Source organism: Salvia splendens, chromosome 4, assembly GCF_004379255.2.
Source record: "Salvia splendens isolate huo1 chromosome 4, SspV2, whole genome shotgun sequence".
Classification (NCBI taxonomy): Eukaryota; Viridiplantae; Streptophyta; class Magnoliopsida; order Lamiales; family Lamiaceae; genus Salvia; species Salvia splendens.
This window is the reverse complement of record NC_056035.1, coordinates 10927749-10997166: the sequence shown is the minus strand read 5'-3', so window position 1 is coordinate 10997166 and position 69418 is coordinate 10927749. Positions and strand designations below refer to the sequence as shown.

Sequence of the window (69418 nt, the reverse complement as noted above, 5' to 3'; positions counted from 1 at the left end):
AAAATGATTCATTACTATGATACATACCAAAATGATAAAATAAGACTACTATGGAGTAAAGGGAGCACGGAAATGATTAAGCTACCTTTGACCCCATACTAAAATATATTCCTATTATCCACTTCTACATTCTTCTTAACTATATTGATGACGTTGTACCTGTCTTTTGACATGATCCACATTTTAAATAAAAAAAGTTCAAAAGTATATACATTAGTACTTAGGAAGTTTAGTGAAAAGATGCATCTCACTATCTCTGTCCAACTGTGGAGTATCTAACAGTACAGAACAATTGAATTGACATAGAAAACATTAAAATCGTATCATATGCCTGATCGTACACCATGTTTGATTAAAACATGCTTTAGAGAGCATCCAATGACGGCGAGCGGACAGTCTAGCCGATTCTCGGTGCTGGCCGGTTCGCTCGCCGAACCATTGCAGTCGGCGAGTGCCAAATCGGCAAGAAAAACGGCGAGCATACGCCGATTCCCGGGCGCTGGCCGATGCGCTCGCCGATCGGCTGGCCGCCATTGCAGGCTCCCGATCGGCGAGCGATCGGTCAGCCGATTATTTATTTATTTTTTTATTTAATTTTCGAAAATATTTTTTCGGATGAATTTTTTGTACAACAACTTTAATGGAAAAATTTTGACCCCAGCCAGGGGCTCTGCCCCTTGGACCTCGCTACTCGGGGGCGCTGCCCCTAACCCCCGTCTAGTCATAACGAATTCAAATAAATGTACACTCCGTAATTTCAACTTTTTTGATGTCTCATTATGATCACGTTGATCAATTAAGTTAATTCAATTACACTAAAATATCCAACAATATATGCGCGATTTGCACGACAACGGCGGCGGCGGCGGCGAGGAGTGAGGCGGAGGCGGGGGCTCATTTGTGGAAGAGGAGTTTTTTTTAAATTAATGTAAATTTTTTAATTAATGTACATTTTTTATTTTTAATATTATTATTGAATTTTCTCGTATCTGTGTCGTAAATTTAATTCCGTATTTTGTGTAATTGTTAATTATTTATTTTTATATTTTTGTTTATTGTGGCTAGGCTATGGCTGAGCTATTGCTTGTCCTGCTGATGTGGCAGAAGGAGTTTTTAGTGCTGCTGATGTGGCATGAGGAGTTTGTAGGCTGTAGCAAGGCTCTGACTGGGCTATTTCTATTGTGGATGCTCTTAAGAGCACATTAAAACATGTTTGATTACACCGGACCAAAACCGAATATAGCACATTGCATTAATCTTAAGGGCATGTTTGATAAGGGGTAATGTCAAGATAAAGAATTATATCTTGACATTTCTATTTGCTTGGTATCTAAGAAAAGCTTAACACAAGGCCAAATAAAAGAGAAAGGCCCGTCTCGGCCCGGCCAAAAGTACGCTATTTTGCCCATTTATGTAACCCACAAAATTGGTGGGTTATGTATCTATTCTCTCGGATTTCCGATGCTACCCTTTCCATCACATGACTTTCCTTCTCCCACCGATCCCCTCCTCCCACGATTCTACCTCTTCTATTCTATTAAGTTCATACCACCACCAAGATCATCCCATTCCTCTGTAACGACGACTGTCCAGATACTCCTGCGGTAGTGTTTACGATCTCGGTGGCCTTGTGTTTCACTCCGCAGCCTCTGTCGGAGCACAACCTTCGGCGCATCGCTAGCCGACGCAGATTCATTGCCTGAGTTTCTATCGTAGTTGACCAATTTTTCCATCGAATTTTCTATTCAAATGGTTCAGCCGATTCTTCTTTGTGATTCTCCAAAGGCAGTGATGATGATGTGGTTAATTTGAGCATATTTGATTTAAAAAAAAAACTGCTTGAATTGTGGAAAATACTCCTTCCGTTCCCGGCTATTCGCCCATTTCCTTTTCGGCACAGAGATTAAGGAATGAGTGTGTAGGAAAGTAAAAAATTACGGCTATAGGTGAAAATTTTTACTAAAAATGGAAAGAGTGCAAGTAACTTGGGACGCCCAAAAAGGAAATAAGTGCAAGTAGCCCGGAACGGAGGGAGTATAATAATTGCTATTATTTTGATTATGGATTCTCAATTTTGGGAAGCCGTAGCTTTGTTCTTCGATGAATGTGAGTATTATATTATTTTATTCTTTGATGGAGGTAGTTATTTACATGATTAGATTGACAGTAGTAGCTAATTAAATTATTAAATTTGTTTATACTATAAAGACTTGCACCACTAATAAGTATGTAGTACGAAAAAAGAAATATATACACATGTCAAAATAAGGGTAATTATGTTATTTCATGTATTATCTAATACAAAAATCAATATAATTAATATTCTATCAAACAACGACGAAAAAACTTTATCAGGGCATAGCTTGATAAAAAGCCCACATTTCTTATCTTCCTTTACATATCTTCCTATATCCCAACTTCGCTATCAAACAGACCCTAATAGTACAAGAGTTCAAACAAAATTTAGTATGTCAATAAAATGGATGACTCTACAAAACGTTGCTTAAAATAAGATTTTATGGCCACTTAATAGACAGAATCAAAACTGAAAACACTACTAAAACAGCATGACTGCTAAATTTTGTGTAAGGTCATACCATAAATTTATCTCTAAATTTTTATTATCAAATTGATACTCCTCCCAGGACTTGTACTAGTACACCACTAAATAAAATTTACAGTTATCAACACATAGTAACTGGGCATATGGATTAACTAAAGATTAGTGATGATATTTTTTATTTTGTAAAGACTGGTAATGATATTTTTCCACCTAAAATGAAAAACTACTAGTAAATTTTTAATCACTTTAAAAATTAGTAAGAAATGAGGATAATCTAAAATTTAAGCAGTAATGACATTTAAGCCTTAGTTACAAATTATGGCTTGCAAAAGAATGATACAATGGCGCAGCAACAACCAAAAGAATAAAACAGCATACAGTAATAAAAAAACCAGTAAACCAATTATCATGCAATAAACAAATGCAATAATAAAAAAACCGGCAAACTGTGATAAGATTAAGGTCTTAGCATTAATATAATTTCTGATAACTTCTCGTCTATTATCATACAAAAGTAAAATAATCCAATCTCTAAATCAATCGCCGCCGGCCTTATTGTAGACATAGGTAAGGCCACACTTACCGCAGTAATGGCGGTCAAAATGATTGGCCATAAAGGTTCCAGCACCACACTCGGCGTTGGGGCACTCCTTCCTGAGGCGCTGCACCTTGCTGGAATCGTCGACCTTGTAGAACTGAAGAACGGCGAGCTTCACCTTCTTGTGCTTGTGCTTGATCTTCTTCGGTTTGGTGTAGGTCTTCTTCTTGCGCTTCTTAGCTCCACCACGGAGGCGGAGGACGAGGTGGAGCGTGGACTCCTTCTGGATGTTGTAGTCGGCGAGGGTGCGGCCATCTTCGAGCTGCTTGCCGGCGAAGATGAGGCGCTGCTGGTCCGGCGGGATGCCTTCCTTGTCCTGGATCTTGGCCTTGACGTTGTCGATGGTGTCGGACGACTCCACCTCGAGGGTGATCGTCTTCCCCGTTAGGGTTCTCACGAAGATCTGCATCTTCGCAACCGCCGCAGATAAGCTAGGGTTTTGCGAAATCGAGATAGTGATTAGTGATGAATGAATTGGGTTTGTGGAAACGGCTCTTTATATATGAAGGCTGTCAGGGTTTGTTTACGGGCCCAGGTCTATATTAGGCCTTTGGACTAACCATTATCTCAATTTTGAATTAACAAAATATGGCTACTACTACATTATTTATTTTGATGAATTAATTTATTTTGAGATTCATTTCCCTCTCCGCGAAAACATTGATGAAGAAGTGATATCTGTTCAACGATGAGGATGAGCAAACGAGCAAAATTTTGGAAATTGAAAATCCATGAATTTCAGTCTCATTTCTTCGATCATCATCTATGCTTATTTCTCTTGTTTCCATCTCTTCTATTATCCGTTCGATCAATTTTCTCTGTATAAAAAATGACTCATTTTGATGAAAGATAGCCGGGTGCCTCGCCGGAAGAGTACTCTTCGGCCAATGCTCATCTGTATCACATTTTTCTTCTTCTTTAGGCATGCTTTTGCAGCTCCGTGATTAGTCCTGATTACTATTGAAGTTTGTTTTAGGAACTGGAGGGGAAGAGGCTTCTTTGTTTGCCATGGTTATTTTTAAATTGTACACTCCTGTTTTTGTGGATTTCAAGTGCCGTTTTCATTTGTTTCATGACTTTATCATTGAAATACATTAGGTATGAGAAGTACTCACAGAATAAAGGTTGGAGTTTTGAAGTTCTTGGTGTGGGAATCCAACGTTAAAGGTTATAAGGTTGGTTGAGTATCCTTGAGATACCATGTAATCTGCTATTGCGTTTCATATTTTCAGCCTCACACACTATCGTTTTTTTTAATGCTTAATGATTCCTCAGGAGGCTAGTGCCGCAATCTTGGGTGCAGATGTTTGTGGAAAGCTGAAATTTGATAGTGGAATTCACAGTGCAGGCCTTTCATACTCCAAATCTATTTGCATTTTGATTTCTCTATCTTCTGTATTCCGTCAGATGATATGAATATCTTCTCTTAGAGCGAGTTCATTCCAGTGCCGTATCTGTTGTTATTCTTCCTCAAGCAGATCAGGTCCAACTCCACCCGATTTAAAGTTACGCTCCCACTTTCGACATAAATGTTAGTTAAACATACTCCATTAAAAATGACAATTTGCTCGATCATTAATGGCAAGTATTTTGAGGCTGCATTCATTTTTATCATAGTTATCTGAGGAGTTTGAAACTTCTGCAGGTTGATATCCGAATCTTGAATGAAGTGATACGTACAGGTCGGGTGGTGCAGGTGGTCATAGGGTAAACACCACTGATAGTGCCGTCATGATCACTCATATGCCAACTGGGTTAATGGTTGCCACACCGGATGAGATCTCCCAACACCAGCCACCAATCTTCTTACAGTTTCTAATCTTCTGTTTCAATGCAAGAGATTACCTAATATTACCCAGCAGTAATTGTGCCATTGAGCAGTGACATGCTGGATTTCCTTCCTTCAGTTGCATTTTCATCAGTGTTTCATTGTCCATTATTAATAATCTTTTTTCTAATAGTATTTGTTAGTTGTTTGCAGAAACATTATTAAACGAACAACTGAGCAGTTGTTCATCTAATAAGACTGCTTGTTGTTTGCGCTACCCTTTTGTGTGTTTCAAGACTAGTTTGTCATACAAACCATATTATGCTTGTGGAAGGAATACTCACGTACACATGTATTTCCTTATTTTGGATAACTCTGTCTTCTGTAGAAGAATTCTGTCCATTTACTTGCTTCAACTTTTAAGTTTTAGGCCAATTTGAGTCACAAAATTCTATGAAATTTCAAGTTTAGAAGCACAAATTTTCTGGACTTCTTTTCAAAGTGGTTGGATTACAAGTGGAACTGATCTATTTCGAAATGCTTACAAATTCATGAAATATAATTATCCAATCCATTACTAATGATTCATTTGTCTTATATAAGCTTCTGTTTCAAAATTCATAAATATTTTAGACAGGTTCTATGTTAAGCATGATTAATTTATGAAAATCATTGCATGCAACCATATTTGTTTCATGCATCTTGATTACTTGAGTAAGATTTTCCTGTTTTCTTGATTGTATCATCAGAACAAGGATTATTGTGTTCGAAGTTATGAGCTGGAAAGGACTCGGCTTGATGCCAATCATTCAAAACTTAGAACAAAGCAGGTAATGGTCTTCAAGTTGAAGCCTTTTACTTTGGAGTATTGGCCTATTGGTAGAAGATCATTACGCATATTTTTAAAAGTGTTTTCCTGTGCTCAACAGATCGGTAGTGGGGACAGATCAGAACACATCCGTACATATAATTTCCCTCAAGGTCTTGTAACTGATCATCGAGTTGGAATCACTAGTCACTCTATAGATGAGATATTGGAGGCTAGGATCCGCACACATTTGTTGACGCTCTTATCTTGCAACAAGAAATGAATGCTTTTGCCTATTTCACTTCAACTTAGTATCCGAAGAGTTTAGACTCTTTTAAACTGGCTTTTACTTCCTAGCATTTTCAGCTGCAGATACGCTCCTATAGTCCTATTCTCCATCCATTTTCTGCACTAACCAAAGATCTCTGTTTTGCCCCCCATTGTTTCTTCGAGGAGGTTGATGCAGCTGCTGAATCTTGTATTCTACTAAGAATCTATCCATCCGACCGAGTTAAGACGCTCAGTAACTTAGGTTAGTTGGTCTGAGATTGCAATTTGGCAACCACCTGCTATTAGTTATTGATGGTTTTGCTATGTTTCACTGATGGTTTCAAGACCAAACAGTTAGCTAGACATATACTACAATATCAATAACAGTTGTTGTTTGTGTGGCTGAAAGCAGGAATATGCCAAACATAATTATAATGAGGAAAATCAAGCTTTTTGTTAAATAATGTGATGCGCAGTGCTAACACTTTTTGTTGCTCTGCTATGGTACGTTGTGTGATCAAGTTAGAATAACATCAAAGTCACTGAGAGACCATTCAGCCACTTCATCTTGATCACTAACAAAGATCTCTGTTCCCACATCAAGAGAGGTCCATATTCTTCTTGCAGGAGCAGTATCTGGATCCTGATAGAAGTAAAGCCTGCTGGAAAGGCCTCCAACGTCGAGCTCCCAGCTACGCCCGTCTCCCACCACCCACCCTTCACCCTGCTTGGTAGGGTAGCCGTACTCCTCCCAGATGGGATGAGGTAGCAACTGCACCAACTCCTGCGCATGCGGATTACTATAGGGATCACAAGTGCTGTATGGCTTCTCGGCAAGCTTTGCATTACCCGGGGCGCAGTAATAGTGATAGGCTCCGTAAGGGAAGTTGGCAGTGTCGTTCCTGAGTATCTTGGTGTCGTCTGGAGTGATGTGATATTGGGGGCAATTAACGAGATTGGTGGGGCTGCACCACGCCTGAGTTGCTGGGTTGATGATCATCTCCGAGTATCAAGTAACATCGCCGTCGCAGGGGGCGCCGTTGTTTTTCCAGCAGCTCCCTATGTCCATCAAGTAGAACTGGCTCTTCGGACCTCCCCTTTTCTTGATGTCTTAACTCAGCTTCACCTTGAAATTAGGAGACTCCGGCAGCTGCAACAATCACAAGGTGCGTCCCTACTTAATATTCTTCTTTGCATATCATCATATCTCAAACGGAATTTATTGTGATAAATACACTTACCTACCTACCTACCTGTCTCATTATTGATAGAGAAAAGAAAACATGAAAATCTTACAATTTTGAGCATTCCTCGAGTGTCGTAGTGGTAGCCCCCGGAATAACCTTTAGTTGCGTCAGCTCTCAAGTAAAGCATAAGCCATGGATAATTTTTAGAAGTCATGAGCTTATGTTTGAAAACCCAACTCCCACTCCCAACTTTCTTCTCCCACACAACTTGGTAGTACGAAGAATGTTTGCCGGTGGAAGTGTCATAACTGCCGTTGAAGCCTCCCCTCATCAAGGTGCCGTCGTTGTACAACCTCGTAGGCTGGTGTTACAAGCTCAGCTGATTCATACATCCCTTCCCGAAACACGGGAATCTCCCGGGGCGAAATGGCGGGCCCTTTTAAGTGTAATAAAAGATCACTTAATAATCAAATACTTAATTAACTCTAATATGCTAATTAAATATCTTATTTTTTATTTAAAATATAAATAGTGTAAGTATTATGGGACAAACCGAAATAGAACAGTGTAAGTAACATGAACAAAGACAATAAGTTTTTTTTATTGAATAAAGTATTAGATTTTTATTTTTATAATAAGATATAATTAAATTAAGTTAATAGAACGTATGGGCTATTTATTAAAGTTGTACAATTGAATTGAATAATTAATGATTATATCCCAAAATTACAATATGAAATTTTGAATCCACACACCATAGTTCTCCCTGTGCAATGAGGCTAAGTTGCAAAAAGTATAATGATACCAACCAAGTTAAAATCAAACAAGAAATAAAATTGAATTTTAGAAATTGAAAGCTATAGTACACCCAAAAATGTGACAATTGATCTCAACCTTTCCATTCATGTGAAATTTTGATGCTTTGAGGAAAAAACTCAAAAGAGTAGTATATATCAATTGGTCAGTTTTTATATGGAGTATATTTATTTTTCTTCAACCTTTCAAGACGGTAATAATTGAGACAGCCATGGACTTCGTTTGTAAAACGAGAGATATTAACAGGGAATTTATAGAAACATTATCGACACAAAACTACATTTATTTTTCTTAAACTTTCCAAGATTGTAATAATTGAGACAGCCATGGACTTCTTTTGTAAAACGAGATACTACTATATTAATTGGGAATTTATAGAAACATTATCGACACTTTTTGTGGTTCAACAAAAATCATTGCTAACTTTGTTTCTTTCTCCTTCCTTAAAAAGGATATCGTACTTCTTCTGCAGTGAAAAAAGAAAAACAGATTGACTACAAATTAATATAGTCAATAAATTAAGCATTGAAGGTAGAGTCTTAGAGATGAAGAAAATGGGGTTTAGTTTCATTCCGAGGACACAAGTAATTTTCATTATTTATTGTGTAAGGCCTCCTATTCCTAGATCATTATATCCCCTTTTCCTACTCTTTTCTTTTTTTATTAAATTATGTTATTCTTCATGCTACATGATTCCCTTTATCCCTGACTAAGTATTTTGTTAAAATTGAGATAGCCTAAAAAACAAATCACCGAAAAAGTAAAGCTTGGACTATATTATTTGTGTATTTAAAAGGGAATATTTAGAAACAAAAATCAGACCAAAACACGTTCTAAAATAGGAAGCACGGATTGTAAGTAATGATGAATCATCTACTATTAACACATGGTGAACTCGCTACGAAAAAATCCATGGATTTGAATAAATGGAAATTTTCGCCTTTATGAGAATTGAATTCAAAATCTCGAAGTCATTCAATAAAGTGGTGAATTCATTAAATCTTCATAATCAAAGAATTAATAATACTACCAACGGGTCGCAGCGCAGTTGGCAGCACAGAGCTGTGGTGACCTTGATGTCACGGGTTCAAACCCCGCCACCCGCTGAGAGACTTTCGGCCTTAATTCGCAAGCCTGGTTGAGCAGGATTAGTCAGACTTTGCCAAAAGGCGGATTCGGTACACCTGTGGTTAAATAAAAAAAAAGAATTAATAATAGTAATTTATAATTTTAACTTTTTTCCAATCCCGCATTAGTGCATGTACAAGTTAAGCGGTGTGCCGTGTCAATAAATATACAGGACGGTGTTGTTCGAATGCCGTGACTAATTATCATAGTAATAATTCATCTATGATTAAGTTGTGAGATTATTTTAGTTGGAGGGGTGACTTTTGACTAATTATCACATTATTATTCATTTAGGATTAAGTTGGGTGATTTAATTTCATGAATCAAACACACTGCATATTTAATCCCGATATATAATCATGCAAAGTGTACTGCTTCTACTAGTATTTTGTTGATGTCACTGTACGTGTGATCACAAGACTTTCTGTTGAGAAGTAGATTTTTCAAGATTTGAAAAATAGACAATTCCCATTTGAAGCGAGATGGAAGTTGGTCTGTTGGTCATACCTTTCTCTTGAGGGCAAAGCAAATACTCCTACATGTTTTAATTGTGACTTTAAAAACAAAGAAGATGATGCTTATGAATTGTTAGTAACAAGGCCAATATTCAACGGCACGTCAGTACTTATATTTAGATTGGACTCAAATCTAATATTCCATTATATTATGTTGTACACCAATCCACGTAATTTCTGACATCAGCTGATCACATATTATTATTATTAAATGTATATGCTGCGATAATATTGATTTTCAATTTCCATATCATATTATATACTGTATTGAAGATAGCTTTCTTTCTTTTTAATCTTCTAGAAACGCATCATAGTTAAATTCACGGACAAAAAAACCTCAATCTATCTCGTGAACTTTATTTGATTGCCGTTATTGCTTCTAACTGAAACCCACCGTTATAGGGTATTAGAGCACCCGCAACGCATCGCGCGGGTATCTCGTATCTCCGAGACGAGACGTAGCGCGCCGCGTTGCAGCGTCCCGTCTCGTCCCTGACTCGGCGAGACGCCCGTCCCACCGAGACGCATGGCGCGCACTGGCGATAGGCGTGACGCCCACTCGCCGGCCCGCGAGTGGGCTTCGTCACGCTGACGCAATAAATCATTTTTTACAAAAAATTCGAATTTAATAAAAAAATAAATAAATAAAAAACTAAAACTGTAATGTTACCGTTTTTTGACCGTTTTTTATATTTTTTTACTCTATAAATACTCTTATTTCATCCTCATTATACACACAAACACACATCTATTCTTCTCAAATCATCTTCATTTCCTCTCCAATTTTCATCTAACCTCTCCAATTTTCATCACAAAATGTCCGGCGACGGAAACTCCGGCGGGTTTGACATCAACGCGTTTGGCGACTGGGGGGGCATGTACAATGTCTTGAGTGGTTCCGGTTTCAGTTCGTCGACGCCGGGCACCCAAGGCTCGTCGACGCCGGCGGGGTACCAACCACCCCATTTTGATGTGGATGCATACGCTCGTCTCTCCGCCCTGAGGTATTCGCAGGGATTATCCCAAATTAGGGAGGATTATCTGGATGAACCCAATCCGGAAGGAGGACGAGGCGGTGGAAGATCCATGGCATTCGACGCCGTGGACGAAGAGGAGGAGGAGGATGTAGGCCGTCATCCATACAGCCGCAAGGACACGATGGCTCTGTAAAACGCCTAGGTCAGCGTCTCGTACGATCTCATCGTCGGGAATCAACAAACGCGGAAGTATTTTTGGGAAAAGGTCATCGACGCCTACAACGAGATTAAGCCAAAGGGGTCCGGCAGCCGCACATTGAAGATGCTCCGCAGTCATTTTGACCGAGTCGACAGAGAAGTCAAAAAATTTTGCGGGATCTACAAGAATGAAGCGGCGAATTACCAAAGCGGAGCCAGTGGAGCCGACATTTTGAGAGCGACTTTGCGAGTCTCTTTTGACGACAACGGCAAAGAATTCAAACATGTCGATATTTGGGAGGTGGTCAGAGACGAGGAAAGGCGGGCTGGCGGTGTCCAGTCCAGCACGGGCTCGACCTCGAAACGCACGAAGCACACGGCGGGTGGTCAATACTCGTCTAGTGAGAGCGGTCCAGGCAGCGCCGCACAAGAGTTTGCCTCACAGGAGGTTGAGGGCACCACCACCGATGCAGGGGGCTCCTCCCGTGGGCGCCGTCGGCGCCAAGGGACCAAGGCGGCGAGGGCGGCCAGAGGGAGGAGGGGCCGAGGCGAATCAAGCCAGGCGGGCTCGGTCTCGGGCTCGAACACCCTATTGTCCATGTACTTGACCGCCACGATGGCGGACACTTCCTGCGCGCCTCTACAATATCAAGCCCGTCTTGCCGGAATTGAGTATATGGCAAGACAAATTGGTATTCCGTCTCACGGTAGCTTGAGTGCACCGCCACCGCCTTCGGGGGATGATTCGCCGGCGGAGTAGTTTTTATAATTTCTATAAAATTGTATTTTAAATTATGTATTTTTTTATTTATTTTGCCACGAATTTAATTATATTTTTTTTAGGATTTTAAGTTGTAATTTTATTTTATTTAATGAAGTGTGTTTTTATTAATTGAATTTGTTGGAAATAAAAATAAAAAATGAAATTGAATGAATAGTTAAGGGATGAGATGGTTAATAGATGGATAAGAGATGAGGGGTTGAAGGTGTTGTCTTTTAGTTAAGAGATGAAATGAAAAGTACAGTGGGGCCCATGAATAGTTAAGAGATGAGACGGTTAAGAGACGGATAAGAGACGGCGTTAAAGATTACCTTACTTCATTAATCTCGATCCTAATTATTTAGCTTTTGACTTATAGCAACAAAACCAACCACCAATTTGGAAAAGCGGAATTAGATAGATGTTGACTATATATGTACAAGCAAGCACCTGGAAAGTATGTATCAATATCAATACTTAATTAAAATGTTCAAATAAGCACCTGGAAAGTATGTATCAATATCAATACTTAATTAAAATGTTCAAATAACTCTAGATGATGTCAAATAATCAAAATTTTTAAAAGTCGTGGTATTCAATGGACCTGTACCTTCTTCACGCCTCCAAGATTTGAAGCATAATTGTTTAAAGGGCCGTGCTCATCAAGAATTCTTGCTCAAGAAGTTTTGCAGCTAGCACCACCCTCTCTCTCTCTCTCTACACACACACTATATATTTGTGTGTGTTTTTGGTTGAAATAAAAAAGTTAGTTAAAGTGCCATAAACAGGCGTGCAATATATAAAGTGTAGACATCAGTGATTGAAATGGAAAGGGAAGAGGCGCCGTCTGCAGCGGCGGTGGAAAAGGAAGGGCAGCCGGAAGGCAGAACGGTGCCGTTTCACCGGCTGTTTGCCTTTGCTGATCCTGTGGATCAAGTGTTGATGGTAGTTGGTTCAGTGGGTGCCGTTGGGAATGGATTGTGTATGCCTCTTATGACAATCCTTTTCGGGGATCTCATCGATTCTTTCGGCCAAAACCAAAACAATGATGTTGTTTCCGTTGTCTCAAAGGTATCTATGTGTCATCATATTCATTCTCTACCTACTTGTTTTTGTTAGATTCATAACTTGTATCTTAAATGTTTGTGTTGCTTCTCGCGTCTTAGGTTGCGCTTAAGTTCGTGTATTTGGCTATGGGATGTGGCGTAGCAGCATTTCTTCGTAAGTTTTTCCTATAGCCATCTTGATCATATTGTTGAACAAACGTAACTTTGATATATGGTGTTGTTCAGAGGTGGCTTGTTGGATGATCACTGGAGAAAGGCAGGCTGCAAGAATTAGGAGTCTATATTTGTCAACAATTTTGAGGCAAGATGTTGCTTTCTTTGATAAGGAAAGTAATACAGGAGAAGTGGTTGGAAGAATGTCTGGTGACACTGTGCTTATTCAAGACGCCATGGGTGAGAAGGTACCTATTTTCTCTCACATCTCTCTGCTTCTGCTTCTGCTTCTTTTTCCTATGATTTCTAGAGAGAGAAGATTACATGTTGATTGTTGTAAATGCATCCTCCTACAGGTTGGCAAGTTCATTCAACTAGTATCAACATTCTTGGGAGGTTTTGTGATCGCATTTATCAAAGGGTGGCTTCTTACGCTTGTCATGCTATCATCCATTCCTCTAATGGTAATATCAGGAGGTGTCATGTCGCTGCTCCTGTCGAAGATGGCATCTCGTGGCCAAGAAGCGTATGCTAAGGCTGCAACTCTAGTTGAACAGACGATTGGCTCAATCAGAACGGTCTCTTCCTTGTTAACAATCTTTTCATTCAATATAGTGCATTTTTAGACAAAATACATGCTGACATATGTCCATGTTTGTATTCAGGTTGCGTCGTTTACGGGGGAGAAGCAAGCTGTGGTTGACTACGACAAGTCCCTCGTCAAGGCCTACAAATCAGGGGTGCATGAAGGGCTGGCAAGTGGCTTGGGGCTCGGATCACTCATGTTCATTATATTCTGTAGTTATGCCTTGGCTATCTGGTACGGAGGCAAGATGATCTTGGAGAAGGGATACACTGGTGGTGAGGTGATCAACGTGATCACTGCCGTGCTTACTGGGTCAATGTGAGTACATATCATTGATGTTGTTGCTGCTGCACTTATGATTATATATTGATGGTGTATGTTGTGTAGGTCTCTTGGACAAGCATCACCTTGCATGTCGGCATTTGCTGCGGGGCGAGCAGCAGCGTATAAGATGTTTGAGACTATAAAGAGGAAGCCTGATATAGATGCATACGACACAAGTGGGGAGATGCTAGAAGACATCCGTGGGAATATAGAGTTTAGAGACGTGCATTTCAGCTATCCGGCTAGGCCTAATGAACAAATATTCAGAGGCTTAAATCTATCGATTTCAAGTGGTCTCACAGTGGCTCTGGTTGGGCAGAGTGGGAGTGGGAAATCAACCGTGATAAGTTTGATAGAAAGGTTCTATGACCCCCAACATGGTGAAATTTTGATTGATGGCATGAATCTGAAGCAACTTCAACTTAAGTGGATTAGGTCCAAAATAGGGCTTGTGAGTCAAGAGCCCGTGCTTTTCACAGCTAGTATTAAAGATAATATTGCATATGGCAAAGATGGTGCAACAGTTGAGGAAATCAGGGCAGCTGCAGAACAAGCCAATGCTGCTAAATTCATTGATAAATTGCCCCAGGCAACAACCATAACCTCTTACTCCTTTCTTTTTCTCATTCATTTTGAACAAACTAATAATGTGAGATGGTTTTGTTTCCTACAGGGACTTGATACCATGGTAGGTGAACACGGAACTCAACTTTCGGGTGGACAAAAACAACGAGTAGCCATAGCTAGAGCGATCTTGAAGGATCCGAGGATTCTACTGTTGGACGAGGCTACTAGTGCACTAGATGCAGAATCAGAAAGAGTAGTGCAAGAGGCATTAGACCGAATAATGGTGAACAGAACCACCGTAATTGTTGCACATCGGTTGAGCACAATTAGGAATGCCAATAGGATTGTTGTCATTCACCAAGGCAATGTAGCTGAAAAAGGTACTCTTCTCTTCTCTTCTCTTCTCTTCTCTTCTCTTCTCTTCTCTTCTCTTCTCTTCTCTTATCTCAACTTGTAAGGTAAACAAGACTAGTTTCCTTTGCAAGAGAGGACTAACTTGTTCCTAAATGCAGGGACACATTCTGAACTACTGGAGGATCCTCAAGGGTTGTATTCACAGCTCATACGCTTGCAAGAAGTAAACAAAGACACACCAGAGCATGCCAAAGGCAAAGAAAGATTAGACACGAGTGTGGATTTGGGAAGATCGCAGTCAAGTCGAAGGATGTCGCTCACACGTTCCATAAGTCGAGGCTCATCCAGCAGCCGTCATCATTCACTGCCATTCACAATTGGCCTTCCTGCAACAACACTCAACATCTCCGAATCTGCACTAGAGAAATCAGATCCTAAATCATCTGAAAAGCCTCCAAAAGTCCCTCTCCGCCGCCTTGCCAATCTCAACAAGCCAGAGGCACCAGTGCTCGTAGCAGGAGCCGTCTTCGCCATCATAAATGGCTCTATAATGCCAATCTTTGGCATACTAATATCTAGTGTGATTGAGTCCTTCTTCGAGTCCCCTAGCGAGCTGAGCAAAGACACAAAGTTTTGGGCTATCATATTCGTGGTACTCGGGGTGGTGTCTCTGATCGCATATCCAGCAAGGACGTATCTCTTTGGTGTGGCTGGGAACAAGCTGATCAGGAGGATCCGACTGATGTGCTTCGAGAAGGTGGTGAATATGGAGGTGGGGTGGTTTGACGAGGCAGAGCACTCAAGTGGGATCATTGGAGCGAGACTCTCTGCTGATGCTGCCACCGTTAGAGCTCTGGTTGGCGACGCGCTTGCGCAGATGGTTCAAGATTTGTCATCATTGGTTGCAGGGTTAGCCATTGCTTTCCAAGCTAGCTGGCAGTTGGCTCTAATCATACTGGTGATGCTGCCTCTAATAGGAGCGAATGGGTATGTGCAGATGAAGTTCATGAAAGGGTTCAGCGCAGATGCGAAGGCAATGTACGAGGAGGCGAGCCAGGTGGCGAATGACGCAGTGGGGAGTATAAGGACGGTTGCTTCCTTTTGTGCAGAGGAGAAAGTGATGGAGATGTATAGGAAAAAATGTGAAGGGCCAATGAGCAGTGGGATTAAGCAGGGGTTGATTAGTGGAGTAGGTTTTGGTATATCCTTTGCCCTCCTCTTTCTGGTTTATGCTACCAGCTTTTATGCCGGAGCACGACTCGTTGAAGATGGCAAAATCACTTTCTCTGATGTATTTCGGGTAACCACCACCAACCAATTACTCATTATTTCATTAAATTTTCTAACCCTAACTCTAATCTTAACTAATTAAACGTTGTAGGTTTTCTTCGCTCTAACCATGGCTGCCCTAGCAATCTCGCAATCGAGCTCTTTCGCACCAGATTCAAGCAAGGCCAAGGTTGCAGCAGCTTCGATATTCACCATTTTGGACAGGGAATCGAAGATCGATCCTAGTGATGAATCTGGTATCAAATTAGATAGCGTAAAGGGAGAGATCCAGCTCAAACACGTGAGCTTCAAGTACCCGACCCGACCCGATGTGCAGATCTTCAGAGACCTCTCCTTGACGATTCATGGACAAAAGGTATATACATTACGATTAGGTAAATGTAGATAAATTGAAGGAATTGTTGTTTAATCAATACTCATTTGCAGACAGTAGCCCTGGTTGGAGAGAGCGGGAGCGGCAAATCAACGGTGATATCGCTGCTACAGAGATTCTACGATCCTGATTCAGGACGTATAACCCTAGACGGCGTTGAAATCCAAAAATTCCAGCTGAAATGGCTGAGGCAGCAAATGGGGCTGGTGAGCCAAGAGCCGGTGCTCTTCAACGACACGATCCGCGCGAACATAGCCTACGGGAAGGAAGGGGAGGCGACGGAGGCAGAAATAATCGCGGCGGCAGAGCAGGCGAACGCGCACAAATTCATAAGCGGGCTGCAGCAAGGATACGACACGGTGGTGGGGGAGCGCGGGGTGCAGCTGTCCGGGGGGCAGAAGCAGCGCGTGGCGATCGCGCGGGCCATCGTGAAGAGCCCGAAGATACTGCTGCTGGATGAGGCGACGAGCGCGCTGGACGCAGAGTCGGAGAGAGTGGTGCAGGACGCGCTTGATCAGGCGATGGTGAACCGGACGACGGTGATTGTGGCGCATAGGCTGTCCACGATCAAGACGGCAGATTTGATAGCGGTCGTCAACAATGGAGTGATTGTGGAGAAAGGGAAGCATCAGAGTTTAATTAACATCAAAGAGGGATTTTACGCCTCATTAGTTGCGCTTCATATCACTCCTGTGAAACCGTAATTTTTACTTCGTTTTTTTTTGTTTTCAATCTTAGGCCTTAGCTAGTGTTTACTCAAAATGTAATGCATCATCTCTGAGGCAATTTATTCTGTGCAACCAAGATTATTCTCTGAGGCAATTTATTCTATGCATCATCATCTAAGAGCATCTCTAATAGCGGCGAGCGCACCTGCTAGCCGATTCTTGGCGCTCGCCGGTCCGCTCGCAAAATTAGCGAGAAAAACGGGGAGCGCACGCCGATTCCCGAGCGCTCGGCGATGCGCTCGCAGATCTCCTGGCCGTCATTGCAGGCTCCAGATCGGCGAACGAGATTTTTTTTATTTATTTAATTTTCGAAACACTATATATACGCAATTTGGACGTCAATTTTCCCGTATATGTGTCGTAAATTTAATTCCGTATATGTGTCGTAAATTTAATTCTGTATTTTGTGTGATTGTTAATTATTTGTTTTTAATAATTTTGTTTATTGTGGTTGGGCTATTGCTTGTCAGTTTTAGTGCTGATGATGTGGCAGGAGGAGTTTGTGACTGGGTTATGACTGGACTATTCTTATGGTAGATACTCTAAATGCAACGGCATTGCCAAGGTTTTGAAGTTAGTACTTAATTCAATATGAATAGTAGGAGGGAGTGTATAAATAAACAGTAAAGATGGTGAGATTTGAGAAGGAGAAGTAAATGTGGAGCAGCAGCTCTGTGAAGGCCCCACCATTTTAATCGGATTGAACATGTAACATGTAATTGTGTCATTGGCAACATTTAATGTGCACAAAGCCTAGAGATGGAGTCCAAAAGAGTATAAAAACAAAGAGATAAAATAAAGTGATACGATTATATCTTCAGAAATATCTCCCATATCTCTATTATGATATTACCATATCTTTTCCGTATCTTTATTATCTTATTCACCAAGTTAGGTTATCCATAGGAGTATTATAAATAGGACTATTGTTATTCTCATTATTCAATCAATGAAATCATAATTATTGTCTTTTATGTTTATTTAGTTTTTCCGTTTAGAATTTTCGATTGTCGACAGAGCACGGTTTCTCTGCGACTTTCTTTATCTTTTTCACTTGATAAGGGTCTTTCTCGTATCATCTGGTGCTTTCCTGCGCTTATGCTCAACCAATTGGGTTTCGAGCCGGGCGAGCCTAGCGAGAATATTCTCCCATGTTGCTACTGTTGAATTCAATTGCAAGCCTTCAGATGCTTGCGATATCTCCCACCATGAACGAAAATTGACTTCGGCCATGAGTTCGAGAATGAAAGCACCACTTGTTAAGGATAAAGTTCCTCAACGATAGGAAATCGAGTCGAACGTCGCGGGAGCTTTGCCCGTCGATCAATCCGGCGTCGAATTCTAGGGTTCGTGCTTTGTAGAGATGGAGTCCTGAAGAAAAGAGATACTATAATGAAAACAAAGATGATAAAATAAAGCCTTGGAACTTACTTTACCAATATGACATAATTGTGATGAATGGGCCCTTGCAGTTATAGATGATAGGTGAGCGAGCCTATATAGGTTAAAACTGTAGGGCACACCTATCTTTATGTATTTGGCCAGATTACCGTATGGCCTAAGCCATTCTTACCGCTATTACAGCACTGACAATGGTAGCCATTCCCTTGGTCTGAGGATCGGCCCGGAGATCGGTCACCATTGCAGAGAAAGGGCCGATAATCGGCCTTCAGACGCCTCCCCCAAATGGCCGCTGGAACGGCCATGGCCAATGGAAAGAGGCCAATGATGGACCGTTGATTGGCCCCAATTATGGCTAATACAACCGATCAACCATTTTTTTATAAAAAAAATTTGATGAGAAAAACGCAGAAGGAGAGAAAGAGAGATATGTTGCAGAGGTCTTTTTAAAAAAAAAGTTGATGAGAAAAACGCAGAAGGAGAGAAAGAGAGATATGTTGCAGAAAGAGAGATACGTTGGAGAGGAAGAAAACGTAGGCGGTTATCTAACCCTAATTTATATTTAAACTAATTTCATTAGTTTTATTGGACTTATTAGTGGGCCATTATTTTATTAGATAAATAATACTCCATCCGTCCACGAAAAATAAAGCACATTTGCCATTTTTTGTTGTCCACGAAAAATTGAGCACATTTAAAAAAGGGAAGCTTTCAACAACGTCTCTCTTACTTTTTTCTCTTCTCTCTTACTAATAATATGGATCTCATTATCCACTAACACTACTTCTCTCTTACTTTTTTCACTTCTCTCTTAATTTATCAATTCCACATTAAAATTTGTGTCATTCATAATGTGTCCTATTTTTCATAGACGGTGGGAATACTATTGGTTTTTTAGTATGCCTAAACAGACTAATAGATTGGAGATGGCCTAATTTAGGTTTTCATCTAATTAATTAATAAGTTGTCACATATTTGGTATCAAATTAAAATTTATTTCATGTATTATATTATATTTTAATTTTAATTTTAATTTTAATTTATTTGATAACATATTAAATATAGAAATGTAAAAAGAATTAAAATTTGATATGGAAATGAAATGGGAAATGTTATAGGGCATTATATTGCAGGTAGATAGGCCATATGGTAAAATGCTGACATGGAAATATGAAAAAAAGAATAGGCCATTGAGAAAGACCTACCATTATGAGTGCTCTCAACCTAACTGAAACCACAAATGAGGATGTAAATAGAGGGTTAAAATACAAAAAAAACTAAGACTATTATATTTATATTCTTCATAAAAACTCTTTCTTCTGGAAGAATATTTGAGAAGGTGTTATATTTTCTTCAATTTTAAATATATATTTAACTCTTCTCTACAAAAAAAATTATTGATACTCCCTTCGTCCACCATTTATCGTCTCATTTTGACAGATTTTAAGAAATTGTTTAATTTTATAAGAAAAATGGGGAAATGAGTTAGTGGAATGTGGACTATATTTTTATATATTAGTTTAACAATAGAATGTGAGTAGAATGAGTTAGTTAAATGGCCGGGTTCATTTACCTAAAATGGAAAAAAATAAATGAGACTTTAAATCGTGGACATCCCAAAAGAGCAAAATGAGACATTTTTTCACATATGGTGGGAGTAGTTATTTGTATATCTTTTATAAGTATAATTTACCTTTTTCCCTTAGAGCATCTCCAAGAAGGAAAGGTATTTATAAAAAATATTATCTATTTATTTTCTCAAAAAAGGAAATATACTATTTAAAAAGTAACAAATTCCAAAAGAAAAAGATATATAGAAAATTAAATTATTTTCTAAAATAAAAAAAAAATAGTACTAGATTGCATTCCAAAACATAAAGTATAATACCTTCTCAAATATTTTATCCATTGGAGAATGTTTTTTCATTAAAATAAGGCAATTGTAGTAATTTTACCTCTTCATTGATGGAGATGTGAAGATACTTTTTTTAAATGAAAAAAAAATATAATACATTCTCAAATATCATTCCCCTTGAAAAATGAATTTTCATAAAAAGAAGACAAATATGGTGGTTATAAGACTTTAACCTTCATTTACCTCTCTTATTGGCGATGCTCTTAGAATCACTATTTTTCTTTTATAATTGTATGTTTACCATTCTGAAGAGATAAATATGAAATATATCTTCTCAATTTTACCTCTTTCCTTCAGAGATACTTTTACGGTTGAGTCAAATTTTTTTTGGAATGTCCATTATAAACTAAGTAATTTTTATGGCATAATTTAACCTACTTAATCTCTCTTAGTATTTTATTTTCTCATATTAATTATCACCTACTTTTTTCCACCAATTTATCCTCCCTCTTACGTAATTTTCACTAAACCTTATTTATTAATTTTTTTATTTCACTGTAAAAATAAATGTATCAACACTATTTGGACAGATGAAGTATTAGACTATTATTTTTATAATAAAATATAAGTGAAATAATTTAATAGACTGTGTGGTCTATTTATTAAAAATTGTACAGTTAAAATTGAATATTTAATGGCAGACATCCTAAAATATAATTACTATATAACGATAGAAGTAGTTGGTAGTAGGAATGAGTAAAAATACCGAAATAACATTATACCGCACTTATCGTACCAAAAATTATCAAATTTTTGTTATAGTGTTACTTTTGGTACGATATGATATTGTACCGTTAGTTTCAGTACAATAATGGTACAAATTTTCTTATATTGTGGTATACTGAAATATACTAAACATATAGTATAAATTAATATGTTTGATATACTGATACATCAGTATATATAATTATGTTCGGTATCAGTATACCACAATATATATCAATATCAATACATACCGAATCTGTAATATACACGATATATACTGATTTTGAAATGATATTTGAGTATACAAGTATAAGAAATGGTACGGTAGAACGGTACTGGTATACCGAATTTCAGTATGATATACCGTAAAAACTATACGGTATCAGTATTCAAATTATTCCATATCGAAACTTCAGTATACGGAAAAGTTCGGTGCGATAACAATATACTCCCTTCGTCCATGAAAAATAGGACAAATTGTGAATGACATGGGTTTTAATGTGGAATTGGTAAAGTAAGATAGAATGGAAAAAATATAATAGAGAAGTAGTGTTAGTGAAATGTGAGGTCCATATTATTTGTAAGAGAGAAGGGAAAAAAGTAAAAGAGAAGTTGAAAATTTTACTCTTTTAAATGTGCTCTATTTTTCGTGGACGAGAGAGTTATATTTTTTTCACATATAGATATTTTCGGTATGATATACGATATAACACTTTTAGTACGGTATATCGTATGATCCCACACCTAGTTGGTAGTTGGATATTGTCCATTCATAGGACATTATCTGTCAACATTTAAGCATAAAGGTAGAAATTTTGGATCCAAACACCAAAGTTCTCCCTGTGCAATATGAGGTTAAGTTGCAAAGATTATAACGATACCAACCAAATTAAATCAAGCAAGAAATAAATTTAAATTTTATAAATTGAAAGTTATACATTTATTCCTTATCCCGTCTCATAAAAACATGTGCATTTGAAATGTTATGAGAATTAATGCATAATTGATAAAGTAAGGGAGATGAGGAGAATGGTAGTTAAAATAGTGCTATGAATAGTGAGACCCACATTATTATTAGTGTTTAATGAGTTGTAATGGTGGACCCTAATGATATAAGTTGATAAATTGAATATGGTAAATAAGTAGGGGACAATTTTTTATGACATTAATGAAAAAAATGCAAATATTTTTATTAAACGGAGGGAGTGATTGTACACCCAAAAATGGGACAATTGATCTCAACCTTTCCATTAAGCTATGTGAATTTTTTTATGCTTTGAGGGAAAAACTTAAAAAAGTATACTATATCAATTGTGTATGGATCAGACCACCATGACACTAACTACTGGGACTTCTTTTATATTACACCGCATACTGAGATGACTAATCTCAGATGATACAAGGCAAGATAACAAAAGATTATTACAAGAACAGGAAGCCCTAAGTACAGAGTACAACAACAGGAAACCCTAACTACTTTCAGATCAGTTTCACTGACTAAATTCCGAGCTTGCTCCGATTGTCTTCCATGCACACTAAGTAGCAATGTCAGTCACACTAAGAACCGATCTCGAAGGATCTAAGCAAAGAACAGAACAGAACTAGGTCAAGAGTATCAGGGTATGGCTCAGGTCGCAATAGCGACTACACTAGACCAAGGACCTCCCCACAACTTCAACCAATAGTCACAAGATAGAACCGTCGAACTTGATAGCCTGAAACCACAGTCTCAACGGCTACCACCAGCTCCGGCCACCTCCACACGCAGAACTTCACCCCACACAGGGATCTCACCAACAACTCTCAAGATCTCACCCAGATTACTCCGATCACAACTAGATCTGGCCACAACTCCTGACCTAACCCTAGCTCTCGAAGGAAATCGAAGCAGCAACCTAACACCGAGGGAAACACCGATTAATCTCACTAAAACAGATATTGATCGTAGGGGGAAGAAGAACGAAGTGAAACAACCAGCGATAACCGCCTCTGTAATATCCCAACTTTAGAAGAATTAGAAATTAGTGATTAGGATTTATAGTTTAGTTAGTGGTTTTATATGTATATGTTTTGTTAGGAATAGAAGAGATAAATATAGGAATTAGAAATTAGAATGAAAAAAAAGAGAAGATAAGATAAAGAAAAAGAAGAAAAAAATAATAGTAAGTGAGGTGGAAGTGGGAGTGTTACGTGTTGTGTGTATGAAAAAGGAATTATGATAGAAATTTAGTCTTCTCTCTCTTCTCACCTCTTTTCTCTTTTTCCACTCCCTCTCCACGCCAAGTTCCACCCCCCTCTCTGTGTAAATTTTCAACAGCCTGCTCTCTCCCTCCGTTCAGCTGCACACCTCATCCCCGAAATCGCCGGCGAAGTTGTCGGGATGCCAAAAGCGCACATAGCTTGCCCAAGTCCCAATTCCCATTAGTATATCTCCATGTTATAAATTGAAATTCAAATCTACATCAAACCAATATCCAAAATAGGTACAGTAGGAGGTTAGATTATCCCATGAACTCTTTAATCTTGTTTTTATGTGTAGTATCGGTGTTATTTTGTTGTGATCCTTTTTGTTTGGTCAAAAAATTAGGGTTCTTGAATTGGGGATTTCAATTGTTGGAGATGAATCATAATTGGACTAAAACCATGTAATTTTGTTGTTGAACATGAAGTGTTTGGAGAAATTACCCAATGACACACAAATAGAAAATAGCTTGTATGTGGGCTGTTCTGATGCTGCTGTACTGATCATTTTTGGCCACCTTAACATGCTATAATTTATGTTCTAAAAATGTTTATGCATACTAGAAGGTCTTGGGAAGATGTCTGTAAAATTTCAGAGCATTTCATCAACGTTTGCTATTTTTAAAAATTCATGCTAGACAGTCGCCAGAATCTGTCACAAACTGGCAGGCTGTAGTAAAACGTTCATAACTCCCTAATTCCTTGGAATTTTGAGGAAAACCTTTTTTGTAATTAAAATAGACACCTAGAGGTTTACTTTGGTATAGGGCTCGACCCCTAGTTATGTCCGAGCTAAGTCAGTTTATTATATGATGATGATGTAATGCAGTCAATGTTTTTTTAAAGCTTTCAAAGTTGAGAATAGAGGTTTTATGCTAAAAGGAAAATAGATAGATGTGATATTTTGGCTTCCATATTTGTTCTTTAAGTGTTTATTTATAATTTGTATATGTGATTGTTTAAAAATTAGGTGAACCGAGTGCAAGCACAAGCGATAAGGGAAAATGGCACCTCCATGGTTGACTAAGCAAGTAATAGCGGTTTCTTTTGTGACGTGTACAGGTAGTGTACGCGTGTTCTAGAATTTAATTCCTTTAACTTCGATAAATATTACTACTTGTTTGTGTGATTCGTATGCTTATGCCATAGAACTTAAAAATAATTGTGTGGATTTTGTATACTTCAAGGTGATGTGACAGAAACGGTGATATTGAAATTGTTGTTTGGTATTTCTTATGAGATGCAAAGTGATTTAAATAGTTATATGTGTTGAATAATGTGAAAGTTGATATGAAATAGTTGTGTTATGCCCCATTGCTTGAGTGAATCACAGGGTATAGTTGGCATGCCATAGGACAACAGTATTGCACACATGTTGATCACTCGTCTTCTGGATAACCGAAGCGATGGTCTATAAGATATATCGATAGTTGAAATGTACCCTATATGGGTAATATATAACAGTTGTCTTGCATAAGCCATATGAAATATTACAGTGTCCGATACGGACTTACATGATAGACGCCCTCATCGGGCTACAGATAGTGTCCATGTACCCATGTCCATCACTAAGCATAACTCGGGGCTCTATTTTTGAAATAATATGATTGTGCTTTGAATTCTTTAAATAGTTATGTTTTCCTCAGGTAAAGTTATGTTGTATTGTGTTATATAATTCTGATTGATAGGCGATAGATGGTTATTATTGAAAGTATTACATGATTAATATGATTGTGATGTTGCACTGTTTCTAAACGATATAGGTGATTCCTTTAAATGATTCAAACTGTTATGAATGCTGATACTGGGTGACATTGTTTTGAACTTGTATATTGATGCCGATATAAATTGAATATGTGTTGTACGACATTGCAGGTAATAAAGTGTTTACTTGTGATGGTGATATAGATTGAAGTTTTAGAGGTTTTATTCTGGAATGCGGTTACACTACGAGCTTTTCGAAGCTCACCCCCCTTTTCTTCTCCCTCTTGCAGAGTATAGAAGCGAGTGAACTCGCTAGTTGGCAGCAGCACGTGTCAAGTCATTACCCCCCCTTTTTTGCTGGTAAAGTTAGAGTTTACACGTGGCATGCTTAGGCTCTCTTTTGTTTGTAAATAGTTGGGTTACAAATGTAAGGTTATAACCTTCTTTTTGCTAGTGAAGTTGTATATTTATCTATCGAAACAGGTTAATGTTATTTTGTTATGTATAGTAGTAAATAGTTGTGTTATCAGGTTGAGTTTCTTTTATGGTAGTGTTGTATGTTGAGTGGTTGCAAAATGGTAGGAAAAAAATAGGCAGTTTCTGTTTATCGATCGTACCGAAAGGTAATGTCACTTATTCGGTTAAAACTAACCAAGTAAGGGGTGTTACAGCCTCAAAATAAGAGAGAGAAAGTAGAGAGAAGTGAGAGCGAAAGGCACTTTAGAGAGAAGAGTGTAGAAGTGAATGAATGAGAGAGAGGTGAAACGGCGCCCCTCATATCTCACACAAGAAGCACAACCCTAAATCCAACGGCTGATGTTCACAATCTGCGTGGAGCGGTCAGGTGGCGGCCATCGGTGAGACCAGGTAAGTAGTGGGCCTGGCACGCAATGGGCTGCCCTCACCAATACTTCGGGCCACAATAATTAATTCAATCAGGGCAAGCCCATTAGAATTATTACAGGAGCCCAACACCAATTGGTCCACATAATGTTCAACAAATTGGTCAGCTTTTAAATGGAGTATACATTTTCTTCAACTTTCCAAGACAATAATAATTGAGACAGCCTATGACATGGTCTTTCAGAGCGGGAATGGGATCTCCTGCTGTGGAGGGGTGTACTGCAAGGGTGCTATCGCTCACACTCTAATAGTTTATTCGTCAAATAAAATAAAATAAATTGTAAAATAATGGGATGTGAGGGACAATATCTCCTGTGAACCACTCCACATCAGGGAAATCCCAGCCCCTTCGAGCTACATATACTGTGTCAATAAATTAAGCATTGATTTATCTGAGAAAATTAAGTGCTATATATCGAGGTAGTTATATCGAGGTCAGTGGCGGATCCAGAAATTTTAATTTAGGGGTGCGATATTTAACGGTAGAGACATAGGGTTTTAAAGTTTAAAATCGATCATTTTTCTTCCATTTCACTAATTTTAAATATTTATTAGTTGTGACTTGTGAATGTCTTATACAAATATAAATGTAAAATTACATAAAAAAAAGAAATTGCTTTGAAAGAACAAAAAATATTTGAGCAAAGTTTCATTTTTTTAGAGAGAGAAGATTAGATGTTGATTGTTGTATATGCATCCTCCTGCAGGTTGGCAAGTTCATTCAACTAGTATCAACATTCTTGGGAGGTTTCGTGATCGCGTTTATCAAAGGATGGCTTCTGACGCTCGTCATGCTATCATCCATTCCTCTAGTGGTGATATCAGCAGGTGTCAATTCGCTAATCCTGTCGAAGATGGCGTCTCGTGGCCAAGAAGCTTATGCCAAGTGCGCAACTCTAGTTGAACAGACAATTGGCTCAATCATAACGGTCTCATCCTTGTTGACAATCTTTTGCTTCCATATAGTACATTTTTAGACATAATACATGTTGATATATGTCCATGTTTCTATTCAGGTTGCGTCGTTTACAGGGGAGAAGCAAGTTGTGGTTGACTACGACAAGTCCCTCGTCAAGGCCTACAAATCAGGGCACGAAGGGTTAGCAAGTGGGCTGGGGCTCGGATCAGTCATGTTCATCGTATTTCGTAGTTATGCTCTGGCTACCTGGTTCGGAGGCAAGATGGTCTTGGAGAAGGGATACACTGGTGGTGAGGTGATCAACGTGATCTTCGCCGTGCTTACTGGTTCATTGTGAGTACATATACTCCCTCTGTGTCTCAGTTTTCCATTTTGGTTCGTTCCTTATTAATTGACACACTTCACTTTTACTATTTTTGGTAATGGACCTTACATTCTAGGAACTCATTTCCATTCACATAATATTATAAAACTAATATGTGAAAGTAGGACTCACACACCACTAACTTTTTCAACTCATTTTTTTTTACATTTCTTAAAACTTGTGCCAGGTTAAAGTTGGACACATATTGGGGATGGAGAAAGTACCGCTGATGTTATTGTTGCACTTATGATTACATATTAATGGTGCATGTTGTGTAGGTCTCTTGGACAAGCATCTCCTTGCATGTCGGCATTTGCTGCGGGGCGAGCAGCTGCGTACAAGATGTTTGAGACAATAAAGGGGAAGCCCGAGATAGATGCATACGACACAAGTGGGGAGATTCCAGAAGGTATCCGTGGGAATATAGAGTTTAGAGACGTGCATTTCAGCTATCCGGCTAGGCCTAATGAGCAGATATTCATAGGTTTAAATCCGTCAATTTCGAGTGGTGTCACAGTGGCTCTGGTTGGGCAGAGTGGGAGTGGGAAATCAACTGTGATAAGTTTGATAGAAAGGTTCTATGACCCCCAACATGGTGAAGTTTTGATTGATGGTATTAAAGATAACGTAGGGCTTGTGAGTCTGTGCTTTTCACAGCTAGTATTAAAGATAACATTGCATATGGAAAGGATGGTGCAACAGTTGAGGAAATTAGGGTAGTAGTAGAACAAGTCAATGCTGCTAGATTCATTGATAAATTGCCACAGGCAAAAACCATAACCTCTCCCTCCTTTACTTTTTCTCATTTATTTTGAACAAACTAATAATACAAGATGATTTTGTTTACTACAGGGACTTGATACCATGGTAGGTGAACACGGAACTCAACTTTCGGGTGGACAGAAACAACGAATAGCCATAGCTAGAGCGATCTTGAAGGATCCGAGGATTCTACTATTGGACGAGGCTACAAGTGCACTAGATGCAGAATCCGAAAGAGTAGTGCAAGAGGCATTAGAGCGAATAATGGTGAACAGAACAACTGTAGTTGTTGCACATCGGTTGAGAACAGTTAGAGCATCCTCATCCAAGAGCATGGATGTGGGTCCAGACCCACTTTTATTAATTTTTTACTCTCTGCGCTTTTCCAAGAGCACAACACCCACATTCATGCTCTTCCGCAAGAACATCTTCAAAGTCCCACCATTCCATTATTCAATTTAAATACTTCAATTACTAAAACATTTCCACAATATTAAAATACATTAAAAATATCTGATACCATTACAAATTATAAAAAAAATTAAAAATTACATAATTAAAATCCTAAAAATTAAAAATTACATAATTAAAATCCCAAAAATTGAGATTGAGAGAGTTGTTTGGTATAGGGTCATTTTTTGTGTTTGAAATGGGAGTATTTATCGATGAAAGTATGAATTTTAGGATAAAATTCATGAAAAAATAAATTAAAAGTGTGGAAAAAACGGATATACTATATTAGGAAGTGGGAAAATATTTTTTTTATTAAATCTGAATTTTTCAGATTTTTTTGAATTTTTAAAAAAAATAATACTCCTTCCGTCCCCCAAGAAAGATAAGACACAACGTAGATTTGGAAAGATCGCAGTCAAGTCCAAGGATGTCGCTCACATGTTCCATAAGTCGAGGCTCATCCAGTAGCCGTCATCATTCACTGAAGTGGCGGATCCAGGGGGGCAGGAGGGGGCGGTCGCCCCTACCTGACCGTCCGGAGAGCCAAAATATTTCATTGAATCAAGCCGAAAATAGCATATCCGCCTCCTCCGTAGAGTGTAGAAATATTTTTGTTTTCAATAAATGTCATGTAAAATGTAGTAGTCCAATGGTTTGGTTGTTGGATTTTTAACTAAGATGTCTAGGGTTCAATCCCTAACAAAAACATATTTATTTTCATTTTCATTTTTTATTTTATCAATTCAGATTTCTTCTTATTATCAAAATAATACCTTTAAATACTACTAAGTGGCATATATTATGTTGTTATATTTATTCTTTAGTTAAAATCATTTTTAATCTTGTGTTAAAGTCTTTTTTATCCTAAAGTACTTATAATTTGATCCATGCATCTTAATTATTCTCTATGTAACAAAATAAACATTTTAAATATTTTTGAAATATAAATATTTAGTGCTCTACTTATATCACTTTTGTATATAATATTTACAGTGATTTTAAATGTACATATATTTACAATAATTTTATATTTTAAAATGAATAATACATATTTGCAAGCTAAAGCATGTTTATATTTATATAATTTTTTATTTTAAAATGAATAATACATATTTTCAAGCTGAAGCATGTTTATATTTTATTAATGAAGCTAGTGCTACTTAAATATTAATATAATATTTATTTATTTTATTATTTAAAATAATATTAAATTAAATATTTAATATTTAAATATAAGTTCCGCCCCCGCCATTTTCGGGTCCTGGATCCGCCACTGATTCACCGCCATGCACAATTGGCCTTCCTGCAACAACACTCAACGTCTCCGAACCTGCACTAGAGAGATCAGATCATAAATCATCTGAAAAGCCTCCAAAAGTCCCTCTCCGCCGACTTGCCAATCTCTACAAGCCAGAGGCACCAATGCTCGTAGCAGGAGTAGTCTTCGCAATCATAAATGGCTCTATGTTTCCAATCTACGGCATACTATTGTCTTCTACGAGTCCCCAAGTGAGCTACGCAGACACAAAGTTTTGGGCCATCATATTTGTGGTGCTCGGGGTGGTGTCACTGATCGCATATCCAGCGAGGACGTATCTCTTTGGTGTGACGGGAAACAAGCTGATCAGGAGGATCAGAGTGATGTGCTTCGAGAAGGTGGTGAATATGGAGGTGGGGTGGTTCGACAAGGGAGAGCACTCAAGTGGGATCATCGGAGCAAGGCTGTCTGCTGATGCTGCCACTGTTAGTGCTCTGGTCGGCGAAGCGCTTGCGCAAATAATTCAAGATTTGTCATCATTGGTTGCTGGGTTAGCCATTGCCTTCCAAGCTAGCTGCCAGTTGGCTCTGATCATCTTGGCGATGATACCTTTGATTGAAACGAATGGGTATGTGCAGCTCAAGTTCACAAAAAGGTTCAGCACAGATGCAAAGGCGATGTACGAGGAGGCGAGCCAGGTGGCAAATGACGCAGTGGGGAATATAAGGACGGTTGCTTCCTTCTGTGCAGAGGAGAAAGTGACGGAGATGTATAGGAAAAAATGTGAAGCGCCAATGAGCAGTGGGATTAAGCAGGGGTTGATTAGTGGAGTAGGTTTTGGGATATCCTTTGCCCTCCTCTTTCTGGTTTATGCTACCAGCTTTTATGTTGGAGCTCGACTCGATGAAGATGGCAAAACCACTTTCTCACATTTATTACGGGTAACCACGACCAACCAATTATTCATTCATTCAGTCATTCAATTATCTTCTCTAATCCAAAGCCTAACCCTAACTCTAATCCTAACTAATTAATCGTTGCAGATTTTCTTCGCTCTATCCATGGTGGCACAACTAATCTCTCAATCCAGCTCTTTCGCACCGAATTCAAGCAAAGCCAAGGTTGCAGCAACATCAATATTCACCATTCTCGACAGGGAATCGAAGATCGACCCCAGTGATGAATCTTGCATCATATTAGAGAGCGTAAAGGGAGAGATCGAGCTCAAACATGTGAGACCCGACCCGGCCCAATGTACAGATCTTCAGAGACCTCTCCTTAAGGATTCATGGCCAAAAGGTATGTAGGGATCAGACGAATTCCGGATTCACTATTTACCGAGACCTCTTTGGTCTTGTTACAAGATGGCTCAGTCAAACCATCAACCAAGCGACTGATATGTACAAAAGATCTAGCTATTACAGTCAAGATACACAATAGCTATTACAGACTAAGTCCTTGTGCTTAATCAATTCAAGACAAGCATCAATAACCCTGCACACTCAACAAAACCTTGTTAGTATCACAAGGTAATAGATCCAAACGGATCTGGTACAATAAAGGCAGAATACCGAACGAAATCACAAAGAAAACAACAATCAACGGCTCAGCCACCCGCCTATGATACAAGCCTATTCTCCAGAACACAGATCCAAAGGAGCACAGCTGAATCTGCCGGTGATCGACCTCACACTCCAGATTCCAGGCCTAACCGACTCCTACACTTCAGATCTACACCGTTCGAGAACAACCTCGCACAGAAACACTCCAAACAGAAACCCTAGTTCCCACCCAACTCCAGCAACCGAAATAGTTGCTTCCTCTATTACTGTAGCAAGATCTGAAGCACTTTCAACCGTGCAAGATCACACAGAATCACCAGAGAATCGTCGGAGAAGAAGGAAAGAAGAAGAAGAGTCAAAGAACTCTGAGAGAGAGAGAGAGAGATATCCGAAGAGAGAGAGTGATAGTATTGAATGAGATAGAGAATCAGGAGACTCACACACATAACAAGCACACCCTACAATCCGACGGCTGAGAGCCATGATCTGAGTGGGAGAACACGTGGCTGAATCTGGAGTGGAAGTCATGAGTCTTGGGCCAGGCCCAAATCAGCAATGCATGGGCCAGTAACTAAAACCAGCCCAAATGAGAGTCCACCAAATATTCAACAAGGTACATACATTATGATTAGGTAAATGTAGATTTAAATTGACGGGTTGCAATTATCAATACTCAATTTGCAGACAGTGGCTCAGGTTGGAGAGAGCGGGAGCGGCAAATCAACAGTGATATCACTGCTACAGAGATTATACGATCCAGATTCATGGTGCATAACCCTAGACGGCATCGAGATCCAAAAATTCCAGCTAAAATGGCTAAGGCAGCAGATGGGGTTGGTGAGCCAAGAGCCGGTGCTCTTCAATGACACGATCCGCGCCAACATAGCCTTCGGGAAGGATGGGGAGGCGACGGAGGCAGAAATCATCGCGGCGGCGGAGCAGGTGAACGCGCACAAATCCATAAGCGGGCTGCAGCAAGGGTACGACACGGTGGTCGGGGAGCGAGGGGTGCAGCTGTCAGGGTGTCAAAAGCAGCGTGGCGATCGCACGCGCCATCTTGAAGAGCCCGAAGATACTGCTGCTGGATGAGGCGACGAGTGCGTTGGATGCGGAGTCCGAGAGAGTGGTGCAGGACGCGCTTGATCAGGCGATGGTGAACCGGACAACGGTGATTGTGGCGCATAGGCTGTCCACGATCAAGACGGCCGATTTGATAGCGGTAGTAAACAATGGAGTGATTGTGGAGAAAGAAAGGGAAGCATCAGAGCTTAATTAACATCAAAGATGGAATTAGTTGCGCTTCATATGACTCATGCGACATCGTAATTTTTACTTCATTTTTTGTTTTTCAATCTTAGCTAGAGTTATGCAAAATGTAATGCATGAGCGAATTTATTCTGTGCAGCCAAGATTTAAATAGTTAAATAAAAACAAAATAGAACGTTTATAAAGATAATATACTCCATTTGATTAGTGGTCAATGGATAGATATGATATAGTCATACTTCCTTTCAATTAAAATTTTATAAAACAATTATAATTTTATTTTTTAACCTTACTTTAACAGATACACTATACAGGAGTACTTGTATAATTAAGTTTTTTTAGTTGCTTGATTAAATTATAGATTGGCAGAAAAGTCACAGTCAATTTCTCATCATTCTAACCTTTTACAAAATAGCTAATTATTTTATAATTTTTCTTAAAAAAAGTTAATTTTCTATGGTAACAAAATGTTCACCTACTTAAATAATGTGTTTAATATTAGATTTTACACGATAAAAAATTCAAACACTAGACAAAATAATTTATATAAGTTGTGGGATTAATCTATTTATCAACATCAATTATACTCTGTATATATGAAAAAATAAAAAATACTAATACAGTATACACTATAAAAGAATTGGAAAGAGAGAAGAGCAGTTGAAAGTAGTTGATGATATTGACGACGAAATCCTGAATCGCGAAGCGAGGTGGAGCAGCGAGCTCTATTGTAATTGTAAATGCAGAGTGATCATTCGATCTACCTCCTTTTACGCTATGATCCCGCTCAATACAGTTGAATCGAGCTGAAGGCAGAGCAACTGGGTTTTGGCGTTATGTTCGGTGATTTCACCGGAAAAACTTCCACACACACCAATTCGCGCTAACCGGAGCTGGAACTCTGTCGATCTGATCATATTTTGAAGGTTAACTAGATGTATATTCAATTTCTCAGAATTGAATGTCCTAATGGCCAATAGACAGCAGCAGTCTTCTCCTTCTACTGTTTCAGGTATATTGAAATCGGGAGGAGGATTCGGTGGTCCACCTCCCACGCCGCTGATACAGCCCAATCAGATCCCACTTCCTCATTTGAGCACTCCCCCTGGGCCTTCTCTATTTTCTGCCGTCCCTTTCAGGACTTCTCCTGCAACACCTCAGCCCAATTACTCTTCTCCGCCCCCACTCCATTTCTCAAATGGCTTGCAGCATCTTACAGAGGAGCTCGCCTTCGCACCTCATGCCGACTCCCCCAATCTTCTTTTTTCAGCTCACAAGGTAAGGTACATTCTTTCTGTGTTCAAATTTCTGTGAGAGTGGTGTTAATAATTTGTCTCTTCTTTTCTAGGATAATCATTTATATCTTCTGAATTGCTTTATTGGAATATACTAGTTACGTTTTAGTTATGAATGTATATCCTGACCTGGATTCTTTCATTTGAATATAAAGACCATGATGCTATACTAATTTGTTTGCACAATCCCCTTCTTTTAATTATAGCTTGCTGCTTATCTCCCAGGTGCTGAAACAAAAGAAGCTAGCTAATGTACCCAGTTTGGGATTCGGGGCTATAGTTTCTCCGGGAAGGGAAGTTTCACCAGGGCCTCAGATAACTCATCATGGTCCGCATCGTTGCCAGAATTGTGGTGCTTATGCCAATCTCTACTGCAATATTTTACTTGGTTCAGGCCAATGGCAATGCGTAATATGTAGGAATTTAAATGGCAGTGAAGGGGAATATATAACTCCAAGCAGAGAAGAGCTCAGAAATCTTCCAGAACTATCATCTCCGCTGGTTGACTATATCCAGACTCCCACAAGAATACCTGGTTATGTTCCAGTGTCAGAATGTAGGATATCAGCCCCAATTGTTCTGGTGATCGATGAGTGTTTAGACAAACAACATGTGCAACATTTACAGAGCTCTTAGCATGCATTTCTGGACTCCTTGCCCCTAACAACTAAAATTGGAATTGTGCTTTATGGCCGAATGGTTTCTGTTTATGATTTCTCTGAAGAGTCAGTGGCATCTGCTGATGTAGTTCCTGGTGACAAATCACCAAGTGAGGACGCCTTAAGGGCATTGATCTATGGAACTGGGATATATTTGTCAACTGTCCATGCTTCTATTTCTGTAGCGCGTGCAATACTGTCTTCATTGACACCATATAAACTGAATCTGCCTGAAGTCCAGAGAGACCGTTGCCTGGGTGCTGCAGTGGAGGTTGCCTTGACAATAATTCAGGGGCCATCTGCTGAAATGTCGAGAGGGGTGGTTAAAAGGCCTGGTGGAAATAGCCGGATAATTGTGTGTGCTGGTGGACCATGTACTTATGGCCCTGGTTCCGTACCTCATTCTCTTAATCATCCAAACTATTTGCACTTACAGAAATCAGCATTGAAATGGATGGATAATCTAGGTTGTGAAGCTCATCGGCGCAATACAGTGGTTGATATACTATGTGCTGGGACATGTCCTGTACGGGTTCCTCTACTGCAGCCTCTTTCAAAATCTTCTGGAGGCGTTTTGATTCTTCATGATGATTTCGGGGAAGCATTTGGTGTGAATCTGCAGAGAGCATCTTCAAGGGCTGCAGGTTCTCATGGTTTATTGGAAATCAGGTGTTCTGACAGTATTTTTGTCAATCAAGTGGTTGGACCTGGTGAGGAGGCCCATGTGGATAGCCATGAATCTTTTAAGAATGACACTGATGTCGCTATTCAGATGCTAAGTGTTGAAGAAACCCAAAGTTTTGCCGTGTCAATGGAGAATCGTGCAGATATCAAGAGCAATTTTGTGCACTTTCAGTTTGCAATTTGGTATTCAACTGTTTATCAAGCAGATATATCGAGAGTGATAACCGTTCGACTTCCGACTGTAGATAGTGTTTCAGCTTATCTAGTGAGTGTACAAGATGAAGTGGCGGCTGTTCTAATCGGTAAAAGGACTCTTTTGCGAGCCAAAAGCTTTAACGATGCTCTTGATATGAGGCTAACACTTGATGAGAGAATTGTTGCAATTAAGTTTGGTACCCAGGTGCCAAAATCAAAACTTTATCGGTATCCTAAAGAGCTGTCACAATTGCCTGAAATCTTATTCCATCTTAAAAGAGGCCCTCTGCTGGGAAGTATACTTGGTCATGAAGATGAGAGGTCTGTTCTGCGGTCTTTATTCCTTAATGCATCATTTGACCTATCCCTTCGTATGCTGGCACCTCGATGTCTTATGCATCGAGAAGGTGGGACTTTTGAGGAACTACCAGCATATGACCTTGCTATGCAATCTGATGCTGCTGTTGTTCTTGATCACGGCTCTGATGTCTTCATTTGGCTGGTACACATTCTACTGAACTTATTTTAAATTGTTGAATTTGGGAATGCCAATAATCTACCAGATCTATATCTTAATTTTTGCAACCGAATGATCCTCATTTGCCTCAATGGCATATTTTACTCAGTAAAACTAGTATAAATAAGTGCAGATTTAAGCTCTCATAATATGATGGCTAATATTATTAATAGAATATATTGGAGAATTGTTCAGCATTCTTGCACTTAGCAATACCCTAAGCCATGTTTTAGCTTATGAAGATTTAAGGCAATAGTCAACCTGTTAAGGGTGTTCTCCCCTAACAAGGTTTCGACGTCGACGAGAGATCGACGACGAGAAGATAACAATGGTGGACGTCACGGGCTTTCCCCGGGATCAGCTCCAAAAATAGGATTTATGCGTAAAAAGTAAAGAAGACGTAAAATAGGGAATTATGATATTTCTTCATTGATTGACTAGAGAGAAGAACAATAGTCCTATTTATAATAGGAATACTAACTTAACGAACAAGAAATAGATATCCTAAAGATACGATAAATTAAAATAACTAATTAATAAAGATATGGGGATCTCATGTGGATATGCACGTATCAACTCCCCCGCGGTTAAAATCCACCTTGTCCTCAAGGTGGGAACCACGACATAACGAAGAGAGTCGCTAATAACATAAGCTAGATGAGATATATCTCCTCCGGGATCAAACGGCCAGGAGTGTCGCCTTGGAATAAATGCAGCACCATTGGTGACCATTGCCATTCTCTCACTTTGGATCAGATTCAATGTGGAACAGAAAGAGATGTCTCCCTTTGAAAATCCAACTCCCCCTATTGGAGATGAATGATTAACCAATTCTTCCAATATCCCAAATGTGAGACAATGAGCTCTCAACAACTCATTCCGCTCAACTTTGTCACGACTACTGCACTTCTCTCCTCTCACTCGAGCAAACCTCAAAATAGCAAAAGATCCAACCTTCTCTTCACCGTCTAACAAAGCCTCTTCAACTCCCATGATATCGGGGCTGCACGGAGGAGCTGGCGGGGGCCGAGTCAAGGAGGGAGCAGCGGCTGCAGCGGGCAGTGGTGCGGCTGAGCAGCAATGGCTTGTCGGGCCCGTCGGGCTCCAGCAAGAGGGTGAGCGCTGCGGTGGTGACGGTGGAACAATAGGCGAAGCAAGTTGAGAGTACTTCTCAATATGCATCGGACCAATTTCTTCAGCCAGCACAAAGGCAAGTGATGAACACCCAAGCCCTTCTGATGGTGGAGCCGGTACTTCCTCATCGACTGCCTTTTCTGCTTCATCAACATACTCGAAATTAGCTACCTCAAAAGCTTGGAGAAATCCATCCTTCTCTTCCACATCTAGCAATACTTCTTCCGCTCCAACTTGATCTCGGTTAGATAGTCGATCAATTGTAGTATTTGGACATGATTCAATTGTTTCATCATTATCATCGGCAATGAGTTCCTTTGAGTCATACCGGAAATCAGGACTGCACGAAAGAGATATCGAGGCTGGTGGAGGCGGGATTGCGGCGGCAGTAGGCAGCGATCTTGTAGATGGAACGTGATGGAGATGGAGAGGCGAGAGGCATCGAGAATCAGCGGCGTCCCACTGATCATTAGAGTCCCAATATTCCTTTGGGTAACCCATGAATTCACTCCTTCCCTCCCCGACAGATGAAAAACCAGAACCCAGGTCCTTAAATTCTGATGGATATATTGTTGAATGTTGGTGACTCATTGGACACCAGCCGTGAGGGAACGATTGATCATATGCAGGGTATTTTTCGGGGGTGTGTTGTCTCGGCGTGCCCCACGACGACCTTCCTCCGTGTGCGTGGTGATCGCTAAAACGATTACCCCAAGCATCCCATGGCGGGGGTGCGCGCGACGTGGGAGGCAGGTCCCAAGAGGTGTGTGCGCGCGCCAGGGGGGGCAGATCCCAGGTTGCGGGTCCACGCAATGCTGGGGACAGATCCCACGAGTTCGATGCACCACTAGGGATAGGGCGAAACCCTTCATTCAAATTCAAGAAAGGAGCGGTTGCCGGCAGAGACGGCATAGCGACGGGCGCCGTCGCGAACTGTGGGATGTAGGGCATGGCTACCTCCAATTGATGTGCGTTCGCGCTGCTGTAGGGAGGATCGGGCTCCGGCCGCGGCGGGTTGCGCGATGACGATGGGCGGCTGTAGGGTGGCTCTGGTTCTGGCCGCGACGTGTACGGCGGGCGACGATCGTAATCGTCCATCCGCGCTTCCATCCTAGCCATGCCGGAGACCAGACGCTCGAACATGACACGGATCGGATCAATGGGTGGCGAGTCCGACGCCGTCGGCGTCAACACTGGATCTGAAATTGAGGGCAGCGACCACATAGGATCCGTGCGCCCTATTCCTGCTTGAAAATCGGACATGAGTTCATCAATGGAAGCACCAATTGTTAAGGGTGTTCTCCCCTAACAAGGTTTCGACGTCGACGAGAGATCGACGACGAGAAGATAACAATGGTGGACGTCACGGGCTTTCCCCGGGGTCAGCTCCAAAAATAGGATTTATGCGTAAAAAGTAAAGAAGACGTAAAATAGGGAATTATGATATTTCTTCATTGATTGACTAGAGAGAAGAACAATAGTCCTATTTATAATAGGAATACTAACTTAACGAGCAAGAAATAGATATCCTAAAGATACGATAAATTAAAATAACTAATTAATAAAGATATGGGGATCTCATGTGGATATGCACGTATCACAACCCCCCCCCCCCCCCCAAACAAAAATAAATCTTGACCTTTGCCCTTTTTGTTTTAATTCATTTTTAAAGTAATTTAATGCTAGTATTAAAAAAATCTTTAAGTGCTATATTTTTATTGGAGTTTAGGATAGGGTTTATCAGAGGATATGGTTGTATTCCTGTCCGAGTTAAATCCTTATCACATTCATGTTCCTTTTTAGGTCATTTAGATGCAAATAGCTACCTTGTAGAAGTGATTTTACTCTTAGCACACTGTGTACCATAAAGACGTATTTAGAATTAAGATTACGACAAAAACCAAATATAAGCTTACAACCACAAAACCTAGCCAATGGGCATATCAAATTACTTCTAAATAGTGATCGTGTTGTTGCATTTATCCATTTAAGGATTTGGCATCTCTTAAGCTGTTAAGCAACACCATGTTAGGGTGCTTTTCTGGAATTCATTACTTACTCAAGTACTGGATTCTCTTTCCTTGCATTTATTCTCTAATTGCTTAATCTGCCTTGTTTGAAGTTTAAATTGTTTCTGGCACTTCTTTTGATATGCATATACTGCTGAAGGATGGAGTACTTCTTTCACTTTTTTTTCTGAGCTAAAAAAAACACCTATACTAACTAAACTATTTCTGAACATCACCATCCAAGCTGTTTCCATCTGCATTATGATGGTGTAATACTGAATATGGTGTTTTGCTGATTTGGCTGTTGTGTGGATGATGAGTAATGCCAAAAACTCAATTCATCCTAGACGTCTAAAACAAAAGAGCCTTAAATTGCTCACATCCAAATCCAAAGATATCTTTCTTATTGTTATTTTTTTCAGGGTGCTGAACTTGCTGCACATGAAGGAAAGAGTGCAGCAGCGTTGGCTGCTTGTAGGACATTGGCTGAAGAGCTAACTGTGCTGCGTTTTCCAGCTCCTAGGATTCTTGCATTTAAGGTAAGAGAGCAGGTTCATGTTAAATTTGAAAACGCAAGTGGTTATTGTCATGGAAATTTTATATTTAGCCTGGGATATGGTTGTCTGATACAGGAGGGAAGCTCACAGGCTCGATATTTTGTGTCTCGCTTGATACCAGCACACAAAGATCCTCCGTACGAACAGGTTTGTTTGCAATTTCAGCTTCTTGCTGTATGTTGAAGTAGGCTGGTGACAAAAGAATGATATAATGTTAGTGGTGGTGATTGCAGGAAGCAAGATTTCCTCAGCTTCGAACGTTGAGCGCAGACAAGAGAACGAAGCTAAAAAGTAATTTTGTTCACTTCGATGATCCTAGCTTCTGTGAGTGGATGCGAAGCTTGAGAGTGTTGCCCCCCGAGCCTAGCTAAGATGGCCTTGTTTCTCTCCTACACCCTATTTTCACAATCCCTTTTTTGGATGCTCAATTTTGATTTATTTTCTTTTTTTTTAACATTTGATACTTGTACACAGTGCACCTCAAATCGTGACATCAATTTTGGACAGCTGCTATACAATTCTTACAGGACTTTGATTGCCTTCTTCTTCTTGCTTTGTTGGTTTTATTAGTGAAGACAATACTTTAGGTTACTACATCTATCAAACAGTAATAAATTTACTAGTGTAATTATTTTATCTTAATTTTATAAATTTCACTTCAATTAAAATGATTTTATCTTAATTTTATAAATTTCACTTCAATAATGTGTTGTTCAATGTTTCTAAACAAAGCTCAAAAGCCAAAACAGAAAAAAAAAATCGATGGAAAGGAGAAGAATTAATGAGAAAAAATATGACTGTAAATAATGACAAAAAAGTAATCACTTTATTGATACTACTACTAGAAATATCGGGGCAAGCCGCAAGCCAAGTCGGAAAAAGCTGAATTGGCAGTAGCACCGCGAAGAGAGAATATGCAGATCCTTCACATCCCATGCTTGGAAGATAACTACTCTTACATGTAATCAATTGAGAAATCATTGTTTGATCGTCGGTATCAGAACCTAATTGGAATTGGGTTTGCAGGATTATCGATGAGGCAACGAAAGAAGCAGCGGTGGTAGACCCAGTGGAGCCTCACAAGATTCTACGAGTAGCTCAGGAAAACGGTGTTGACCTCAAGCTTGTCCTCACCACCCACCATCACTGGTCTCTCTCTAATCTCTTTTCATTTTCATCAATTCCTTAAATTCTCCCCCCTGTAATCTAATAGCCTTTCAGCTCAATTGTCCCTTTGATTGATAAATTGGGTGGAATCTAGTGGCTGCAAAATATGTTATTTAATGTAATTTGATGTTATTGGGATGGAGTGGGGAATAATTGGAATTTGTTGGTGTGTAGGGATCATGCTGGTGGCAATGAGAAGATGAAGCAGTTGGTGCCTGATATCAAAATATTTGGGGGTTCCCTTGATAATGTGCAGGCATGCACTAACAAACTTGAAAATGGTGATAAGTTGTCTCTTGGGGCTGACATCAATATATTGTCTCTCCACACACCATGGTATTATTAGCTGCTTCAATTCGTTGGATTACTTGCTCTTTTCCTTAATTACACTACTTTGTTCCTGTATGAGTTTTCGATTCTTGATTACTTGCATAATCACTACATTTCACCATTGTGGTTATCTCTGCCACAACAATGATTAAGTCAGTTTTGTTCTGATTTCAGCCACACCAAGGGTCATATAAGTTACTATGTCACAGGCAAAGAAGGAGACGACCCTGCTGTTTTTACTGGCGATACCTTGGTGAGCCCAAAATCATTTTTACTTTTGGAGAGCTGCTTTAATTCTGTAGACATTTTTGTTACGAGAAAGAAAACTAAGTAGCTTATCAAGTCGATGGATGTCCTAGTAAACTGTTTTGAGGCATATTTATCAATAGAAAACCGGATTCCCCAGTTTAAAAGCACTGTGACTACGGGGCTCAGACTCATGCTCTTGGCGATAAGCAGTGCATAGTGATACAATTGAATTTCTTGTTTATTTTGTTCTGATGATATATTGAACCCTGCATGTTATGAATTTGCAGTTCATTGCTGGCTGTGGAAAGTTTTTTGAAGGCACAGCAGAGCAGATGTATCAGTCATTGTGTACTACCCTGGGTTCTTTGCCGAAGCCAACTCGAGTATATTGTGGTCATGAGGTAAATGTGCTGGTGTTTCTTCACTTTTCTTTTCTCAGGAGTGAGGTATTGTTTATGTGCACAATATTTTTTCTGTCATGTGGTTTTTCCAACATTTAAATGCTAGGATTCGTAATGCGTCTTATGGTTAATATCAATATCCCTTGCAAGAGAATTTATGTTTCTATTAGGCCTTCTAGGTGGTAAGTTGGGTGTTTACCCGATTCTGAAATTTCTTATACACACTGCTTTCTAGAGACTACCCTTAGCTTCACAAAATACCAAGGGTACACACTGCTTTCTTACCCGCATGGTATTATTTTGCGGTAGATATTATTTGTAAGTATGAAGAAATAGACTAAATGAAGTGTTAAGACTTGAGATGTTACAAAATTGCAGTTTCATAAATTTGATATAGATAAGTTCATCTGAAGATTAGTTCTTGGAGTTGTAGTTGGAGTTATTCTGCTGTGGCTAATTTGCAGTTTTCATTGAGCACACAGTACGAAGTTAAATTAAACATGTTTGTGTAGTATACAAAGAAGAACTTGCAGTTTGCCTCGACTGTGGAGCCAGATAATGTAAGCATATCACAGAAATTAGCATGGGCTGAGCAGAAGAGAAAGACCGGTCTTCCAACTGTACCCTCAACCATCGGGGAAGAATTCGATACCAATCCATTCATGCGTGTTGATCTTCCGGAGATTCAGGTATAGCCTGTGCTACTTTGTGATTTGGTTATAAGCACTCCATTCTTGAATACCATAGCTATGTCTATCTCTTGTACGAGAAATCCAGGGTGTTGTATAAGCTAAAACGTTTGAGTGTATGTTATGATGTGCAGGAGAAAGTTGGGTGCAAGTCAGCTGTTGAAGCACTGCGGAAGATACGACAGCTTAAAGATGAGTGGAGAGGATGAAGAAGTGTAAGGATCATGTTAATAAGTTTGGTGTTTGTTTATCCTGGTTTCTTCTTGGATTTTTCGAAACAATTGTTCTACTTTTTTATATTAAGCTTGGAAGACTATCAATGATTGATCCATTTTACACTTTGCCTTAGCTTGCTTGTTTGTTTATATACTTGTAAGCTCGAGGTTTCACTTTTCTTTCTCCTGTGTTAGGATTAGAATTCACTTATCTCCTTATAACTAGACCAGGATAGCACAACCACCGACAAAGATGGTAGCCTCGTATTAGAGTGTCCACAGTGGTGGACACCAGCCACGGAACAGCCAGCCAACAGTCATAAAAACACTTCCACAACCACAAAAACTTGTCCAGTTCAATAGACAGCCACGCCATAGCCACAAACCACATTATTTTATTAATTGTTGGCATATTTTAATTAAACTAGAACAAAATTAATTTAATTGGACAAAAATAAATTGAATGGAATGGAGTGAAAAAAATGAATTGAGAATAGATATTTTAGAAATAAATTCAGAAAAAATATAAAAAAATTAAAAAATTTACACCGCTAGCGCCACAGCTGCCAGCGGTCTGCAGTGGACCGCCCGTGGCGGTCGCCGGTAAACCGCCCCCACCGCCCATTCCACGCCGCGTTTGCGGCTCCGCCCCTTCCCCGCTGCGGCACCATGGTTACAGCAGTGGTCCGCCTCGGCGGCACCACTGTGGACACTCTTAGTTTACATGATCCGTTAAAATTTTATTCAATCTTTAATTATACACCATTTGGTTTAGTCTGGCCAACAGTGAGTATCGAAATACTAAACAAATAAAGCTCGAGAATTTTTTTAATCTGAACATACAAATTATGCAAGTAGATACTGGGAGATTGAGGCCACCCACAATGGTGGATTCCTAATTTGACGTATTTATGGAATCCAGGAGACGGATTATCTAAACTTTTCTCTTTCGCATTCATAATTTTCTCGTACAAACTTTTGATAAGTTTCGAAACATTTTAGTATTCTAAATTATTTTGAAACTTCAAAAAAAATAGCTAAACTCATATAAAAGTCGATTCTTTTAGCTATGTTAGTGATAAGTAGAATCCATCATTAACTCCTAATATCTTTACTTCTCTTTATTTCCATTTTCATGTTTTAATGTCATAGTATATTCTAAGGGCATCCACAATGGGCGCCCTATAGGGCGGTCTATGTTTCACCACATCATCATTCTATCCTTCTACTCTTTCACCTACAGTGGGACGCCCTAAAGTCCGCCCTATAGTTTTAACTACTACTATTTTATTAATTACTCCCTCCGTCCCACATAATTTGGGACACTTTGACCGGGCACGGGTTTTAAGAAATATAATGAAAAGTGAGTTGAAAAAGTTAGTGGAATGTGGGTCTTACTTTTATATATTAGTTTTATAATTAAATGTGAGTAGGAATGAGTTAGTGGAATGTGGGGTCCACTACCAAAAATGGTAAAAGTGAAATGGGTCAAATTATGTGGGACGGCCCAAAATGGAAAACTGGGTCAAATTATGTGGGAGTAATTTTTTATGTTTTCAAATATGTCATGCAAAATTATAAAAAAAGCACCACGATTAATTAAAAAAAGGCAAATCCTACATTACTTAAAAAAAATTACAAGAGTTAAAAATAAAAAATAAGTTTACTACAAATAATAGGGAGCATACTCTACATCATTCCCAGCTTGCGGCGCAGATCATCGATCATCCACTTGAGGCATCGGCTTTGCCCGGGTCCTAGCACTACATTAGGGCGTGGTGCGTGTCCAACAACGTCCTCCGGTTGGGGGCCGCCACCAACTCCGCTTAGGCATGTCCCGCAGCCGAAGCCGGGGTCGGGGCCGGCAGCGCGGCCTATGAGGATGTCGCCTTCGCCTTGCCCTTGTTCTTGGCAGCCTTGACGCCAGAGGGACGCGAGAGGACATCGGTGTGCCGGAACTCTCATCCTCGTACATCGGAGCGTTGAGGTCCATCGGAGCTGCGCCGCTGTCGCTGCTCGTATAATCACCGGCGACGGTGTTCTTTGCCTCTTCGCAGCAGCCGATAGGGGCAGAATCCCTCCTTGGAACTTCTGCTTGTCCTTTAGGAGGAGCCGGGAGTTGTAGTGTTTGAAATCGCCGTACAATGAAACGTACGATGCAACCGCTTTGTCGCGCACATCCGTCGTACTCTCATCGCTACCCTGCTCCCTCGCGGCCTTCTCGTACTCATTGGAGAACAAATTGACCTGCTTCTTAATCTGATCTCAGTGCTTGCAAAGCTGCTCCCTATGGCGCTTGTAGGCGGCCGGCGGCTTGGCCTTGTTGTAGCGGTCAGCAATGCGCTCCCAGTACGAGATTTGTTTCTGGTTGTTGGCAAACATCGGGACCTCTGAAATATCAATCCAACACCTTGTCAAGACGATGGATTCATCCGGGTTGTAGTTCGTTCTCCCTATGGCGAACTATTCATTCTTTTCCGGAAGCGGCAACTTCTGGGCTCTTTGCTTGATCCGCTTCTTCTTGGTGGCGGAGCCCGAGGCGGAGGGGGCGGCGGCGGAGGAGCGAGGGCGTGGGTGGGAGACGACTCCATGTCTGACAGCCCGTATGAATCCGTGCTGAAATCGGGATCATACTGGGTGTTGGAGTCGAAGGGCCGGTATTCATCGGGGTCTGTACCCGGCCACCGTGCACCACCATCGAACATCGAACTATTCAGACTTGAGTAATCTCTGGGATTCATTATATTTAGTGAAATAGAGAGAATGAGAAATAGAGAGAATGAGTTGAAAGGGTGAAATGAAGTAAAAATGTGTGGTATATATATAGATTTTGAAGAATAAAAAAAAGGAAAACGCGTCGCATCGCCCGCGGTATCGTCCGCGTAAGGAAAACGCGTCGCATCGTCCGCGGTATCGTCCGCGTCCCCCGCAGTGGGGCGGACGATACCGCGGGCGATGCGTGGTCGAACGCGTATCGTCCGCATGGCTACAGTGGCGGACTATCATCTGCCGCACTGTGGATGCCCTAATTAAAAACTTCGTTGGTATATTTTCATTATAAAGAGTGAGCGTTTTGCATATAAAAATAGTATTACTCTAATTTAATGTAAAACTGTAAAATTTTACTTCATCCCTCCCCAAAGAGTATGAACTTTGAGTTCAACACACGTTTTAATACATTATTGGTAAAATAAGAGAGATAAATAGATAAAGTTTTTTAAGTAATGTTAGTGGAGAATGGATCTCACAGGTAAGAGTGTTTTCAAAATTAGAATGTTCATACTTTTTGTGGATGGACGAAAAAGGAAATAGTGCATACTCTTCAGGGACGGAGACAGAAGGAGTAATATTTCCGTTGTCCAGAAATAACATGCTTATATTCAGTAAGCAGTGTTGTATAAAGAGTTGATGACTAGAATTTAGAGAGAGACGAAAAAAGATGGAAGCTTTGGTTTGCAGAAAACTGGGTGACCCGACAGTGCCGGCGGAGGGGAGTGATGACCAACTAGGGTTACAGGAGTAATTATATTCTTTTTTCGAATTGGAGTATAATAAAATTGTTAAATTAACTTATGATTAACTACTTTAATTTTCTATTTTGTTCTAAGTAGTAAAATTCATTTCCAAGTCCTCATTTTTATAAATCTATGGCAAACTAAGGATTTGGCGAATTGATATTTTTTACATTTTGAAAAAAAAAATCCATAGTTATTCTCCAATAAAATTTTAGATGCTTGAAATTGAACATAATTTCGCCATCAAATTTATGACTAAGGGTGTCGAAACGGGTACCAGTGGGTATCCGCGTCAGATTTCGATTTTGTGAGTACCTGAACCCGAAATTCACAAAATTATACTCCCCCTGTCCCATTCAAGACGACCACCTTTCCTTTTTAGTTTGTTCAATTCAAGATGTCCACTTTCTATATTTGGAATTAAATTTCTCTCATCTCTTCTCGTTAAAATATTCGATTACTTTCTTCACTCTACTTTATCACAAATACATATTCCACCTTAAACTCATGTCACTCGAGAATGTGGCCATCTTGAGTGGGACGGAAGGAGTACTACACGATCCCGACACGAATTGTTAAACGGGTATCCCGAACCTGCAGTTGCACGTACACACAGTTACGGATAATTTGATAGTAAATTAAGTATGATTTAGGATATTTTTTTATACAAAAGCCTATGCAAGTACTCCCTCCGTCCCATGCTACTCGCACTTTTCATTTTAGGCCGTAAATTTGGGATTGATTTTTTTGTGTAATTAAAAAAGAATTTTAGGTGTAATGAGATATCACTTAATAAAAGAGCTCTTAACTTAAACTAACATATTAATTAAATGCATTAATTCTAACTTAAATTATAAATAGTGTAAGGACTTTGTGACGAGCTGAAAAGCAAACGTGCGAGTAGCACGGGACGGAGGGAGTATAAAACACAGGTTGCATCCTACCACACACAATTCTCAGCACATACAAAGAAAACTGACATAAGCTTTATTTTTAATCAATTGGACTTTACAATATGATCACAAATTTTTAACCAAGATGTTGCCAAAATTTTAGGATGATTCCCGCCAAAAAAGGGCACAACAGACTTTTCATTCAATTGGCCCTTTATAATATTATATTATTATTATTGTTATTATTATAGATTATAGATATAGATTATAGATTTCAACAATTCTAAAATAGTAGCAATAAATGTAATATACTACTATAATTTGTAAATTTTATTATATTATTTATTTAGTAATTATTAGTATATTTATTACTCCCTCCGTTCTTGAAAAATACATATCAACATTTGGTTCGATATAAGTTTTAATATATAATTAAAAAGTAAAATAAAAATTGAAAAAAATGAAATATTGTTAACGGATAATGAGTCTTAACTCATTGGACAGAAATGAATTTCAAAAAGTAGAAAGGCAGACGTATTAAAAAAGAAATAGTTTATACTTATAAATCAGTTCAAAGTCATTCTTCATTAATTTTTATTTCAACCAAAAAAATAAAGAATCTTGCTCACCCAAATTTCATCATACAGAATGGCCACAAATATATGGCCAAATACTTGTAAATTGCAGAGACTGATGATGCGTTGCGGCAATGGATGCATACAAATGGGTCCGGCGAAGTGTTTCTAATCTGAATAAGGCGTCGTTGCCCTCCGTCGCGGCTAGCAAAAGTTCCGAAAACAAATTACAACCCCAAGAAGAGGATAAAATCTATGGAATCACGGAGAAATTAATCGAATTGGTCAAATCATTCTCTATTGACACCTTCAGGAACTTCGCTCTTCCTGGTAATCTCTCTCGCTCGCTCTATTTGAGCGCGTGTGTGTAAGTTATTTAGGTTTAGACATTGTTGAATGCTTGGTGGTTTCGCAGACGAGGAAGAAAGTGGCTCTGATGTTGGAAAGTCTGGGAATGTACGGATGGATCTTTCTGACTGGCAGGAAACTCATGCTATGCTTGTCCTTTCCAGAGTCAAAGTATGTTTCTTTTCTTATTTTATTTATTTAATTTTGAAGATTTTCTCCAAGGAGCAGAAGAGGGAGACTTAACTGATGATATGTATTATGCATCATAAATTTTGTTGAGAATTTACTAAATTTTGCTTATGCTGGGGGATTGCTGACCTCATTTCTAGAGAAATATTATCGAACATGTGATGTTAGGTGGTTCAATAGGGAAGTATCACTGGAGAAAAGGATTTGAAGAAGGGGCCATTCACTAGATATATCTATGCTTTCCTGGGCTGTCTCAAACTGCTAAACTATGAACCTTTTTCTGTTTGGTGAAGTAATTTGAGATGGAGTGATTGGAGAGTGATGCAGATTGCCTTGTGTATCTAAAATGTTGTAATTTTTGTTGCATTAGCATTTGGTTTGAAAACTAAAGAGGCTAGTAAGGAAGAAAGGGAATAAGAGTTATGAGGGTGATGATGGCAAAGGAAAGTTTATCAATTTATCACGGTATTGTTGCTTATGTGAATCATTAGTAACCCTTTTTCAAAGTATAAGTTAGGATTCCCAATATCATCTTAGAGGATTGATTTTCTTTCAATTAATTGATTGGCTTCATTGGCAGCCATAACAAGCGTGTAGTTAAGAAAATGATGCATAAATGATTGGATAATTGATGAGGTTTTATCAAAATGTGCAATTTTCATTGAAGTTTGTCTAAAGTGTACCACTAAAAGCAGCCTCATTTTTACCAATGAAATGGCACAATTTTATTGCTGAACATATTGAGGAAGTTGTAATTGCAAAATAATGAAATATTAAATGGTGGTGTTGTAATTGTAACGTATTAAAAGTCATACAAAAATTGCAAATTAGGGTAGAAATTCTGTTTTTCTTCTTCTGGAAACTAACTCTGAAGGATGTTTTATTAGTTATTTTCTTACCAAAAACACTATTAATCTTTCTCAGGAACTTGCGCAACTACGATTTCAATTATGCCCTCGCTATTTGAAGGAAAAGCAGTTTTGGAGAATATACTTTACTCTTGTTAGGAGTTTGGTGGTCGAGTGAGTTCTCTGACCTATATAAGCTCTGTAAATTATGTAATATAGTTGGTAACTATTCTTATGACAGTCATTGCTGAATTTGCAAGTGTTTGATGAGGAACTATATGACCAGTTATTAGTGTCATACTGATAATGGTATTCAATTATTTGATTCAGAACTATAGTCTATTATTGCCAGAGTGGTAGGATATCTGCTGTTAATCTTCTCATATGGACCCACTTACCAAATCTAACTTATTAGCTCAATAAAATAACCCAACTAATATGAGAGTTTTATACTGTCTCTCCCAAGATGTTGATTTCAGGAGGTCCACTAGACAGATATGTACCTCATCTAAGATCGGTGAAGTCAAACCAAATTTGTCTTATTTAGTTGAACCTGAGCCTTTTCAGATCATTTGAATAATGATACAAAGAAACTGAAATCATTACAAAATTCAATCAAATTACTCAATAATCTACTTTTAAACCATATGAATAAACTGCAACTTTGCTAAAACTTAAATGGTGTGTTTAGATTTGTCCTGTTGCGCATTTTTAAGATATGCATAGCTAATAAATTTTGTGTGGTTACATAGCAACCCCTAACGTCCCACCTACACCAAATCTGTCATTCTCTGTGGGAATGGTCATACGATGTTTCATACTCTCATGCAATTTCTCTGTGAGCATGACTGCATGAAATGCCAATATGCCATAGGATTATATATATGCCTTATCTTGCTTTATGGCCAGATATGAGCTGCATGCTGTAAGAGTAGCCAGACTCAAGCAGATCAGATTGGAAAACGATACTGTGTCTAACAGTAGTGCCTGTGAAGTTGAAATGTCTGATACAAAATTTGTACCTCCTTCGGACTCGACAACTTCAGTGGAATAGATGTTGTCTTCAAATTTGCAAAATTTATGGTAGGGTACTACTTTGCACCCTGTTCACATACTAAGTTTTTTTTACTATGTTTCTTCCGCCAAGTATGATTAAGTTGCGTAACTTGATGTTTCAGCTTTATCTGGTTGAGGAACCTCTGGGATGTGCGTGAAGAGAAATTATTATATAGTATGGAACTCTTTCTGGGAGGCCTCCTGGCTTTTGTGGTAAATGGTAATCCTCAATACTCTAGTGGATAACATTGCTTCTTTTACAGCTGAGATTATTAGACGATTTCACAGTTGATTAAAGAATCATTTGTTGGCTCTTTTTATCCTTGTTTATCGTCATCGTCTGTGGAAACTTGAAATGTAACGAAATTCCCCGTGTAACACTGAAGTCTATGCTGAAACTTAAAGCAATACCAATTGCTCATCATTTCTTGTATATCTTGATCTTCCCTATCGAGTGTTGGTTTTGTATTTCTGCAAAGTGAATAACTTTCTGAAAATATTTTACTCCCTGACCAGAAAATGACTTTGGGAAGGAGCCACTTATACCAATCTATCAGGTACATGAACTTGCAAGTTTCAAGTTTAAATGATAGGAGTACATTTTACTTAAAAGTAATCTGATTTAAAGAATTAAGTACTACTGTTTATGATCAAATAGACTCGTAATTCTTGAATCCATCAAAGTGTGCTGTGGATTTGAAGATTCATAAATCTTACTCCATATTAGGTGTTTAATCAAATCCTAATCGAGGATTAATAAACTGTTATTACGCAAGTTTTTGCCTTTGTAGAGATAAGAGTGCAGTCGGCGCACACAGGTTTTTGCCTTGGTTGGTCGTGGTACTTACTCTACCCTACAATCAGTATACTGCTTGTTTGATGAACGTTCATTTATATAGAATGACAGGTAGTTGAGCAATAAATAGTTGCAATAGTACACTTATTTGGTCATGTATGTTAATTCAATCTTGTTGTTTTTTATGATTGAATTTGTAATCAATCATAATAAAAGCTTTAAAAAGAAGTAAAATATCACTTTGTGTCACAAGAGAGAATATGATTCAGCTTACAAGACATTTTGACAGACTCGTGACAATAAATACTCTGCTTCGAGTCTATGTTCCATGTGAACAACCAGCCCAAATGTATACATACATGTATCATCAAGTAGGTTGGTTTCATTTTCCAAAAGAAAAAGGTAAAAATTTGAAAAATGTACCCCCTCTCTGCAGCAGAGTTGTCATTACCACAAGTTTGAGAGACAAGGGACAAAATACAGTGAAATTTCATTTCATGTAAACCCCCCACTCTCTGCTGACAACGTTCAGATCAAATAGTGTGACATTCGTTTGGGAAATTTTATGTTACCCGTGATTTCTCACTCAATCTTGTTGCTCTTTACCTATCTATATTATGTATGTCACAATTCGTCATTTTCAACAATATTTTAAATCATGCAAGTAGGAGTATTATTTTTGGAGTTCCAACTTGTACAACCACTAGAGAAACATCTATAAATTTTGATTCTCTCTATCCAGTGATTAGTATTTAGTAGTACCTTTGGGGACTTCATATTTTTCTTTTGGCAAAAAACAACTAATTTACTCTTTTTTTTACTTTAATTTTTTTTTCACTTCTCTACTTTATTCTTTCCCATGCGTCATTTCTATTCACTTAACAAGCTAAATATTATTTTTTAAAATTTCGTGTTGAAAAGTACTCCTAATATCTTTATTCTCTCCTATACATCATTTCTATTCACTTAACCATCATTTTTGGAATTTCGTGCATGTCTTATTTATAGAGGAAATTATCTAAAAAGAACGCTTTACTCAGGAATAAGGAAGGAGTGGAGAGAGTATTATTTACTTAAATCTTTTTTCTAGAAAGTCTTTGATCTGACACAATTTTATGGAGTACTATACTACAACTTTTTCTCCAAACTACCCGTTGTCGCATTCTTATTGAAATAGTAGTACTACCATAAAACAGCATGATTTTCAAGGAAGCATTATTATTGGATCTTAAAGCAAAATTACACATGAAGTACGTATTTACAAGGGTGGGAAACTTAAGCAAGCTTAGTGATTGATTACACTTCCTAGGGAATTCCTACATGTATACTGTTAGTGACCAAACAACAGCCCTACTTTCTTCCAAATAAACACTCTTATTTTATGGCCTTACTGCTACCCATTCGAAGCGTCCACGCAGCGCCATATCTTTCACAATGTCAAAATTGTACCTGCAATTCAGACACACACACCACAAAATATGGTGATGAATTGAAGAAGAGCTTCTAGACACCTAAAAAAGGGATTTAAACCACCACCATACTTTTCGACAAAACGGCGCTGTACCAATTGCTCCTCGTGGGCGAAAAACTCCTCGAGTTCATGCGCAGGAGGAGCGATCCTAACAAATGCGTTTTGTGTCATTCGACTCGAACATGCTTGCTTCGTCGTAGTTATGGCCCCGGTGGAACTGCACTCAACAAAATTACGAATGTGTCACTGGATATGAACTTGAATGCAACCATAAATCCTACCCACATTCTTGTCAATGGGAGTGAAAGTGCTTAATTAATTTGTATCCATAGCATAAGGCAAGTGGGGTTAGTGATGCACATGGAAATAAATATTGTTCCACATATAATATCATTAAAACAACCAATCTGTGACAGCCGCTGCTAACCATTTTGCGAAAGCTATTTTCTGAAGTTTCCATATCTGTCAACTTTCCAGATTTAAATAGTACTCCGTAGTAGTAGAAATATTTATTGAAAGGTCCCAAGCTCTCAATGAAAGAGGTGAATCTCATCACTCACCAACCGAAACAACTGCTTTCACTCACTAAACGAAATATACACACTTCAACAACCACTTCAAGATTCAAAATGTACTTATTAATCATTTATAATAATATTTAAATAATATACATACATGGAATTCGATTTCGGTGAACCTCAATCACAAATACGTTGAAAAACTAAGAAATGAGTTCATGATTAATGCCGATAGATTTAGGTCAAGCATAGTTTTTCCCCTAAAAACAATTTGGCGAAAACAAAAAAAGGAGAATTCTATTCGAGTGATTGCAACACAAAAGTTAAGTAAAACATGGAATACTTATCAAACTGATTGTGAAAACTTAAATTGCATACAAAAATAAAAAAAGTAAGGGATAAAAAATGCAACAGAGAGAGAGGGAGAGAGAACCTTTGTCGAACATCAGAATCCAAATTATTTTCTCCTTGAGCTGAATCTGGCGGCGAAAACTCCTGATGCCTTCCAATTTCGGCGTCTTCTTCAACTCTGCAACCGTAGCTACGTCGTGAATTCTGCGGCTGCATGGATTTTTTCAAGGCGGCGGCGGAAGGAAGGCGGTGAAAGAGGGCTAGGGCTTTGGTGTGGGTGCGGATACCGAGGTAGGAGTGTGATACATCCGTGAGGGCTACGTCAGGCGCCATCTTTGCTTTCTTCGTGCATTTTCCCATGGCTACCTCTGCTATCCCTCGAAGCGCGTTCAAATGTGTGAAATACTCAAATTTTCATGTAGAGAGAGAGAGAGGGAGAAGAAGAGAGAGGCGGTGTGAAATCTAAATTATGTGAGGTGAAGTCAGAGGAGGGTACAGTATGTTCTGATTTGGTGTATGTTCTGATTTGGTGTATTTTCACCTCGATGCTATATTATGTAAAATGTTTATATTACCCTTACTCCATTTTATTACCAATATGGAGTAATTAATTCGAGATAACACATCCGTAGTAGTAGTAATCAAGATGAGCAATATAATTAATTCGAGGGGATGGGATCCCCTGCCGTGCAAAATGCCACAACAGGGGGTGTTGTGGTGAATCTAACCATTGATTTTTTACATGAAAAATAATAATACAAGTAGAGGAAATTAATTTATGGTGTAGATCACCACAGCACCCCCTGCTGTGGCATTTTGCACAGCAGGGGATCCCATCCCTTAATTCGAGATACCAAATCCGTAATAATCAAGATGAGTATTCCTAGTTTTTAAGCCAAACGACCAAAACAATTATCATAAAGTAATTGTCAAATTCTTATCATTTCCATAATTTTTAAAAATGACTAATTATATTATAGTTTATACTTTGATATTTTTTAATTGTTCCATAAGAAAAAAAATCTTTATAAATATGTTTCTGATTTTGTCAATGTAATTACGTGCATATGTAAAACTTAAAGACGTAAATATATTAAATGATGTCGCTTAAATAGTTGAATGTTTTGTTCACATGATATTCTTCGTTTGCCAAAACATACATAATTTTCCTCAAATCATAGACTATGAGACAATTGAGAAAAATATCAAAGTTATGATATACTAATTGGTAATTTCTGAAAGTTGCGGGATAAAATAAAATTTGACCAAAGTTTAGTTTTTTAGCCATTTATCCTATTCTTTTTGTATTATGGTGTTATTTGATGTATATAAAATAATTATCAAAATTATTATAAGACGTTTAATAAATATTACCCTGATTGCCATACATGACCGTTAAGTTTGTTAATGTAACGCGTTTAGTATAATTAAGCATAACCTGATTTTGCACCTTTGAGCTAGTTTGCAATTTGTAGATTCAACCAAATCTGAAACACAACAAATTTTGGCAAAGCAAGAACAAGAAATCGACGGCAAAATTAAAATCGAATTATCAGCAACAAAGAAGAAGAGCAGGAAATGCAGCAAACATATGGATCAAGAAATATTGAACCAAAAAAACCACCGAATAAAGATTTGCAAAAACATACTTTAAAATCAAGCAATTCAAGCCCAAAAAGACAATTTCTTTTTCCAAAACGAATTTGAGCCTCGGAAAAGGAGACCCAGCAACCGATCATCATTGTCTCAACCAAAAACCAAATTGAGACACTGATAAATGGAGTATATTTTAGTATTGAAAAAGTCTTAAATTTAAAAATTGTAACGCCGTCAAACAAAACCAAATTGTAAACTACTAATTTGCAAAATCCCTCTTGATGCACGACCATGAAATCGAACGTCAGCGTGCACTTTGGAGGCAAAACTAGCACCTAAATTCACTTATATGATGTTGTTTCTCCTTATATGTTTAGGATAAAAAATACTCCCTCCCGTCCCCTACAAGTGAGGCGTTCCAAATCGGATGTTGTTTGGCAAAAATGATAATTAATAGTTAGAGTATAGATAAAATAAAGTAAGATAATAATAATAATAATAATAATAATAATAATAATAATAATAATAATAATAATAATAATAATAATAATAATAATAATAATAATAATAATAATAATAATAATAATAATGTTACTATAATTTTCACTTTAATGTATATACGACCATCTTTTATATTATTCTCTATGTTACTTTAATTTCTCTCTACTTTAATTATTTATTATCATCTTCGCAAAACAACGGCAAAAAAATAAACGTCTCACTTGTAGTGGGACAGAGAGAGTATATACTATAATTTTCATATGGTCAGGACAAAATTGGAGTTTAATATAGTGTTTAAGTTACCAATCAAGTGAAAATTGCTTTGATCTTGAAATTAGCAACACTTTCACTTGTCAATTGTCAAGAACCTGAAATTATCATAATAAAGTTTTGGATAAAAATCGTAAAATATTCATAAATTTAGAACCAAAAATAAATTTTAGGCTTAAGTTTTTACATTATGGTATTGTAACACCCCGATTTTTTATAACCTTTTTATAAAATTCTCGTAGTGATATCGTTTGTACATCTGGAAAAAAAAAATCGGCTTTGTTTTGTTTGTCAAGAGAAGAAATATCATTTTGGGCCTATAACAATTATTCTTTTTCTATTCCACTTTATTTATTTCCAAGCCCAATTCTTTTTGGAACTACTTCTTTTGAAGCCCAATTTTGGAGAAGACCAAGTCAGCTTTTATTTCATCATTTTGAGCCATTCTCCACTTCCTATTCGATTACCACATTTGAGAAGGAGAAAGAAATCAGTTTTTAATTAGGAGCAAATCTCGGCAATATCAACAAGATTTTCTGCTCACAATATAGATCAATGTTTTAAAAACCGGACTGGCAAGCGAACCGGCGACGTTACTGGTTCACGGTTCAACCGGTCCAACCGGTCGAACCACCGGTCTAACCGTTTTACTGTTGCAAATATATATAAAAATATATTAAATTTAGTAAATGATTTACAATTAATAATATATAACAAAACATTAAACCTTATAGATAATTAGTGATGTATAAATATAAATAATATTAAAATTTAGTAAATATATTCAGATATATATATTTAATATTAGTTAGTCTAGATAAAAAATTTAATATTTCATGTATTAAAATAGATAATGTTTATATTAATTTAAGAAAATTTATTTCGTAAAATAATATATAATTAAATACGAATTAAGTACTTATTAATTAGTTTAGATAAGATTATTCATTAATGTCACTAGCTAGGGTATATAAATTAAGTATGTAATATAAAAAATTTATTTATAGTAAATAATGAATCTTATATGGCACTAATAATAATATTGGTGGTAAGTAGAGCATCATTTAAATATAAAGGATGATAATTATATATATTATAATTAAAAATTATATTAAAGCATAATAAAACTAAAATGAATTATTAGTTTTTGTAGATAAAATTAATGGTTAATGTATAAAAATATTTAATGTTCAAATTGTTCAATGAGCCCATGTGGTGGAGTGGTAAAGGTTTTTTTAACTAGAAGAGAGGTCATGAGTTCAACCTCTACCAACAACAAATTTTTAAAAATTTTGAAAAAAAATAGAAAACCGGTTTCCGGTTCACGGTCCAACCGGTCCGACCGGCCGGTTCCACCGGTTCACGGCGGTTGAATGCAGTGGTGGTTTAAAGGGGTGAACCGGACCGAACTACCTACCGGTTCGCGGTCCGACCGGTCGAACCAGCCGGTCCGGTCCGGTTTTTAAAACATTGATATATATATATATATTTTGCCCACAACTCCACGACCCCATATCTTTCATTCAGTTTCGAAAAGAGGGGAAGAAAGGAGTTGCTCTGCGTTCCTTTTCGGATCAGCGATGGAGTCTCGCAGCGGCGTGATTTCGGGTGGAGCAGCAGCGGCGATGCGACGTCGACTACACCGTGACAACAGCGGCGCGGCGGTGGTGTCATGTTGAGAAGAAGGCTGCACAAGCTCCAACAACGGGGCTGGACGGCGGTGACTCCTACTCCAATCAGCAGCAACGCGCTGATGAAACTCTGAGGAGGGCAGTGGCGGTGGCGGCGGCGGTGTCGCAGCGAGGGGCTAACAGATCAATGAGAGATCGAGGCGGAGCGCGATATAACGGATGGGGATGATGAGAGATAGATGGAGGAGTGACAGCGGCGGTGCGATGCTGATCGGGACAGCAATGGCACTGCTCGTCTGCTCGACGAATCCCGAACAGCAGCAGCAGCGACTGAGCGGCGGCTGTGGCCGAGACGAGCTGACTTTTGATAGACATCCACCACTTGTCTCGATTCGACGCTGAAGCGGGCTGAAGAAGCTCCGACAGTGCAGCGGCGACGGGCTGCCGGCAAGAGACAGAGAGGTGGTGGCGGCGCAAATTGTGTGAGAGAAATCGCGAGACAAAGAGACGAGAAGAGGGAAGAGGGGAGAGGGAGAGGTGAATTAAGGATTTTGTTTCGTACAACAATTGCAATTTGGGGAAGAAGTGTGAAAGTGGGAGAAGGGAGTACGTATGTATTTGGGAGTGGGAACTTTTCCAAATTTTTTTTTGTTTACTCATTTCTTCTTTTATTTAAGTTTTGGGCCAAGTGAATTTTCTTTGGACTTGGACCCAATGGAATTTTGAGTATATTTTAGTGGTTGGGCCTTAGTTAATTATTTGATGGTTGATCCAACAATAGAAAGAAGAGAAGAAATGGGCTAGATCTAAATGGACCGATGGAAATAGAGGAGTTGCCCTCAGAAGTCAAACAAGTGTTTGGGTGGATTAAAGTGAGAAAGTGTGAAGATAATGATCGATGTCTCGGGCGGCCTAGAAAATAAATGAAAGAGAAGAGAAGAGAAGCATGGAGTCAAAGAAGATTTCCCTGCGTACAAAATTGAAGTCGAAGTAAGGAATTCAAATTCAGAAAATTAAACGAACGAGGTGGGCTTTCGAACTAAAGTATTTTCAAGAGCTTTCGATTTAATATATTGGTTTGAGCATCATTTTATGTGACGAAATGCCTTTGATTGCGATTATTACATGATTATGTGATTTATGTGCTTAAAGTGAAAGTGATTGTCATGTGTTGCGCTGTATAGCTTTTTGAGTGGTTGTGAAATGCTCGACTTGTTGATGCGATGTGAGATGATGCTCGACCTATGCAGAAAAATTATTTATGCTTCAAATACGTTTTTGAGGAAAATAAAGTTTGCAAAGGGAATATCATGCCGTGTTTTTGTTTGAGAAATGCCTATCTGTTTGTTTAGCAAGGGAGTTGTCCCTACTAGACCTATTGAAATCGAATTCGGGTCTGACTAGGAAGTGAGTTCCTACTCAGGCTAGTGTACACCACGTAGATCGTGCGCTATCTCTTCGAGTTGGCCGGTCTAGTGACTTTGAATGTGGCCGCATTCCTTGTCATGTATGTTAAGATTGTTGAGATGATGTTGTTGAGGTTGTTGAGATGATGATGTTGATGATTGCTTAGTGGGGAGTGAGTCCCTACTATGAGTTTAATCGAATTCGGGTCCTAGCAAGGGTGCGTCCCTGCTTGGGCTAGTGTACACGATGAGGACTGTGAGTCATCGAACGGGTTGGCCGGTTTTCGTGCTCGTGGAAAGTGGCCCCTTACACGGCACTCTAAAGAACAGATATGGCAGTTTCTTAAATAAATCAAGGAGAAATGGTTGTGTTTTGAAATGATGAGGAAAAAGGATTTGAGGATGAGTTGAAAGTTTGTGATTGAGATATTTTTAGTGTCTCTGGCCTTTTCAAGTTAAAACCCCGATGTCACTCAATGGTGGCGTGATATAACTGTTTTTTATAAAATTGTTTTGGCATTTGTCCACTGAGTGCATCAAGTACTCAGTCCTGCATATGTTTTCCCTATGTGCAGGTTGAGCGGTGACGAGCGCGGTGGGTGTTGAGCAGGGCTGGTGAAGATTTGTGTCTACTTTTAAATGTTCCGAATATATTATGTCTTCATACATAATATTATTCTTCTCTCGAAATGCTTCCGCTAAATATTGTTTCTTTTGAGTTCGTGTATTGTTGAGATTTTTTTTTCATTTGGAGTTGTTGATTGTTGAAATGATACTCTGATTTTATTCGAGCTATTCCCATTTGTTTCGAGCTACGGTCGAGTTGTGTTGTTTTCCCCTTTCTTCCCCGCTTCTTTAATCCTCCCCTAGTCGCGATTAACCGTGTTTTCTATCCTTAGAAAATGCGGGCGTGACAGGTATTGTGATAACATTAATTGTACAACTACTTAAGATATTTTTGTATAGATTTATTTTATTTCCTTTTGACGTTCTTGTTCATACTTGTTCCTTGGTTTGAACTTGTAAGAAACAATGTAGGCGAAGAGTTCCAACACCTCAATTTTGGACTTGTTTGATCTTACCGCAGGAATACACGAAGGAACAGAATGACAACTATAGTTCATCAACTCCAACAATAGTTAAAGCTCTTAAAGGCATTTGGCCGCTCAAGAAGCTGCACCAAAGAGAGCAGACGAGGTCCTAAAATGTGCATATGAAGCAATTCTTGTAGTTAGTTGTAGATAAGCAAACAGTGATACCAAGCTTTGGTACCCGGTAACTCACTTTTTTCCTCTCGAATGACACTGAATTTTAAGTCTGAAACATGCATGATCAGTGCATTGTCTTTCTTTCTTCACATGGGAACGTTTTTGAGAAAAGCCGAAAAGTAAGCTATTGGGCTGACTTATTGTTCTCCATGATCATGTCAGTATTGTGTGGAAACATCTTTCATTTTTGTATTAGGCATTGGCATTGGCATTGGCATTGGCATTGCCATTGCCATTGCCATTGCCATTGCATAGATAGGGAGGAAAAAAAAGAGTAAAGATAGCGCTTCAATATACAGGTGTTATTTCAATAAAACTCCCTAGCCTCATCACGATAATACGAGTGCATCTAGTGATCCGACCACAAAGACAAAATGTTAAGTAGCAAAGAATTAATGGCAATTTTCGATTGTGGAGCAGAACTGCACATTTTCAGCTGTTGGTACAAACTCGTCAGTGGTGCACTAGTTAAATTAGTTGGAGAGGAGCAGAGATGAATGGAATGTTTAGTGAATGTATCCTGCTCTGTTCCCTCTTGTTGCCTCCTCGCTTCTCTATTTGCTGTATATATAAACTCAAAAGGGGGATATTGCAATATTGATACAAGCTATTGACTCTGAAACTTCCCAGGAAAAACCAGCCACTATTATTTCCACAGCTTAACAGAACTGTCGTGGCTAGCTGAGGCAACCATTCCTGTCAGAGGTGACTGTGCCAAAGAAGCTATTATATTCTCATGTGCAGGAACCGTCATGCTTTTGTTCTCTACCATGTTCCACAACTCCAAAGCCTACAACACAACAGGGTTATTCAGAGGTCTGTCTCCACCTCAACTGCCAGCCCAGACATAATAACCTAAGCACAGCTGATGAACAAATGAAAGCTACGAAAAAAATTCAGCTATCTGACATCATATGCAGTAACATATTAGACAACCAAAATAGGCAAGGGCATATATGTGCTTGAGTCTGTCTTGAAACGTCTGTGTGTGTGAGAGAGAAAGAAAAAGAGAGAGAGTTGGCTACCCGCAGTCCTCCAATCACCAAGAGAGCAGAATAACTAGGATGGAAAACACAAGAATGAAATTGATTGCCATTAGAATTGAGCTCATGTATGCACTCTCCAGAGGCCAATGACCAAACTTTAATGCTGTCCTCACTGACGGAAGCCAATAGGTCACCATTAAGATCCCAGCAAAGATAGTTGACGACACCAGAATGTCCCTAATGAATCACCAAAATAAAGTTATAAGAGGTGGAAAATAAATTAATTGCATCGCTTAACCCCTAGAGGCACAAACCAAGATGTCCATAGTATGCAAAAAACCTGGAATGAATGTGTTTGCCTGTCGTTTTCCACATCAAAGATGGAAACCACCTTGTCTGAAGCAGCTGCCAGTAGATGACCCGTTATAGGCTGAAACCTCACTTGTGCACTTCCTCCTTGCTGCACGCAGTCAACAAGATCATATTCGGAATTGCACCTCATTGAATTGAAATAATGAGGATGAAGATATTTACAGACAACATATAGAAGTTAGATACCCAACCTTGGACATGCGAGTGCAGGTGAATGGGCTAATACTCCAATAACGTATCTCATTTTTACTATCGCAGAAACAAAAAAGATCGTTCTTCTTTGGATGGAAATCAAGGGACATGATGTGGGAACTATGCCCGGTGTAAGCTTGCAGACAATAGCTTGGCTGTGCAAAAGCATAAAATTAGCAGAGTAAGTGCCTCTAACGATGGATATGAATTCAGTATATATCAGAATCAGAAGCATGCAGTTTCATAGTATATAAAAATAAGTGCCTCTAAAATTATGGATATTGTGATAATGCATTTTATATATTGCCGTTGAACATTTTGATGACAACTGCACATCATACAAAGATCAGTGGTCCAAATTGAATTCTACATAAGACGGGAGGGGAGGTTGCTATATCATCCGCCCTCTATGTATGTATGTATGTGTGTGTGCATGTGTGTATGTTTGCATGTGTGCATGTGTGTATGTGTGTATGTGTGCAGACACATGCTTTAATAGTTTTCTGCAGCCATAAAAAATCTAAAAAGTTAAATTATCAAACAGAAGGCAAGAGGTCATTACGTTAGCTGCATCCCACAATCTAACAGACTTGTCAAATGAAGCCGTAGCAAGTTGAGTAGAATTCGGCCGGAAGCGAACATCAGTAATTAAGTACTGGTGTTCTTCTGGGGTGGACTCTGTTTGTAATGTATCCATATTCCAAAGAACAGCCTAATCCAAGGACAAAGAGTGAGTAGAAAAGTATGGGAAAATGTATCAAACCATACGATAAATAGATCACTGCTCATCCAGTAGCCCATGTATGAATATATAATACAGTATTAAATCAATTCAATAGACCTAACTCTTTTGGCAAAAATGCAAACAGCAATATAGTACAATAACATGGAACACATCCAGTTTACTGAAACACTATTTAAGAGCATAGTTACCCTACCTTCTTGTCGTGCCCTGCACTAGCCAACAACTTCCCATCCGAAGAAAAATGGCAGCAAGTCACTTTATTTCTTGTCCGAATGCAACCAACTTCTCCAAATGAAAAACCTTACATAGCACACAATCATTTAAGTAACATAGTAATAGAAGCTGTATGAAGCAGTCAACAGCAACATGCCTGGATATCATATCCCACCTTTAGAAGTCTCAGTTTTATGCCCAGTAAGATTTTGTTTCAAAGAACCATACATATTACCATCTCCCCCATCATGAGACAGGAAGGATTCTACATTATCTTCAAGGGAGCCAACGTCACCAAAGTTCTCCAAATCATCCTATGAAAAATAAATATAAAAAACCAATGTATTATAATGAAGACTCCACATTGAATGCTCCAAAAAAATGAAATATAAAAAAGTACTGATACCAACTGGTAAAATGAAAATAAAATTAAAATGAATTGAGTAATTCATGACAAAACTGAGCCTCACAAGCTGATTTGTAGATGATGCAATTACACCAGCTCCATCTCCACCATACATCATCATACTCTTGGATACATTATTAGCATTATGCAGGCTGCTGGCAGTGGTCATCCCATCCCCAGGTGTATGTGTTGATTGCGGTGAACCTGGGGAGGGGCCTACCGTATTTCCAGTACCTGTGCTATTGGCAGGTCCAGACGAAGAGTGTTGTTTCCTTTTCCTATTATTCTGTTTCACGGTAAAGTATTCATCAGTTTATTATGTATGACAAAAGTCAAGGGATTTCAGGAAGAAAGATCAGAAATGTTCAGATGCTTGCGGTAGGAGCAGTTAGAACAAATAACAGAGAGATTACAGGATTTCATTTGCCATAACTGAAATATTAGAAACATTCAGATAACTAAATAGGATCAACACATGCCTTAGGATTAACTAACCTGCTGCAATTGCTGCTGCTGCTGCAACTGATCCTGTTGTTGTGAGGACGACTGCTGCATTTGGCCCATTTTCATCTGCTCAGAATGAGGAATATTATTTCCAAGTACAAACTTATTATATGCCACTAATAATTAAGGGAGTTAATTACATTGTTCTGATGGGTAGAAAGCACATCTTTAACACAAGAGTTTAAAACTAATCAAATCAGCATATCCCATTGTCCTAGTAAGAATATTTTATTTTTTATATGCAGTAGAGAAACTAAATTAACTAATAAGAGAAAAACCTAATCATAGGGTCAACATATTTCCATTAATCAGTCCCAAGACATGTAATTGGTAAGGCTAGCAGCTGGTTGTTGGAACTAACTTCAAACAAGCAGCCGGAAAAAAAAGAGAAGATAATTTAACCACCTGTCAAAGCTGTGTTGGCATCATGCTTTACAAGCAAAGCCCTATTCTTTCCGCTGAAATTACAGAAATATGACACATACCCATCAAAACTTGGGATACTTTATCATCACGATTCACGAGTACAGTACAGATATTAATTTACAGAGCCGACTCTTATTAAAAGCAAAAAAGGTACAGTTTTAACTAAAATTTAGTATCAGGCAAAATAATTTAGACCTAACAATCCCATCGCACTCACCCACAGCAATTTCAAATGCCGAAAAAAAAATAGTACAGCCAAAGTTCAATTGTCAAATTGTGCTGTTAAGAAATAAAGAGACAGTAACCTTAGGAGAATTTGACTGCACAGGGGAGCAAATAGATCCATCATTTCTTGGAGGTTGGCCATCTTTTGCATTAAAACTACCTCTCTGCACTCCTCCAAATCCGTAGTTAGGTGAATTTCCAAGGTTACCCTGTGCTTGAGCCTGTGCAAGGGCTTGCTGCTGTTGTGGTGCCAAAAGGAACTGGTTTGGGGTAGGCAGGTTGGGCTTTTGCACTTGCAAACCCAAACTTGGCCGTAATTGGTCAATTCCCTGTGAGATATGGTAAGTATCAGAACTCAAGAGTTTCAATTAGGTTCTTCTCAAAAGAACAGTAGACAACAAAGCACAACAAACTCACTGTCAAAGGCCAACCCTTCAGTGGAAGACCAGTTACTCCTTGATTTAATCCTAACAATAAAAATAGATTAGAAAGAGCAAAAGAACACTTGCAAATGACTTTAAGCAATATAACTTTGATGCCAGATGGAGCTATACGCAATCATAAATGCTCAAACTAAATAACATTAATCTTGTTACTACACTACAATAACCAAACAACTACAAGTAAGCATGTAATTAAATTTGAACTTCCATCTCTTTACCAACCATTTTAATGTTAAAACTATCTGCCCCAGTCAAGCAGAAGACAGTATAAAAAAAGGTAAAATTGTAGTAGAAACGATAACTATCCCCGCCCCCACCCTTTTTAAGATGTTATAACTTATAACAAAAACTCAATGAACATAGTGCTTACATTTTACAATAACTTGTCATTAGCATGGATAAAGAGACATTCCATAAACTAGTTCACGACAGCACTAAGAGTGAAACTATGAATAAAGAATGTTTGGGCGAGGTCAGTAATATTACCTGCACCACCCAGTCCAGATTTTGACTGGAGAACCTGCACATAAATTGACGATGGGTCCATAGGCAAAGATTTTTGTGTGGCACCCAAGTTAACTTCCCCTTTATTGTCCTGGACATGTCACATGACAAAATTACATTAATATGCTCCGGGAAAGGCAACAGAGAAAAGCTAAGCATCCAACAATAAATAAGGTTTGGTACTTACAGTAGCCAGTTGAGGCCGCCCTTGCATTTGCTGCAAGGCTGCAGACATACCCCCAGAGTTGCCTTGTATCAACTGCCTGTTTCAACCATGGGAAAAGAAACTAATTATTAATTTAGATCAATATAATAGTTTCAAATTCACTGGTGTTGAATTTGGCTATATCAGTTTTACCCTTGCTGACCAGAAGCTGATTTAAGAAGTGCCATCCTATTAGCCTCGATGAGGCCTGGAGATGTCTCTGAATCCATGGGGTGGGGATGCTTCATCCGTTCTTCATACATCTTCATAGCCAATACACTGGCAGATGGTTGGCCCATCATCCCCTCAGAATTCATGGGACCACCGAGTGGTGGGTGATTTGGATCCCTTCTCTGTAATTGGGCACTGCGTTGCTGCATGAGTTGCAACTGCTGCATTTGAAGCTGCTGTTGTTGCTCTCTTTGTTTGATTTGTTGTGTCTAAGTTTAGTACCAAAAATCACAAGAACCTATTAAATGGTGCGTTTGACACAAGCAGCATGGTGCAAGTTCATAATGAAACTGTATAAGAGCTGCAAAATTTGACAAACCTCTATGTAAGTTGCAGCAGGTTCAGAATGCTTCTCGTTTGTCCTTGCGATGAAAATGTCCCAGAAAACAGACCACCATTCAAAAAGAAATCCTCCTGGGGCATCAATAGCTAAAAATAAAACTAGTAGTTAGAAAGGAAGATATTATCCGCAACACACGCATCTCTAATATGAGGAAGCAGAATGCAGGCATAAGGTAAAGAATCAACAAAAAGATGCTTATCCAAATGCACAGGGCACAAAAATATAATCCAATCACATAAAATAATTAACAAATCCCTTACCCACAGGATCTGTAGCAACTTTTCCTTCTGTCATGAAAGTTTTCGCAGAATTATGCAGTTTTCTTTTCAACAAATAGTCGTGAATGTATACATCAAGCCTGTCAAACATTAAAGAAAGCTTGAGTCTTATTAGGCGGTGCTTCCTAGTAATCAAAACAAGAACACATTTAGAACTGTAAGCTCTTTTCTGGGCAAAATAATGAACAGAAAACAGAGCTCCGGAGCCTGTAAATTCAAAGGCTTTAGTCATCAATAATGCTACCTATTGGAAAAAGGGTAATGTTCCTAATCAGAAAATCATAAACATACAAACTTTCCAGTTTCAGGCGTAAAAGGGTAAAGAAAGAACAATAAACAGAGTACAGTAAGAAAGTATTCTGCAGGTAAGCTTTCTTATTTTCTATAATGGGAGCAAAATAAAGGAGAGAAGGTATGAACTAAATGTTTGAGAATCCTTACATTTTATCAGCTTCCCAGTTACTCTGAGCCATGATTTGATTTATTTTTCTTTCGAGAATTGACTCCTCAATCCAGCTTTAAAACGTAATCAAGCACGCCTAAAAATGCAATTTAATCAGAAATCCCGTTGCCTCAAAAGAGCTAGAAACCCTAATTTTGCGCACAAACTCAAAAATTAGAGAGATCAAACAGCGATTACGATCCATGAAGGATCCTGATCAGAACCGACCTCAAACTAAATTCACAGCACAATTAACAGGAATCTAACTAAACTCACAAATTGTCGATAAGATCTCAACTGAACATAAAATGGTCAAGTTCGCATACTTATTTCTAAGGTCACTTCACAAAATTACAGACGCTTGAATCCTCGTCAAAGTTAGTCCGTCGAATCACCAGAATTCCAAATTTCAAAGCTATCGTGATGTAGAATCAAGCTTCTCCTGGTTCTCCCAAACAATCTGACAGGCGAAAATATCGGCTACGGGAAATCCCAAAAATTGCTGGAAAGAGGTCATGTCGGGATCTGAGCCTGAGCTCTGTCTGGGAGGGGGGATCAAACGCAATGCTTATATAGGTGCAGAGGCTCGGATAGAGGTTTGGAGAGAGGACTCCTATAAATAAGAGGTTCGGAGTGGTAGAAGTGTGAGCGCGTTATATATCGAACAGCTTTAATATTGGTGAAGTGGCAGTGGACATACACGCGGGCCCAGTGCTGGACTGTTGATGAGAGGTGTTCGATGTTTAAGCACCTTTGATTGTGGTATGGGTCTCACCATAATTGCTGATCTGGAATCAATAGTGGTAATGCAAGCTGTGGTGCTTCGTTTTTCATGTCTTTCCTACGAGCATCCACACTGACTTTCGCCCAACAATAGCTCAGTCATAGCTCAGCCATAAACTCCTCCTGTCATATCATCAGTACTAAAAATCCTCCATCCACATCATCAGAACAAGCAAATAGTTCAGTCGCTGCTGCCGCTGTAATCACCGGTATAGTTCAGCCGTTTTTTCTTCGGCCAGCCAGCGTCGACACATGCCCGGAACTTCTCGGAGTCGTTCAGCACCTCATAGCAGTTCCAGTAGGTGAACTCCTTATACAACCCGGGCTGGGGGAAGGCTTTCTTCGCTATCCTCCTGCAGTCATCATCCGTTTGGCCACTGCTCTGCATGCGGAGGGCGTTGGCGTACAAGCCCGAAAATCGGGAGACCCCAGCCCTGATTCGGTCCCACGCCTTCCGGCACTCCTCCCCGTTGCGCGGCCTCCCCTCCGGGCAAAATGCCTTGTAGGCTGCTGCTATTTTGGCCCACATGTTGACGATCCTGTGATTGTTCAAAGTGAGGGGATCATCGCAAACACTCACCCACGCCTTGGACAGCTCGACGTTCTCCGCATCCGTCCACCTCCTCCGTACCAAGCAGTCGTCCTCGATCGGCTGCGACGACTCGCCGACCCTCTTGCCCTTGCCCTTGCCCTTGCCCTTCCCCTTTGGGGGGCCCCGACCCCGCCCTACTCCCCCCGTTTGAACGGGAGTGCCCGGAACACCGAGGAGATCAAACCCCAACTCCTCTAAGGAGAAAGTCTCATATTGCGTGAACTGCGCCTCCGCTGGGGTCGATGTGTGCGAAGAAGCAGTCGAAAAATAAAAAACTGGGGAGATAGACGTTTTCCTCCCCGGCGTCCCCTGCGTCGCCGGTACCCCTCCCGGCATCATCTGCATCCCGGGTGCCCACCCCGGCATCATCTGCATACCGAGTGCCCGCCCCGGCATCGCCGGTAACCCCCCAGCATACTCCCCCTGGCGATCTCCCCCCGGCTGCCATTCCGGGCATCATCTGCTGCCACGGGTACATGTTGTAGTACCCGGGCATCAGACCCCATACACCTCCAACGGGTACTGGGGGAGTTTGAGATCCGCTCGCCATTGGAGTACCTTCATTGTTGTTCTCCATTTTCACGTTGTTGATCTTGTATATAAATTAAGATAGAGAGAGTACTCGTTAAAACAAGTGGTGCGAATGAAAATGACGTGCAAAGTGCGTATATATAGTGTTTCAAAAAAAAATCGCTTTGACGAGCGCATCGCCCAGCGCTCGCGAATCGATGTGCGCTCGCGGATTTTTTTGCCGAAATGGCACTCGCCGGTTACAATGGTTCGGCGAGCGAACCGGCGAGCGCCGGAGATCGGCTAGCCGGTCCGCTCGCCGCCATTGTGGATGCTCTAATCAATTGGCTTGGGTAGTGAAAAGTTTATGACTTTGAGGTTTTGGATTCTTTACAATAAATATATGGTGTCATTTGTAGTCAAGCTAAACAATATTTCCAAAAATACTCCTATTTATATATATAAATGGATGCTCTAATCAATTGGCTTGAGTAGTGAAAAGTGTATGACTTTGAGGTTTTGGATTCTTTACAATAAATATATGGTGTCATCTGTAGTCAAGCTAAACAATATTTCCAAAAATACTCCTATTTATATATATAAATGGAATTTCGATATTTTATTAGTATATGCACTTCGAAATTGTATGGCTTTTTCTCGTAAATAATTTGAGTCAAATTAAAGTTGATGTAACTTGGTAGTACATATTATTATCCTCGTGGAGAAACGTTGTATGGCTTTTTCTCGTAAATAATTTGAGTCAAATTAAAGTTGATGTAACTTGGTAGTACATATTATTATCCTCGTGGAGAAACGTGGTAAAACAATATGACGAGTCATTGTTTTTAAATTAATACAGGGACTTTTGATGTTTTATGAATTTTTTTTCAATGTAAATGCATTAATTTTTAAAATTTTCCTTATATACATCAGAGTTGTTTTGTGAATGGCTCTACTTTAGCCTTTTGCAATTGGTTTATTTCATTAGATTTACATTATATTCTGATTTACATTCTACGATGAAAATTATAACCTTTATAAGTCCAGACATATGTAAAACCAAATTAAACGAAATGGATAGACTTAGTATTTGATTCAAATAAAAAAATAAGTTACCTAATTGAATTGAGCACGTGAATAAGAATTTTGTGCTGTGTTTGTAAAATGGTAAGGTTTACTACAATTGATTCATTTTTTTGTGT

The 69418-nt window shown here is 39.0% G+C and overlaps 7 protein-coding genes, 1 long non-coding RNA gene and 2 pseudogenes across 12 annotated transcripts; 6 read left to right on the top strand and 4 right to left on the bottom strand.

Annotated features, from left to right (window-relative positions):
* Nucleotides 1-3015: 3015 nt before the first annotated feature.
* On the bottom strand, nt 3016-4299 carry LOC121798546 (ubiquitin-40S ribosomal protein S27a-like). Its single transcript, XM_042197609.1, has one exon. It carries the CDS (start codon nt 3568-3570, stop codon nt 3100-3102), a length of 471 nt encoding a protein of 156 aa, XP_042053543.1. The 5' UTR covers nt 3571-4299; the 3' UTR covers nt 3016-3099.
* A 1562-nt stretch (nt 4300-5861) lies between these two features.
* On the bottom strand, nt 5862-8476 carry LOC121798545. Its single transcript, XM_042197608.1, has 2 exons — nt 7304-8476; nt 5862-7157 (listed from the first exon to the last, which is right to left on the bottom strand). The coding sequence occupies exon 2, from the start codon at nt 7005-7007 to the stop codon at nt 6525-6527; it is 483 nt and encodes a 160-aa protein (XP_042053542.1). The 5' UTR covers nt 7008-7157; nt 7304-8476; the 3' UTR covers nt 5862-6524.
* Nucleotides 8477-12104: 3628 nt separating this feature from the next.
* Nucleotides 12105-17124, top strand: LOC121798544 (ABC transporter B family member 21-like). 2 transcript variants are annotated; one of them, XM_042197607.1, is made up of 10 exons: nt 12107-12659; nt 12755-12809; nt 12881-13056; nt 13165-13386; nt 13474-13712; nt 13782-14307; nt 14392-14665; nt 14798-15939; nt 16021-16284; nt 16356-17124. In XM_042197607.1, the coding sequence occupies exons 1-10, from the start codon at nt 12414-12416 to the stop codon at nt 17004-17006; spliced, it is 3795 nt and encodes a 1264-aa protein (XP_042053541.1). In that variant the 5' UTR covers nt 12107-12413; the 3' UTR covers nt 17007-17124. The 2 variants fall into 2 exon arrangements, with proteins under 2 accessions (XP_042053539.1, XP_042053541.1); XM_042197605.1 differs by having other exon boundaries at nt 12105-12659; nt 13782-14665.
* Nucleotides 17125-23261: 6137 nt separating this feature from the next.
* Nucleotides 23262-25525, top strand: LOC121798555. Of its 2 annotated transcripts, none has more exons than XR_006050066.1 (3): nt 23262-23534; nt 24263-24354; nt 25287-25525. It is a non-coding gene; the product is annotated as an uncharacterized LOC121798555 (long non-coding RNA). The 2 variants fall into 2 exon arrangements; XR_006050067.1 differs by having other exon boundaries at nt 23262-23546.
* A 565-nt stretch (nt 25526-26090) lies between these two features.
* On the top strand, nt 26091-32543 carry LOC121800642 (annotated as a pseudogene).
* A 602-nt stretch (nt 32544-33145) lies between these two features.
* Nucleotides 33146-40073, top strand: LOC121798542 (annotated as a pseudogene).
* Nucleotides 40074-40328: 255 nt separating this feature from the next.
* Nucleotides 40329-42700, top strand: LOC121798543 (hydroxyacylglutathione hydrolase cytoplasmic-like). The gene is made up of 7 exons (XM_042197604.1): nt 40329-40494; nt 40560-40682; nt 40875-41036; nt 41205-41283; nt 41567-41680; nt 42193-42369; nt 42504-42700. The coding sequence occupies exons 1-7, from the start codon at nt 40448-40450 to the stop codon at nt 42576-42578; spliced, it is 777 nt and encodes a 258-aa protein (XP_042053538.1). The 5' UTR covers nt 40329-40447; the 3' UTR covers nt 42579-42700.
* A 4880-nt stretch (nt 42701-47580) lies between these two features.
* LOC121797773 lies at nt 47581-51126 on the top strand. 2 transcript variants are annotated; one of them, XR_006049958.1, is made up of 6 exons: nt 47581-47897; nt 47983-48086; nt 49029-49126; nt 49862-50035; nt 50131-50228; nt 50525-51126. XR_006049958.1 is itself a non-coding variant. In XM_042196484.1 (5 exons), the coding sequence occupies exons 1-4, from the start codon at nt 47702-47704 to the stop codon at nt 50004-50006; spliced, it is 543 nt and encodes a 180-aa protein (XP_042052418.1). In that variant the 5' UTR covers nt 47581-47701; the 3' UTR covers nt 50007-50035; nt 50131-50441. The 2 variants fall into 2 exon arrangements, 1 of the variants encoding a protein (XP_042052418.1); XM_042196484.1 differs by lacking the exon at nt 50525-51126 and having other exon boundaries at nt 50131-50441.
* An 879-nt stretch (nt 51127-52005) lies between these two features.
* On the bottom strand, nt 52006-53648 carry LOC121799707 (cyclin-dependent kinase inhibitor 3-like). Its single transcript, XM_042199153.1, has 3 exons — nt 53227-53648; nt 52346-52492; nt 52006-52253 (listed from the first exon to the last, which is right to left on the bottom strand). Exons 1-3 carry the CDS (start codon nt 53502-53504, stop codon nt 52184-52186), a joined length of 495 nt encoding a protein of 164 aa, XP_042055087.1. The 5' UTR covers nt 53505-53648; the 3' UTR covers nt 52006-52183.
* Nucleotides 53649-60097: 6449 nt separating this feature from the next.
* LOC121798540 (transcriptional corepressor LEUNIG_HOMOLOG-like) lies at nt 60098-66933 on the bottom strand. Of its 2 annotated transcripts, none has more exons than XM_042197601.1 (18): nt 66658-66933; nt 66331-66428; nt 65872-65969; nt 65588-65697; nt 65191-65477; nt 65020-65095; nt 64815-64923; nt 64303-64352; nt 63966-64214; nt 63226-63300; nt 62795-63016; nt 62500-62638; nt 62305-62411; nt 61929-62078; nt 61366-61521; nt 61143-61262; nt 60842-61039; nt 60098-60606 (listed from the first exon to the last, which is right to left on the bottom strand). In XM_042197601.1, exons 2-18 carry the CDS (start codon nt 66360-66362, stop codon nt 60463-60465), a joined length of 2322 nt encoding a protein of 773 aa, XP_042053535.1. In that variant the 5' UTR covers nt 66363-66428; nt 66658-66933; the 3' UTR covers nt 60098-60462. The 2 variants fall into 2 exon arrangements, with proteins under 2 accessions (XP_042053535.1, XP_042053536.1); XM_042197602.1 differs by lacking the exon at nt 66658-66933 and adding an exon at nt 66608-66626.
* Nucleotides 66934-69418: the final 2485 nt, after the last annotated feature.

What these genes read in the sequence shown, in the direction of transcription:
- LOC121798546 (XM_042197609.1), bottom strand. Translation starts at nt 3,570, where the DNA reads ATGCAGATCTTCGTGAGAACCCTAACGGGGAAGACGATCACCCTCGAG.
- LOC121798545 (XM_042197608.1), bottom strand. Translation starts at nt 7,007, where the DNA reads ATGATCATCAACCCAGCAACTCAGGCGTGGTGCAGCCCCACCAATCTC.
- LOC121798544 (XM_042197605.1), top strand. Translation starts at nt 12,414, where the DNA reads ATGGAAAGGGAAGAGGCGCCGTCTGCAGCGGCGGTGGAAAAGGAAGGG. An exon ending in TTGTTTCCGTTGTCTCAAAG is followed by an intron (nt 12,660 to 12,754) that starts GTATCTATGTGT and finishes CTCGCGTCTTAG; the next exon opens with GTTGCGCTTAAGTTCGTGTA. An exon ending in GCCGTGCTTACTGGGTCAAT is followed by an intron (nt 13,713 to 13,781) that starts GTGAGTACATAT and finishes TATGTTGTGTAG; the next exon opens with GTCTCTTGGACAAGCATCAC.
- LOC121798543 (XM_042197604.1), top strand. Translation starts at nt 40,448, where the DNA reads ATGCAGATCCTTCACATCCCATGCTTGGAAGATAACTACTCTTACAT. An exon ending in GAAGATAACTACTCTTACAT is followed by an intron (nt 40,495 to 40,559) that starts GTAATCAATTGA and finishes TTGGGTTTGCAG; the next exon opens with GATTATCGATGAGGCAACGA. An exon ending in TTTTTACTGGCGATACCTTG is followed by an intron (nt 41,284 to 41,566) that starts GTGAGCCCAAAA and finishes ATGAATTTGCAG; the next exon opens with TTCATTGCTGGCTGTGGAAA.
- LOC121797773 (XM_042196484.1), top strand. Translation starts at nt 47,702, where the DNA reads ATGGATGCATACAAATGGGTCCGGCGAAGTGTTTCTAATCTGAATAAG. An exon ending in CAGGAACTTCGCTCTTCCTG is followed by an intron (nt 47,898 to 47,982) that starts GTAATCTCTCTC and finishes GTGGTTTCGCAG; the next exon opens with ACGAGGAAGAAAGTGGCTCT. An exon ending in GTTAGGAGTTTGGTGGTCGA is followed by an intron (nt 49,127 to 49,861) that starts GTGAGTTCTCTG and finishes CTTTATGGCCAG; the next exon opens with ATATGAGCTGCATGCTGTAA.
- LOC121799707 (XM_042199153.1), bottom strand. Translation starts at nt 53,504, where the DNA reads ATGGGAAAATGCACGAAGAAAGCAAAGATGGCGCCTGACGTAGCCCTC. An exon ending in GATTCTGATGTTCGACAAAG is followed by an intron (nt 52,493 to 53,226) that starts GTTCTCTCTCCC and finishes TGTTGAGTGCAG; the next exon opens with TTCCACCGGGGCCATAACTA. An exon ending in CAGCGCCGTTTTGTCGAAAA is followed by an intron (nt 52,254 to 52,345) that starts GTATGGTGGTGG and finishes TCTGAATTGCAG; the next exon opens with GTACAATTTTGACATTGTGA.
- LOC121798540 (XM_042197601.1), bottom strand. Translation starts at nt 66,362, where the DNA reads ATGGCTCAGAGTAACTGGGAAGCTGATAAAAT. An exon ending in AACTGGGAAGCTGATAAAAT is followed by an intron (nt 65,970 to 66,330) that starts GTAAGGATTCTC and finishes AATGTTTGACAG; the next exon opens with GCTTGATGTATACATTCACG. An exon ending in CTGCTGCAACTTACATAGAG is followed by an intron (nt 65,478 to 65,587) that starts GTTTGTCAAATT and finishes TACTAAACTTAG; the next exon opens with ACACAACAAATCAAACAAAG.